The sequence below is a fragment of the Zea mays genome, chromosome 3 (genome assembly GCF_902167145.1).
Source record: "Zea mays cultivar B73 chromosome 3, Zm-B73-REFERENCE-NAM-5.0, whole genome shotgun sequence".
In the NCBI taxonomy this organism is placed as follows: Eukaryota; Viridiplantae; Streptophyta; class Magnoliopsida; order Poales; family Poaceae; genus Zea; species Zea mays.
The window spans coordinates 33,166,111-33,227,058 of NC_050098.1; the positions used below are offsets into that span (position 1 = coordinate 33,166,111).

The 60,948-nt window shown below is 46.4% G+C and overlaps 3 protein-coding genes across 11 annotated transcripts; 1 reads left to right on the forward strand and 2 right to left on the reverse strand.

The window, feature by feature from the left end:
- Window positions 1-7,392: 7,392 nt before the first annotated feature.
- LOC100194257 (uncharacterized) lies at window positions 7,393-11,424 on the reverse strand. 5 transcript variants are annotated; one of them, XM_035965667.1, is made up of 8 exons: window positions 11,187-11,424; window positions 10,952-11,101; window positions 10,654-10,809; window positions 10,375-10,524; window positions 8,601-8,702; window positions 8,359-8,474; window positions 8,127-8,245; window positions 7,396-7,878 (listed from the first exon to the last, which is right to left on the reverse strand). In XM_035965667.1, exons 1-8 carry the CDS (start codon window positions 11,220-11,222, stop codon window positions 7,778-7,780), a joined length of 930 nt encoding a protein of 309 aa, XP_035821560.1. In that variant the 5' UTR covers window positions 11,223-11,424; the 3' UTR covers window positions 7,396-7,777. The 5 variants fall into 5 exon arrangements, with proteins under 5 accessions (NP_001354012.1, XP_035821560.1, XP_035821562.1 ...); XM_035965669.1 differs by having other exon boundaries at window positions 11,183-11,423; XM_035965668.1 differs by having other exon boundaries at window positions 8,359-8,468; window positions 11,187-11,422.
- A 400-nt stretch (window positions 11,425-11,824) lies between these two features.
- Window positions 11,825-24,111, reverse strand: LOC100191294 (putative peptidase M48 family protein). Of its 5 annotated transcripts, none has more exons than XR_004856875.1 (11): window positions 23,601-24,087; window positions 21,272-23,526; window positions 15,582-15,733; window positions 14,127-14,520; window positions 13,943-14,000; window positions 13,785-13,852; window positions 13,487-13,666; window positions 13,258-13,354; window positions 13,047-13,153; window positions 12,450-12,583; window positions 11,825-12,341 (listed from the first exon to the last, which is right to left on the reverse strand). XR_004856875.1 is itself a non-coding variant. In XM_035965613.1 (11 exons), exons 3-10 carry the CDS (start codon window positions 14,355-14,357, stop codon window positions 12,209-12,211), a joined length of 1,008 nt encoding a protein of 335 aa, XP_035821506.1. In that variant the 5' UTR covers window positions 14,358-14,520; window positions 15,582-15,733; window positions 21,272-24,111; the 3' UTR covers window positions 11,825-12,057; window positions 12,186-12,208. The 5 variants fall into 5 exon arrangements, 2 of the variants coding, with proteins under 2 accessions (XP_035821506.1, NP_001354092.1); XM_035965613.1 differs by having other exon boundaries at window positions 11,825-12,057; window positions 12,186-12,341; window positions 21,272-24,111; XR_004856876.1 differs by having other exon boundaries at window positions 21,272-24,079.
- A 2,056-nt stretch (window positions 24,112-26,167) lies between these two features.
- On the forward strand, window positions 26,168-59,585 carry LOC118476789 (uncharacterized; the record flags this gene model as incomplete). Its single annotated transcript, XM_035966562.1, has 2 exons — window positions 26,168-26,305; window positions 59,127-59,585. Coding segments are annotated over exons 1-2 (597 nt in total), but the record flags the coding sequence as incomplete, so codon positions are not given.
- Window positions 59,586-60,948: the final 1,363 nt, after the last annotated feature.

Genomic DNA, 60,948 nt, shown 5'->3' on the forward strand with positions numbered 1-60,948 from the left:
GGTGCTGGCCTTGTCTTCCTCCTTCATATATATTTGATGGTAACCGGAGAAGCAGTCGAGGAGTGACATGACTTCGCACCCGGCCGCACTATCGACTATTTTGTCGATCCGAGGCAGCGGGAAGTTGTCCTTTGGGCAGGCCTTGTTGAGACTGGTGTAGTCGATGCACATTCGCCACTTGCTGCTCTTTTTCTGCACCATCACAACGTTGGAGAGCCACGTGGGGTAAGCCACTGGCTCGATAAATTTGGCTTCCAAGAGGCGATGTACCTCGGCCTTGGCGACTTCTGTCTTCTCGTCGGACATTTTGCGGAGCCGCTGTTTTTTTGGTCTCACCGAAGGATCGATTCCCAAGCTGTGCTCAATTATGGATCGGCTGACCCCGACCAGGTCGAGGGCGAACCAGGCGAAGACGTCTTTGTTCTTGGACAAGCAGCATAGGAGTTTCTCCTCGTCATGCGAAGTGAGGTCTTCGCTGATGGTGACTGTCTGCTTGGGCGTGGCCTGGTCGAGGGGAACAGTCTTGGTCCCGTCGTTGCTCTGCAGCTGTGCCTTGTCATGTTCTTTGTCGGTTGGGCTGGCGGACACAGGGACCTCGCGCTGGGCCGTGAGGCAGTGCACATTTCTTTGTCCGGGGACGAAGTCCCGCTCTATGTTGCGCGCAGTCTGCTGATTGCCGTAGACCGTGATGGCGCCTAACAGACCTGGTATCTTCATGCACAGGTACAGTCCGTGAATGGCTGCCCCAAACTTGTTGATGGAGCCCCGGCCCATGATGGCGTTGTACGGATACACCATATCGACGATATCAAAGGTTATTTGCTCACTTCGGGCATTGGGTGCTACACCGAAGGAGAGAGGCAATTCTATTTTGCCGACAGGAAAAGTGCCCTTGCCGCCGAAGCCATACAGCGGGTTGTCCAAAGGCTTGAGCAGGCTGTGGCTTATGCCCATGCGGTCGAAGGCATGGAGGAAAATGATGTCTGCTTGACTGCCATTGTCGACTAGGACTTTGTGCAGGTCCCAGCCTGCCACGCTGCAGTTGATAACCATGGCGTCGATGTGGGGGGCGCTGCGCAGGTCGACGTCTCGGGCGTCGAAGGTTAGCGGTACATGGGACCACTTCGTCTGCACAACTGGACCGGTGATGGCGACGTGGTTGATGCTGCGGTAGTGGTCCCGCTTCTGCCGCTTTGTGTCGAAGTCGGTGCTGGACCCCCCAGTGATCATATGAATGACTCTGCGATACGGCTGATCGGCGAAGTCTTCTTGTTTTGGGGCGTGGGGGTGGGGGATGTTTTGTTGTTGCTGGTGTGAAGGTGGGGGTGGGGGAGGTACGATTTGTACTTCCTGGTGGTGTTGGTATGCATGGTGCGGTGGATGTGGGGCGGGGGCGTGGATGTATGGTGGAGGGGGTTGCTGATAAGTGTGCGCGACAACTCTAGGGTTGTCGGCTGGTTGCGCCCGTGCCATCCTGTCTCTGGTGGCCTTCGTCTCTGGGCAGTCCTTGGTTTGGTGGGCGCAGTCTTCGCCGTGAAAAAGACAGTAGAATCGGCGCGGCGGCTGCGCGCGTCCCCGGCCCCTACCGCGAGTTCCATTTCCGCGGCCCTGGGGGGATATTCCTGGCGGCGAGGGGCGTCACCAGCGGGGTGCTGGTTGGCAATGTTGTGCACCTGCTGCTGATTGCGGCCTTCTCGACCGGAGTCTGGCTGCGGAGTTCTCGTCCACGTGCGGCTGGACTGTGGAGAATCTTTGGTTTCCTCTGAGACTCAACTTTGCGCTGGTGGAGCTCTTCGGATTTGGCGTATTTTTCAAATAGCTGATATAATTCCTGGAGGTTCTTGGGCGGATCTCTGATGCAGTGGCTGTAAAGGACGCCGGCGCGAAGGCCACTGATGGCGTAGTGGATGGCGATCTGATCATCGACCGAGGGCAGCTGTGACTTGAGTGTCAGAAACTTGCGGTAATACTCTCGCAGAGTCTCTTTTTCCAGCTGCTTGCAGAGTGAGAGTTCGGCCAATGCGTCGGTGTCTGGGCGGTACCCTTGGAAGTTGAGCAGGAATTTGTCCCGGAGGCTTCTCCAGGAGTCGATGGACAGCGGTGGCAACCGGGTGAACCAGGTGAGAGCTGGGCCCTCGAGGGCGATGATGAAAGACTTGGCCATCGTGGCGTCGTCCCCTCCGGAAGATGCAACGGCGACCTGATAACTCATGATGTACTGTGCTAGGTCAATGCTGCCGTTGTACTTGGGATAGGTCCCTGCCCGGAAGTTGGCAGGCCAGGGTGTCACTTGCAGGTGTGGCGCCAGGGGACTTCGCTCGTCGAGGTAGTTGACCCCTTGGAATGGCGCGGCGTGTTGGATGGCGTGGTCGCGCTGGGGGAAGTGCAGGTCTTCGACTTGTGCGCGCTGTTGCAGGGGTGGCCCATGTTGCAGGCCGAAGTGGCCTTCGCGCTGCATTAACGCGATCTCTTGCTCGAGCTCCTAGGCCTTCTGCTCTTCGTCTCGTATCATTTGCCGCACCTTGGCTTGTGCAGACACACGTTGGCGCTTGGCCTCAAGTATCTCCTTTTGCTTCTGGAGATTGCGGTTCTTGATGCGCAGGGCGCGCAGCTGTAGCTGTTCTTCTGCTGAGACACCGATGATTTCGCTGTCCTCGGTGAAGTCCGTGCCCTCTGGTGGAGCGAAGCCTGGGGGAGGTTGCGGATGCCCTTCAGGGCCGCAGGTGCGGAGAGCGTCGTCTTCACAGGTGCGGAGAACATCGTCTTCGCAGGTGCGGAGAACGTCGTCTTCAGTAGCCTCTTGGTGGGTGGAGTGGGTGAGGGCGAGGGCCTTGCCCTTTTTTGCGGCCAGCAGTGCTGCCTTCGCAGCCTCGTCAGCCTTCGAGCTAGCTTTCTTGGGTGCCATCGCGGGTGGTTTTTTCGTAGCACGAACGGTGGGCGCCAAATGTTGGAACTTGCTCACTGGTGCAAGTTGATCCAACAGGGGGGTGTAGCGACGTAAACAGGGTTTTCGCACGAGATGGCAATAGCTCTGTTAATCTGGCCTCTCAAGGGCACTGTGCGGGGGTATTTATAGGCATTCGGGTGCCCAGCGTCCCGTGTTAAGGACGCATGTGCCCTCAGACACCTAGGTTATCCCCAGAATATTCCCATAAAGCGGGGTTACAGACCGTAATTACAGGGAGGCCTTTATAAATTAGGCCCGTAACGCGCAACGGCCACGTAGGGCCTGTTACAATGGGCCGGATCACACGCGGGCCTCCATTCTGGACGAGGTCGCAAGATGAGACGACCTCGTCACAGGTCTTCGTCCGGCGGTGTATGAGACGAAGGGTAAGTCTGCCCATTGTCTTGTCACCGCTGGTGCAGCGAGTACGACGAAGTCCTCGAGCGAAGGGTGGCGTCTTCGCCTTCGCCCCAACACCGTCTGATACCCGATGGGTACGGGCATGGGTACAAAATTTTACCCGCGGGTATAAGTAATCCCCGTGGGTATGATCGCGGGCGGGTATTTACTGTACCCGATTCGAACCAGACCCGTTGCCATCCCTAGCATGTAGCTATGTTCGTCCATCTGTCTTCGTGTTCTGGTGGACCTCCTCTTTTTTATAGGCCAAGGTGGGGGTCGACTATCGGTAGCTTCCTAAGGAAGGACCTACTACGCTGTGGTAAAATTGGGCATTCTACCTTGGTAAAGTTGTGTTTGTTTGTATGAGCCTCGGTTGTTTGGGCTTCCCTAGTCACGCTCTTTATGGTGGGCGACATTAGCAGCAAAGAGCCCCGACACCATCATTGTCATCTCTGTGTCGCGCCGACCCCTAGTCATCATAGCTTGGGTCTCGGCACGACCTATCGTGTTGTGGGTCCTGTTGGCGGCTAGTGCACTTAGGCCTAGGTTCGATAGGTCACGAGTGGGCCACATGCCTAGGGGTTTGTCGGTACCCCAATACAAGGGTACCCACTTCTACTGAGTCAAGGCAGGACCCTTATGGCTATCAGTAGCCATGTGATGACGGGCGAGCGGTCTACCCTGAATCGGGGTCCAGAGCTCGTCCGACGGGGCCACTGCCTCCGGGCTGGTGTCACCACGTGCCCCATCAGTGGAATTGCTCAGCGACTACACCCTGGGGTTGGATCCATATGGGGTGACCCCGGACCCCTACGTATGCCATTCAAACCTTCTGTCGGGGGAGGTCCGGTGTCGCTACATGTCTAGGACATTATGGATGGAACTTGTACCTCCACAAGTGCCATATGTACCCCCAACCAAGGGAGGTCCAGGGCTGCCATGTCTGCATGCGCTCCCAGTCCCTGCTCTCCGCTTAGGCAGGGATATGGTGTTGCCATGTGGCCTATGGAGCATCACGAAAGCCGCCAGACATAGCCTGACATGAGACTCTAGCATGGGGGCTACCTATATTAAGTACGAGCAGGAGGCGTGCCTGTGCGCACTAGTCATAGGCGGTGTGCACCCCACATTAAATGCAAGCGGTGTGTGTAGTCCACAAGACCTAGGCTGCGCTAGTAACCCGCGCGTTACCAAGGCGAAGATCATTGACTCTCCGCGACGCGCATGGGGGCTCTCATCATGACCTTTACTATTCCCGCTACAAGACAGGTGGACAGGACAGGACAACACTGTCCATCTACTCCCCTATGTAAGATGATAAGACAGTCTATGTTGTAGCCTACACTAGAGCCTTCGCCCACACGCCAATAGGACAAGGCGGATGCGAATTTGGCCAGATGGCCCGCACAATGACCAAGAGAAGATATCTACCCACCGTAGGAGAAGACCTTGGTCCACCAGCTCTATCCTTCACTCCACGCCCCATATTATTGTATTCCTGGGCCCACTTGTCGGGGTCCAGCTCCATTGTACGTGCTCCCCTTAGGCTATAAAAGGGAGGACACATGTATTGCAAGGGGGAGACACTTGACCCCCAGGGGCTCTCCCGAGCTCGGGGACATCCTGACTCGAGCTCCTAGGAAGGCATCTCCATTTAGACCCAAGCTTTCTCAAGATCTCAGCAATACAACTCATAGGGGAGTATAGTATTATGCTCCGGTAGCCCGAACCACTCTAAATCCTTGTGTGTTCTTATGTTGGTCCACATCATCATGCAAACCCTAGGAAGCCCCCTGTTCTTAGGATTAGGCGGGTGCATTTGCCACCTGGCTAGAGTTCACTCTCTGATAGGGTTCATAGTTCATGAGTGGAAGGTGGACCGATTCTCCCTCTATGGTTTCAAGACGCAGTTAATGCGGGTGGTTACTTATAACGGGTCAGTCCTAGGTCAGGCATGGAATCCACGAGTGGCTTCCCCTCGATCTACCCGACCCCCTTTTGGCTCTGCCTCATCCGACCCCGGCTCGGTGCCTCGACACTTAACTGGGGGTGGATCCTTCCAAGGCGAACCTTTCCCTAGCCTTGTACTGACTAGTGGTCCCGTGGATCATTTCCCCGACACTTGAAACCTATTTACTAGGTGTAAGTATATACCAACCCAATTAAGCATAAAGGAACTTTGAAACAACATAAAACTCATAACCACTCAAACATAAGACTTAATTTAGTTTCCATATTTACGTTCAATTACCATGTGAGGGTCCAGGGCACTCTTAACCGTGAGCACGACTGGTATATCAGTTTTAAATGTGAGCATGATTGATATATCGGTTTTACACTCTGTAGAGGTGTACACTTTCACCACAAGCTACATATCCCCACTAGCTTGGGTTAGCTAGACCTGTAAACACTTTTGAGGTGAATGGCTAGGGATCCACTATGAGGTTTTCACATAATGCACTTAACAAAACAACCTTCTAAGGTTTTAAGTCAATGTGGTGCACAACTCTGGGTGAGGTACCTTAACCAAGCATACCAACCCAAAACAAACACAAAGTTGTAGCCCCATTGCTACTTTCGAGGTGAAGTAGTAGTTGGTGGACGGTCTGGTGCACCATTGGACCACCATTGTTCACGGTCTGATGATTTATAAAATAAATCCTGAAGCCGGTCTGTTCACGTAAGGAGGCGGTCCGGTGGAGTAGGCTGCCTGAGCCCAAGTTTGACCCACTGCTCAACCAGTCTGGTGCGCCACCTGACCCTTACTTAGACGGTCAAGTGCACCCAGACACAGTAAGTCATTTTCTTCTCCATTTGAATTGAACTTTTTGGAGGACTTTCCAATGACTTATACACACACGATTAGGGTATAATCCAATTGACTAAGTCACAGTAACTTACCTCTTTCTCATCTTCTTCTTAACTTCTCTGTTTCTTCCCAAACAAGACCATGAATGGCACTTTCTCTGCAAACCAAGTTATAGAGCAAACCAAAGTACCACATGCATAGTAAAAGGAGTATGCAATATATTAAAATACTCAAACCTTGCATACTTAACCTTTTTTCATTGTTTTCCCCTTTTGGCCTGTTTGAGGTAAGGGTTGGACTCCAAAACTCCAAGTCTCCATGAGTTGACCATTATATCCATCTATAAGCTCCAACACCCAACACCCTGCAATGGTCAACAAGAACATCTCCAAACACATGAATGACCTAAACTATAAGTCAAAGTGTACTTAGCTCTTTGGGCCTTTCTAGGTTCTGGCTTAAATACTTAGCTCGTTCTTGTGACCATGTCTCTACTTGAGCTGGGATCATGAGTCTTATGACTTAAACCATAAAACCTTAGGCATTACCTCAGTGGTTGTAGGTCACGGTCATATATCACAGTCTTCAATGCATCAGGACTATTCTCAGCTTGACCAACCTTGACTTCTTGCGAGCCATCTTATTCACCCCTAGCTTTTGGTACCTCGGTCTTCTTGACCTTCTCCTGCGCACTCGGTTCCTTGAAGTCCTTCTTGCCTTCGTCCTCGGTTCGATCAGCTGTCTCCGAGTCAAGTACATTGGTTTCCACTTAATCAATGTCCATCCTTCAACTTTGTGATGTCCACAACCATAGTCAACTTAGCCTATTGGACCCTCACACCTATCTACACCTGTTGAATATTTTAAGACGACGCGACGATGGGTGGGTGAGCAGAGGGCACCGCGGTGGTGTGGGGGGAGGGCGATGAATGCGAGGCGAGAGGAAAAGGGGATTGTGGTCGTTGCAAGATGTGTGGAGCACTAGCCCTACGTGGCTTGTGACCATACCATGACACTGTAAAGACGTGTGTGCACTGTCGAATTGTTGAAACATGTGGGGTCAGCCTCCCATCCTGTGACCACATGCGCGAGGGGTCGTCGCTGTAGCGAACCCGTTCTCCATGTGTCACGCCGCGAATGCGTTCTCGATCACGCGGAACGCGGGCGCGAGATTTAAAGGGTTGAAGTTTTAAGGACTTTGATGCTCTATTTGTGTCACGGATACCTTGAGGATGCGTAGTAATAAGTTGTAGGTGGTGCATATATGGTAAAAATTTGGACAAAACACTAGTTTTACAAAAAATTGTGGTGCATGTGCATCCACAGGCTTCTACCTAGCTTTGCCCCTGGCCCTGACTAACAGACCCAATGCCTGACGAAACTGAAGAAACGAACAGCAAACCGGACGAGTTAAAGGAAACCAATCAAGGGTAAGATAACTTGGTGATCCCATGTGTTTATGGTCTCCGACAAACTGAACATGGGCAATGTAAATAAAGCTAGTATGAAGATGCAAATCATGGCCATGAAACCATTCCATCTGCCTTTTGAAACTAGTTCAATCCGTTTCCATCTTTAAATAGCACAGCATGCATGCATGTTGAGGATGCATCCTCCCTTCATGTCAAGATTTCAGCAAATGACTCGACTGTCCCAAACCCATGGTTTTCAGCAGGGAGTGGCGCGTTTCCAGGTCTGATAGATATTAGCACCTCAAGGCCTGCAAAAAAAAGAGAAAATAAAGAGTTTAAACAGTTCATGGCAGCTTGAGTTTGTGAAAGGTTGACATTTTGACCATTGCCATCTGACATGGAAAAATGCCGAGAGGAAAAGCAGCTGTATTATATATCTGCATGCTGGGTTTTATTTGCATTTCATGGTTCTCCTGGTACATGAATCTTACGGTTGCCTAACGACGTGGTGTGGCATTCTTTTTCAGCGAGGCAAAGCGCGGGGTGAGATGATCACCTGCAGCCTGTGCTGCCGTGGCTTCCTGGCACACGTCCGTGAGGAACAGTATCTGAGACGGCCGGTCCACCCCGACCGTCTGCCAGATCTCATAGTAGCTGCGAGCGTCTCTCTTGGTCCTTTCGTTGCAGACGCGCGCCAGGCCAAAAAGGATAGATTAACAGCCATAGTCACAGTGACGCATACGAATCATCAGTGAGCGGAAAGGTGTGATACTAGATGTACAGCGTACCCAATTGTTGCGTCAAAAAATCCGCACAGGTGCCTTCTAAGGTCGCCGTAGGTAGTGTTCCCGAAGATGAGCCTCTGGGCTTCCCTGCTGCCACTTGAATAGATGTACGTCTGCGACTAAAACTCAGTTTGAGTTGGGTTTTGTGAGTGAATCAGAGTGTACATGATTGATGTCGAAATTCTAAAATAACGTGCTTCAGAATGAGCAATGTAGAGAGATGTGAGAAGGGGTGGAGCAAGGACCTTGATGCCGCTGGCGTGCCACCTCTCGAGAGCCGGCGGCACGTCGTCGAACACCACCCCCTTGATTTCTTGGCACTCGAACCCAGTCCTCCAGATGTGGCCCTTCATGTAGAACGAATGAAGAGAGATCATCTCAGAGAGATCATCTCAACCTCTCTGACGTTCTATCTGGTCTACCGGCCTCGAGGACTTCCTTCCCCCTTAAATACCTTGGACTACCTTTGTCCATGAACAGACTCAAACGGGTGGACTTCCAGCCATGGATTGACAAAGTCTCTGCAAAGCTGAGTACATGGAGCGGGAAAAACCTTTCGGCGGCTGGCCGCCTCACGCTAGTCAATGCAGTGCTAACCTCGCAGGTCACCTATCTGCTCCTAGCCCTAAAACCGCCCCAAAGGGTGTTGGATTTCATTGACTCAAAACGTAAGCAATTTCTTTGGGCTGGTTCAGAGAGATTAACCGGCGGTAAATGCAAAGTCAACTGGGTCTGTGCAGCAAGACCAAAACAATACGGTGGTTTAGGCATTCTGCACCTTGGTTTTTTCTCGCGGGCCTTACGCCTCAGATGGTTGTGGCAGGAGGCCAAACTGTTAAATACTCAGAGGATAACGAAAGATATACCTTGCAATATGTTGGACAGGAGACTGTTTGCAGCAGCAACCTCAGTCAGGGTGGGGGATGGTAAGTCTTCTTTGTTCTGGGAAAGTGCCTGGCTAAGGGGTACGACACCTAGAGACACCTTCCCTTTGACCTACTCCATTTCTAACGGCAAAAATAGATCCATCCATGAGGCTCTCTCAAACAACCGATGGATTCAGGACCTACATTTTAATCACAATGATTTTTCTGCCGCGCACATACATGAATATTGTCAATTATGGTGCGAGGTAAATCAGCTTCGCTTAATGCACAATACCCCCGACCTTATCAAGTGGAAGTTTACTATGAGTGGCCAGTACACAACTCAGTCAGCCTACCAAGCGCAATTTTATGGCTCCACATGCAGGAATTTTAATAGTATAATTTGGAAAGCTTGGGCGCCACCAAAGTGCAAATTCTTCAGTTGGCTTGCTGTTCAAAATAGAGTTTGGACAGCAGACAGGTTGGCAAGAAGGGGATGGCCTCATAATCCGCGCTGTGTCCTATGCGCCTCATGCCCAGAATCTGGACTACATCTTTTTGCTGAATGTTGCTTCACCAGACATATTTGGGCTGATTTGAGTATTTGGGCTGCAATTACGGAGATCCACCATTCTTCTTGGCAACCTGTAGATTCGGTGCACCAATGGTGGTCGAATCTTGCAACATCCGCAGTGAGAAGCGTGAAGGGATTGCGAACCCTCATCATCCTCGTGTCTTGGACAATTTGGTGTGAGAGAAACTCGCGAATCTTTGAGCACAAAGAGAAGACCGTGACACAGACTATAGCGATGATTAAGGAGCAAATTCGCCTGTGGATTCTAGGAGGAGCAAAACACTTAGCAAGGCTGGTGTAGGTTTTGGGGAAGGAGAGGGGTTGGTTTTGGAACATTTGTGTCACCATACTTAATGTCTCATTCCCTAGTATGATGTACTTGTATATTTTAGCCCTCGCTGGCTCTCACCTTCTTTTTAATATAACAGGCAATTCTCTTGCCAGTTTTCAAAAAAAAAAAATCTCAGGGTGTTGTGAATGCCTTCATGGAGTGGCCAGATTTTTCCTTTCAATAACCTGAAACTCAAGTGAAGGGACTGCCGATAGTGTCAGCAGGGAGCAGGCAGAGTAGCTACCTACCTGCAACTGCTTCAGCGAGGTTATCTTCCTATCCGCCGCGATCATGGCCTCCACGTTGGCGACCAGGGCGTCGACGACGCGGTCCTTGCCGGCGCCGTCGGGCGGGACCGGGACGGCGCCGGGGACGCCCTCGGCTAGGTCCTGCTCGACCTGGGCAAAGATTCCGGCCGGCCGGCCCCTTTCAGCAGGACGACCAAGGACGTCGTGGCGCGAAGCTCAGAAGAAGCTCGATCTGCTCATTGGCTGTCGAGCGATGCAATGCACAACGGGGAAGCTGACCTGAGCGCGCAGCAGGGCGATGTCGTCCTTGGTCTCGCGGGTGGAGTAGGTGGCGTCCAGGTGCGTGCGGACGTTGTCGCGGGCGTAGGGGAAGAGCACGTCCGTCACGAACGAGATGGGGCTCGTCGTGCCCTCGATGTCCAGCACCACGCTTCGCTGCGGCGTGCCAGCGAGTGCGATTCGGATCAGAGCGCGCAGCTTTTTTTTGTTTTGGGCGCCCGGTTGCGTTGCGCTACGGGCATATATGTGGTGCGAGTGCGACGGCAAGGAAATCGAGGATAAGTGACTGCGCATTCACCACTGATGCTAGTCGAGGAACACTGGCTGGGGCTGCTCGTGGACGGCGGCCATCCAATCGCCACGGGCATGGGATGCTGATTCCACCGGCTGCCTTGAGCGACAGCGGCGGCGAAGCGAGGAAGCTCATCCTCCTGGAACGCAACAACCCCTACATCGGAGTCGGATCGAGCCAAATCAAATCAGTCAGGGCACCAGTCTCTCTCTCCCTCTCTATCATCAGATGCCTCACCTACCTGTGACGCCGGCGGCAATGGCAATGCCATCCCCATCTTTGTCGGTCCTCTTCCTTCCTCCTCTGCAGAGTGCAGTGGATGCTACCTGCTCACCGCATCCGCATACGTCCACATGGATCCCGGGTGGAGGGGACCGCCGGGCAGATGTGGGCGTCACTCGGTTGGTCCAACGCCAACCACAACACGACCACCGCGTGTGCGGTGTGTCCCTCTCGCTAGTATGCGCAGGACGAAAAGTACATCCAAATGTGAGTAGAGTGTAATGAAATGTGAGTAGTACGATGGATTGCGATCTAAATGCTTCTTCATTAAGATAGGACCTTAAATAAATTTCAATTTAAAAATAAATAGAAATAGTCTCCAATCCAAATTCGATCCTTAAATTTCCCAAGTCACCCCTAATTGTGAACCAAAATACACAACAAAAATTAGGCCAATTCAAGCAAGGTTCATTTGTTCATGAATAACCGGAGGTCAAAATCTGTTTGATTGGGAGGATTGGAACCCAAATGGCCAAGGTTATCTTGATTTTCTTGCCAGCCTCAATTAGACAAGCATACTAGCCGTAGCTTGCTGATTCATAATAGCCTCGCCTCTTATGCATCACATTGTCACGGGACTCGGGACTTTGGAAAGGCTAACCATGCCGATCTTTCCAGTTATCCGGCAAACTCAAACAAACTTTTATTCATTCTAGTTACAGTATTACACAGTAACAAAAAAGAAAAAAATATATCATATACAAGGAGACTAAATTCAACTGCAAATATATACAATATGTCTATGTTTGTATCTGTTTTTTTTCCAGAAACACCAGCCTTCTCCATATACAGACATTCCCTTCCATACACAAGCTACAGACTCTACAGTCCTGGAAAAAAAACGGTGCCCAGCCACCCAGGAGAAAATCACAAACTCATGATCAGATATACAGGAAAGGACAGTCATGATCTAAAGCTAAATCCTTGCAAAGAAACATGATGGATTCCATGTACAGACCTCTTCGTATGTGTCGCCACTAACTATACTCTGTTCAGCCCCATCTGAAACATTTTTTGCATTACGGTCTTGTACTCCTGGCTTCTTGACCACTCATCGATCTCTCTGGCTCGCATCACAGGCAAAGGGTGTGAAAGCTCTCTGGTTTGTGCATTCCTGCAACATGTAAAGAGATTGAGAAAGAAATGTCATACAACACAAACACATATGCATTTCCACAACAATAATATCGTGAATCATGGTTCAAGTGATAACAGTTCTGACCGGATGTACCACCCAACTGGGTTCGATGCAGCCTTGTCGTACGAACGAGCTTGCTCCAGGAAGGCATCCACATTTAGCTTGTCGGCAAGAGATGGGCATCCTCCGGCCAATTTCATCAGAACAGAGATGACTACCTCTTGACAATCAAGAATAAGTATCAAGTGATGACAGATTTGTAGGATAAGCATTACAACACACAACAAGGTGTTCCTATTTTCAGACAGCCAAGAACAGAGATGACCACCTCACGACAATCAGGAGTTTAGTATTAAGTGATGATACCAACTTGTAGAGTAAGCATGTATCCATTATATGTTAAAACTACAAGCTGCAGCTCCAATTCTTCAAAATTGGAGAACAGCTGCTCTTTCTATGAACTAAAGATTGTTACTAGGAAGATGAATTGAAAACTACACAAACCTCTACTTTTTCTTGGAGTCATATATAATTTGTGGCCAGACCATGCAAAAAATCCACTTCCAGAGCAAAAGCAAAGACAAAAATAGCGCTATTTATACTGCTAGATCTTATGTTCAATACAAATCAATCTTGTATTTTAAAACTGAGGTAGTTTCAGATTTAAGGTAGTAAAGGTACCTTCGGATCTTGCACCACAAGAAGAGCTGCCCTGTCACAAGTCAGCTCTGCAGCTCGTAGCCATCTGTATAGCTGCTCTTCCAGGAAGCCAGCAACCATGCCAAAACCTGAAGAAAGTGCATGTACTTACCATGAGATGTAGTCCAAATAAAGTGTATTTAGGTACATAGCCGACCCTTCTAATGAGATTTTAAGTAGTCAGATGGTCTACCAGGGACAGTGTATGCTCCCATTGTGAGTATATTGGCAAAAGTGAGCCAAACACCATGATCGCACTTGAGGTGACCCAGCTCATGAGCCAAAACAGCCTAATTGAAACAAATCCAATATGATGAGTAATCAATGCATTCAGACAGTAGGTAAGCAAATAATAATTCTTGTTTTGATTGTTCATCTAGGCAATACCAGCCGATGAGTTCGTTTAGAGTAAACAACAGTACCTGCAATTCCCTTGGAGTAAGCAGCTCCACAAGGCTTGTGTGAACGACAATGAATGGTTTTTTGCCGTTGATTGCTAAGGTGTAGGCATTTGGAACAGGATTCTGCCTTATGTACAAGTCAGGAGCTTCGGTGTTCAAGAGCTTCGCAGCCTCAACCAGCAGTTGGTGGAGATCTGGAAGCTGAAGAGCGAAAACAAACGATTAGCTCTCTGAATTACGGTAACTTGTAGGCTGTGGTGATAGAGAAAACAAACAAACTACAAGGTCCGGAAACAACATAAGTTCTGGCAGATCGGACCTGGTTCGGGGAGACGAGAACTGATGTTCCAATGTTCTGGAGTACCATAACTTGCTCCGAGACGGGTCCTGCAGTAGCAAAAGATGGCAGGAATGAATCGTTGAGGATACTACGTTGAGATGGACTGGCAACGCTGAGGAACTATGTGAGTGGGCGACCTAGCAAAGCTTTGCCCACGTCGTTGAGCCCGGGAATTGCTCTCAGCAGCAGAGTGTTCTGTGAAACAAGAAGAAAAGCGGTTCTCTTTCAGAAGACAGGAATTTTATCTATCATCCGCAAGCGCAGTCGAACATTATACGTGGACAGAAAGAAAAAGAGTGTGTTAAATCGAAGAAAGCTAGCCTGCTTGTCCAGCGGGTGGCGGAAGTCGTCGGCGTCGAGGCCCCGAGCAGCCGCAGAGGAGGTGCGGGTGGAGGCAGCTGCAACGGGAACGAACCGCCTGCGGCACGGGCGCCTGGAGGAGGTCGACGCGGAGGAGGGCTTTTGGGCCCAGTAGCAGCGGAAGGCAACGGGCAGGGGAGGGAGGGTGGGGCCGGAGATGAGCCCCGGAGCACAAGCCGGCGAAGCCGCCATGCCCCACGAACCGAGAGCAAGGCGAGGCAAGCAGCGCGGCCGCTGCCACAGGTGTTTTGTCCAGCCAAGGAACGAGACCAAGAAGAAAGCCCCGAAGGCGGAGACGTACGGATGGCCGAGGAATTGAGGGAGGTCAGCTGGTAACTGCGGTTATTTTACTGCTCTGCGTAGTTTTCACGGCAAAAAAGAGATTACCATATATGTATGTATGTATATATATAAAATAATAACAACAATAATAAGTGCTAGCGTAGCGTAGGCGAGCACGGTATCGCGTCCACTACGTTTTTCCGATTTCTGCTAGGCTGCTGGCCCTCGTTCCTCACAATCATCAGTAAAGGAAAAGAAAAATCCGAGTCCACAGCGAAAGGAGTCGCAACTTGCAACGCTGTAAAATCTTGAGAGTTGTGACTGACGTGTTCCATCTCAGACCGCTTGGTTAGCTTTGCCGCAGCCTCAACCTCAAGTTCTCGACCCCAACAGGCTGCGGCTGTGCGGCCGTTCAGACCTTGCCTAACCAGATCGCTACAGTACACATTTTTAAATCACTACCAGTGCCTCCAAAGAAGCAAAGATATTTTTCTCCAGGCCTTTCCTTTTTTAAAATTTCCGATGAAAGCACCATAATACACTGATGGAGGTACCATGATTCACCTGTCCATGGAATATCTGCTAAACTAAGCGCTAGTTTAGCAACTCTATTTTCCCGATAGATTCCCATTTTTCCAATAGATTCCCAATAGAAATTAGTTTATTTTCCCTTGGAAAATCCCTTTAGAAAATAGAGTTCTCAAACTAGTCCTTAGAAAAATGAAAATCTCTTGGAAAAAGGTTGCCAAACTAACCCTAAACATCCCACTTTTTAGGCCAGTAAAACTAAAGTCAGAAAAAAATGTTTTATCAAAGAAGCTACTGCTAGAGCTGTTTTGACTGAAACTAGAGCTCTACCAAACAAACCTTCAGGCAATAACACTGGTACTAGTATGCCTTGGGGGAGGAATGCTCAGAAATAAATGCAGGTACTCTATTGTGTGACCATATTTGTTTTGATTTTTTTTCTTTTATTGGCATTTCTCTTCTAACAAAGACTAGCAAACACAACATAAACTGTCATGCTACCAGGAGAAGTGTACATAAAACCTCCCTCATCATCGCATCCTTCGCAAGAGAGAAACAATCGCAGCTGAAAGTGCATCCTCAAGACTGAAGGCAGTAGGCACTAACCTGTCAGGCCTCCAGGCTGAATGATAACAACCCTTTGATAGCATATAGTCATTTTTACTCCTCCGCCTTGAATACGTCAATCACAACTAGGCCAAGTACTACGGTTATGAGTCAAGTTTCAACAGCAAATGATTCGGGGCTTGTCTTCAATTCTGTGCAAACCATAAACGTCTTCAGTGACATTAAAAAAAAAAGAAGGTATCCAGATTTTGAACAATGACAACTATAAATGCATAGAAATCTATATAACCATGATTTTAAGAATCTGCGCAATGCGACTTTTGGCTGTTCGTCAAACTCAGCAGGAACTAAAGTTAAATCACTAGGGATATCAATGTGACCAGAGATTTGTTTTTTCTTCTTTTGACAGAAACATGACAATAGAAATTTACAAATGCAGGAAATTTCAGGTTCAACAAATATTATGTATGGTTAAATTTGGGAAACTACAATGGGAACAATTTCACACCTTAAATACATGAAGCCTTGTTTTTTTTTGTTTTTTTTTAAGAAACCGCAGGAGAACTGCGCATCTTATATATTAGAGAGGAAAAAAAAAAACATTACAATAGAGGAGAAGTTGCAGAGCAACTCTCCCAAAAACCCAAATAAACCCTAAGGTGATTACAGATTGTTGCTGAAACTTGACCCGACCACGCCCAGGGCAGCAACTGAGCCCAAGCTCCCAAACTCCTTAGCTCCTGCCATTACCCAGCAAACGTACTCATCCGAGAAACACCGGAAAATCCTGGGTAATGAGGGTGACTCCCCATGAAAAACTGCTCTGTTTCTCTGAAGCCATAGACACCAAGCCCCCAGGATGATCAGAGAGTTAAGCCCCTTTTTTCTGGTCTTGACAACCTTATGGCTTGCCTTTCCCCACCAGTCTGCAAAATTCTCTTCATCAGCTGTTGGAGTGAGGTGCCCCAAGCCAATAGCAGCAAGAATTGTGTGCCAAAATTGCCGTGCAAAAATGCACGCAGTAAGGAGGTGCTGAATTGTCTCTTGGGCCTGATCACACATGGGGCAAACATCTGGGTGTGGCATTCCCCTCAACTGTAATCTGTCGGCTGTCCAACATTTGTTCCTTATTGCCAACCAAAGGAAGAATTTGCATTTAGGAGGAGCCCAGGTCTTCCATAATCTCTTCCAAGGCTCAAAAACAGTAGAACCAAAGAGAAGGACTTTGTAGCAGGATTTAGAAGAGAACAGCCCTGATGCCTCGTGCCTCCAAACATGGGCGGTCTTCCTCCTGAGAAAGCTGCACTTCCCCTAAAGTATCCCATAAGAGAAGAAATTGTTGAATTCCAATCAAGGAAAGGGGGGTTTTGATATGAGCTATCCATTGCCTGTTCACAAGAGCCTGACTCACTGTCAATGAGGTAAGAGCTCGTTTAGACACCTTGGACGCCACTTCTGGAGCAAGGTCTCTGATGGAGCATCCATTAAGCCACTTATCTGTCCAGAATAAGGTATTAGAGCCATTTCCCACATGGGAAATCAGGGATGCTGCAAATAGATCTTTAACAGGTTGCTGAATGGGAATAGTCAAGCCATGCCAAGGTCTGCTCTGATCTGTTTTTTGAAGCCACAACCATTTGGTTTGGAGAGCCCAACACATGTGTTGTAAATTAGGAATCCCAAGCCCACCATACTTCAAAGGTCTTGTGACTGAATCCCAGGCCACAAGGCAGCTGTCGCCATTAACCTCTTTTCTCCCTCTCCACACAAATCCTTTTCTGATTTTATCAATTTTGTTAATCACCCACTTAGGGACATTCATAGCAAGGAAAAGGTAAACTGGGATGGCTGAAAGTACAAAGCGCACAAGGGCTGTCCTTCCAGCAAAGTTGAGGAGCCTAGCTTTCCAGTTTGGTAGCCTATCTGCAATCTTGTCAACCCAGTTCATCAAAATATTCCTGCTAAGCTTCTTATCTGAGATAGGCAGCCCCAAGTAAGTGCAAGGGAAGGAAGAAGGGGTGCATTGCAGAATGTTACACCCTTCATGCAGCAATTCCACTTCACATCTTATTGGGATGGCACAACTCTTGTGCAAATTAGCTACAAGGCCAGAAGCTTCACCAAAACAGTCAAGAATGAGTTTGACACAGTTTAGATCTTCCTCCCTGGGCTTGACAAACAGCACTACATCATCTGCATAAAGAGATAATCTAGACTTCACAATGGCACTGTCCAGACTGGCCAATAATTCTTTTTCTTCTGCCACTTTGAAAAGGCTGCTGAGGACATCCATCACCAGGACAAAGAGCATTGGGGAGAGGGGGTCCCCTTGCCTCAAGCCTCTGCGATGCCTGATCTGTTCCCCTGGAAACCCATTTAATAAAATTTGAGTTGATGAAGTGGCCAGAAGGTTGGAGACAAGATTCCTCCACTTAATACCAAAGCCAAGGTGGGTCAACACCTCAAGAAGGAAAGCCCAGGAAACAGAATCAAATGCCTTTGTTAAATCTAATTTCAGAAAAAGGCTGGCCACTTTTTTCCTGTGTAGGGATTTAATTGAGTGCTGAACCAACATATAATTGTCATGAATGGATCTGCCTCTAACAAAAGCACTCTGATTAGTCTCTACCATCTTGTTGAGAAGAGGAGCAAGCCTGTTAGCAAGGATCTTCGTGGAGAGTTTTGCAAAGCTGTGGATGAGGCTGATGGGCCTGTAATCACCAGCAGACATGGCTCCTGTCTTCTTAGGGATCAAAGTAATATATGCTGTGTTTAGAGGCCCCAAATTCTGAGAATTCCCAAGGTGAAGGGCAGCAAGGGCGGCCATCAAATCTGCCTTAAGTATAGGCCAACAAGTTTTATAGAATTTCCCTGTGTATCCATCTGGCCCAGGCGCTTTATCTGAAGGAAGACTGGCAATGGCATCCCAAACTTCTTCTTCTGTAAAGGGAAGCTCAAGAGCAGATAAATCAATTGGAGCTCTGTGACACTCTTCTAATCTCAAAGTTAACCTCCTCTAGGGGGCATACCCCAACAAATTAGAGTAGAAATTATGCAGCACCTCTTGTTTTTGCTCATGAGATGTGACCACTCTTTCCTCATCCAGTAAGCTGAAGATATGATTTCTCTTCTTGCGGAAGCAGGCCTGCAAATGAAAGAAAGAGGTGTTGGCATCTCCCTCTTTTAGATACTAAACTCTAGATCTGAGTCTTGCAACCGTTCTTTCCAGGGAAGCAAGGACCAGGCACTGATGCTTGAGCTTTCTTAACAGCCATAATTCATCTGGAGATAATACCCTGCTGTCTTGAGCCATTTCCAGTCTGTGTAAAATCTCCCTTGCTAAGCCCAGTTGGTATTTAAAGTTGCCCACTGTTTTGTGCCCCCAAGACCGCAGTGCTCTTGTTAGCCTCTTGAGCTTTAGAGAGATCCTCTCCAGATGCCCGCAATTATGAAGTGGCTGGTTCCAGGAATTTGCCACCACCTCATGAAAGCCTGACATTTTGGTCCAGAAGCTCTCAAAATGAAATCGCCTTCTTGCCTTACCTTCTTCTTCTATCATCTTTAAAATCAAAGGGCAATGATCAGAATCTTCTGAGGCCTTGCTAAATAAAGTAGAAGCTGGAAACATCTCTTCCCAGCTCGAGGTACAGAATACGTGGTCTAATTTAACAAGAGTGGGAGCCTGTCTTTGGTTGGACCAAGTGTATCTCCTTCCTATCAAAGGAATTTCCTTCAGCTCCAAATCCTCTATCCACCTTCTGAATCTTCTCAACAGGGCCCTGTTGATACAAGGGTTGTTCTTGTCCTCAGACCTGCATATCTGATTAAAATCACCTGCCAAGATCCATGGTCCATCACAACCTGCCCTGACTTCACTTAACTCTTGTAGAAAAGCCTGTTTAAGATTATCTTGGTGTGGCCCGTAAACCCCTGTGAACCACCAAAGTGGGCCTGAAGCCATCTGCAGTTGAATAGAGACCGAGTACTCTCTGATTACATGACTGTTGTGGGTGAAAACTCCATCTCTCCAAGCCACTAAAATGCCCCCTCTTGTCCCCTGTGCGGGGCTGAAAACAAAATTACTATAACCAGTACCAAGAATTGACAAAATATCAAAATCAGAGATGGTGCTCATTTTGGTTTCTTGCAAACAGACAAGTGATGGTTTGATGTCCAGGACTAGGGTCTTGACATTATCTTTCCTAGCCCTACTGTTCAATCCTCTCACATTCCAAATTAGGAAGTTGCACTGGTCCATTGAGAAAGAAAAACACGACCAGACGAATAGACCCAAGCTTATGCGAGCTCAGATGTATCCCATCCGAACAGCGCTGCCAAGGCAGCGATGTGCTCCCTGGAGAGTGGTGAATTGAATAAGACAACATATTTGCTAGCATCTTCCAGAGTGATAATGCCATGATCATCACAGAATCCCAATTTCTTGCAGACAGAGGCTGCTGCTTCGGATCCTAGCTCAGGTGGAAACTTGGCCACCCTCCTGGATCTCCTAGGCCTGAAATTTCTTAGTAGGGTCTTCTTTCTGCGTTTGGGGATTGGCGGAGGACTCAGCAAACCATTAATGGCTTTAGAAATGTGCTGACTGAATTCTTGCAAGGGGGTCGGGGATGGCGAGCTCACTTCCTGGGATTGCACAGGCACGGTATCTCTTCTTCTAGAGTACACCTTAAAGCATGGTGGTTTTGCTTGCAGTGAGTATTTGATAATATCCCAGGGATTCCTGACTTGTGCAGCATTATCAGCAGGAACATCCGGGACATGCGGGACATGAGAAAATGGCACAGAGGCCCGTCCTGAAGCATCAGCACAAAGACTTTCTGGGCCCTGGCCTAACCTCTGATAACCGCCAGCCTCCTCAAAAGCCGCCACATTAAATGAGGTGTCATGCAGAATTGGCCTCTCAGAATCCAATAGACCAGAGGAAATTGCACCAATTATTGAGGCGGGCCCAGGATCTTCAGATAGAGAGCCGGTTGTTAAAGCATTGGCGGCTCTTGGGGCTATAACCGAAGTGACGAGCGCCGTTGGGGGAGAAACCGAAGGGGCTGGCGTCGGAATTGTAGAGCCCGAAGCGGCTTCCTCAGCCCCCACTGCAACCTCAGCGCTCAAGGGGCCCGGGGCACTGATCGTCCCAACTGTCCATCCAGGCGCAGAGCCGGCTCCACCACAAGGCCCGAGGCGCACCGGGGGTGGAGAAGCCGAAGCGGTGCTCTCTGCCCCCAAGGGGACCGGGAGCGCGATCGTTTCACATGTTCCCCCAGGCGCAGAGTCGGCCCGGACGCATGGCCCGAGACGCGCGTGCACTGGCCTGCGTCCAGGCACCGTAGGAATTGAATGTTGATCCCGCCGCCGCTTGCCGTGGTTCTGCTCGCGATCGTCGCCGGAAAAGGGTGGCGGCGGCGGAGGCGAGGGCCTCCTGTCCAAGATCGCATCTGAACGGCACACCCGCACGGTGATAGGGAACACCAGAGTGTGAGGAAAACTGCCGAAGTCACTGGCACCCAACTGGACATGGCAAAAGGGATATGGATCTCAGATTCCCGTCCACTCCTCCATTGCCGGTCGACATGGAAGCAATAGAAAACAATTGATTTTTGTCCCCAAAAATAAAACTGAGGAACTTAAATACCACTAACAACATTGCACCATAATGGTAATGCGAAGAACAGCATTATGTTCAGTTTATCGTTAGTACATTACATACACTATACCTGAAACATGTGTTCTTGTTCACCTTCAGTGTGTAACTTTTAATTGTTTGTTCATCTAACTAGGCAGCCAACCAAGTTCCTACCAGTAATCTCCGCAAGAGCAAAACCCATCCTTGAAATGGTGAAACCTGCGTGAGTCTCTTACAATAATGTCTCTGTTCACAATCTTCGATATCATCTTGATGGCAGCATGACAATCTAGGCAGGCACTCAAGTTCTTCATAACCGTAATTGGCGTCCCTGGTGGGGTATTGATCAGGGCAAAAGCGATGGCCAATCTCTCACTGTGGTATTTTAGTGACTCCAACTTTTGCTTATTATCCACCATATGCAAGGCACAGCTAGTATCGGGCTCATAGCCTTGTTTATCCATCTCTTCGTACAACCTCTCAAGCTCTTCTTTAATCTCATCTATCATTGGGTTGGTGTGATCATTAGAAGAAAACATGTAGATCTTTTGCTTGATTTCAACCCAACTGTTACCCGACTCTTTCCTAACTCCTCTATCTCTCATAATCTTTTTCACACGCGCAGCACCTTCCCAATTACCAGCTTTAGCATATATGTTGGACAATATGACATAGGCAGTCGCGTCTGTGGGAACCATAGTGAACAAGTTTTCAGCAGCCACTGTAGCTAAATCCTGGTTTCCATAGATCCTGCACGAGTGAAGAATGGAGCTCCATATTACTGGATCAGCCTCAAATGGCATCTCATCTAACACTTTCTGAATTTTATCGAAACAGCCTGCCCGACCCAAGGCATCAATAACACAAGAATAGTGTTCCTTCCAGGGTGACATGCTATTGTAATATCTCATCAAGTCAAAGTATTTCATGCATTCTTCCGCAAGACCATTGTGACTACAGGCTGCTAGCACACTCAAGAAAGTGACTGGATCTGGACAAAAACCACAGTGAAGCATGCTGTCAAACATCCTGATGGCATTCTTTGCCTGTCCATATTGCGCATATGCTGAAATTACAGCATTCCACGTGATGGAATTCTTCTCGGGCATCTCATTAAATGTTCTGATGGCTTCATCCAAACAGCCACATTTTGCATACATATCAAGAAGGGCACTGCCTGAGAACACACTGGACATGTGCCCTGATGTTGTGAGGTAAGCATGCAATTGCCTTCCTATCCCAATCACTCCCAGGCTTGAGGAAGACTTTATGATGCTAGAACATGTCGCCCTATCAGGACTTAGACCAGCTCTTCTCATGTTACAGAATAGTTGCAATGCTTCCTCATGCTGCCCATTCTGGACACACCCAGTTATCAAAGCGGTCCAGGAAATGGCAGTTTTGTCACTTTTGTTTGCAAAAATAGTCTTTGCAGCATCTAGCATACCACATTTTGAGTACATGTCAATCAGGGCATTTCCCATGAAATCCTCCAAAGTAAGGCCAAGAAGGATTAATTGTGCATGTATTTGTCTCCCGATCTTAATGTCAGGCAATGCCCCAGCGACACTGAGCAAGCTAGCAAATGGTAATGTATGCCTGTCAAAACTGAGTGTCTGCATTTCCCTGAACAGCTGCAAAGCCATGCCACTACATTGGTTCCAAGAATAGGCAGAGATCATCACATTGTATGAAATATTGTCCCGCTGTGGCATCTCATCAAACAACTGCTCCAGGTCACCAAGACAGTCACATTTCGAGTAAAAATCAAGCAATGCATTATTGACAAAGACGTTATGTGATGGGTTGGCCCTGACAAAGAGACCATGGATCTGACGCCCAAGGTAGAGATCGACCATACCTGTCGCTACTGTTAGCAAACTTGAGAACGTGAAGTGGCTAGTGTTAACGCTCTCACGTCGCATAGCAGCAAATAGCTCTAGTGCCTCACTGTACAGCCCCTCCCTAGAGCAGCCCGTTATCATGACATTATACGTGATCGTGTCCCTGTGTGGCATCTCCAGGAAGACTCTCCGAGCAGCAGCAATGAATCCTTGCTTGCAATACGCATCTAGCAGTGTGTTACATACGACAACGTTGGTGTCAAAGGCGAGCTTGGTGACCACGAGATGGAGCGGCGCGACATTGCAGCCAGGCGCGTTGAGCACGGTGGTGATGGTGACGTGGTCGGGCGCGTCGCCCTCCCTGAGCATGTCTCGGAAGAGTGATACGGCATCGGAGCCACGGCCATCCGCGGGGGGCGTGCTCATCATGATTGTCCAGGTCTTGGCGTTGCGGTGAGCCGCGGCACTGAATAGGGCCTTGGCGGCGGCGAGGTCGCAGGACCTGGAGTATCCCAAGATAATGGAGTTGAGGAATGTGAGATAGAGGGTGTTCTTCTCGGGAATCTGGTCGAGCACCTTGCGGGCGGCCGCGACCGCGAGGCGGCCGGAGGTGGCGAGGTAGTTGAGGTGGTGTTCGAGGCGGTAGAGGAATCTGAAATAGAGGGTGTTCTTCTCGGGCATCTGGTCGAGCAACTTGCCGGCGGCCGCGAGGCGGCCGGAGGAGACGAGGTATTTGAAGTGGAGTTCGAGGCGGTAGGGGGCTGGATCCAAGCCCGTCTTGACCATGCACACGTCCGCCGGCGTGGAGGCGCTGGCGAGGCGCGAGGCGATGCTGCGGGCGCCGGAGATAGGCTTGAATGGGCGCATGGCGGCACCTCGCCTCGCCCCGGGTATTGCCTTCTGCAGCAAGGTTTAAAGTCGTTGGCGAGGCGATGCTGCGGGCGCCGGCGATGGCCTTGAATGGGCGCATGGCAGCACCTCGCCCCTAGAGATGGCCAGATGGGGCGCGTCAGTCGGCCGGCCGGAGGCCCGGCACGTTTCATCGTGCCTAAGCCCGACACGGTCTAATGGTAAATGGACTGGTGCCAGCCCGACACTACGTCGGTGCCGAGTTTGGGCCGTGATCCAGGCACGCCGTGTCGGCCCGGCCCGGTACGGCCCGACTACAACGGCAAGCACGATTGACACGATTACATTATAAGTCTAACCTAACCCCACTCACCATGCGACCGCGCCCCCTCGCCCACACTCACACGACCCCGACCGCCAGACGCCCCCTCGTCCCCTCTGCCCTCTGCTCTCCCCTCCCCCCGTCTCCCTCGCGCTCGCGGCCTCGCCCCGTCGCCCGTCCACCCCCCTCACGGCCTCAACGAAGCACAGAGGCACCCAGCTCCATCGACGTCGAGGCGTCGGCCGTCGGGCGCCGTGCTTCCTGGATGCTTCGTCCTCGGTACGTCGTCGGTATCCCCATTCCCTGGTGCTTCCCCCTCCTCTTCTATGGACTCCGATGTACTGGATTTGTGGATCTGCCTCTCCTCTGTCCTCTCCATCTCCGGTGGTCTGCGGATCTGCCTCGCCTCCGCCTCTAGATCTGATCTGGTAAGGTAAAGCTTTACACCTCTTCTTTCTTCGGTGGACTGGGTCACAACCAACTACCTATTTGGCCATATATATCGTGTGTTTGTGCTCATAGCCTCTCTGTTCTTCTATCTCGCTCTGTCTCTGTGTCCTTAGATCTACCGTCGTCAGTGCATTGGTGTCTCCTCCATCGTTGGATCTTCTCTGTCCTGATCTACGTTGTTCTTGGTAATCACCGACGGAACTGGTGCTCCGGCCTTCGGCTAAGGTATGAACTCGCTAAACCCTAAACCCTAATCCCCTTCGTCTTTGCTTCTTTAACCCTAATCCCTGTCATGATCTACTTGCAGGCAGTGGCCATGAGGGACCAGGTGCCGGCGATGGAGCATCGGTATGATCCGACCTCCATTAATCATGAACTGGTGTTGATGGATCAAATCCCAGACGATGTGGACGACGTGCACGATGGTCTGGAGGATCTCTTTGGTTCCACTGCCTCTACCCCTACCCCTACCCCTACCATCAACCTCGGCGACGACAATGTCGCTGCCGAGGGCAAGGCTCTCCCAGATAGCAGTGGTGCTGCTAATGCTACTGCCTCCACTACGACAAGCACAGGTAGGAAGAGGAAATGCACGTCCAATGTCTCGGAGGACATGGATAAGATTTTCGCCACTGAAAATGGTGTTTAGGTAAGAGTAGGAGCTAGATGTCATTTCTGCAAGAAAGAACATGTTGCCCATTCTACCATTGGCACTAGTCATTTGTCTCGGCATAGGGAAAATGTAAACGGTTCCATGGCCGAACTGGGAACCAATCTATGCTTAGATATAATACAGATGGTAGTGTTTTCGTTGGGAATATAGTGCTGAAGTTGCTCGTGTTCAGTTATGTCGTTTGATTGCTAGGTTGGACCTTCCATTATGCTTTGTTGATTGTGATGCATTTGATGACTACATTAAAACTGCCCATAATCCTAGGCATTGCAATGTTTCTACACAAACTACAACTAGAGATATGGAAAAGTATTTTAAAGAAAGACATGCTATAGTTGCTGAAAAATTGAAATATGTTACTTCTGTTGCTTTAATTTCTGATATTTAGAGTGGCAATGCTAAAGAAGATTATTTATCTGTTGTTGCACATTTTGTTAACTCTGATTGGCAGTTAGAAAAAAGGATTCTTACTATGCGTCTCATTGATTGTTCCCACTCTGGCAACAACATTGCAGAGAGGATTTATGTTGTTGTTAATGAATATGAATTGAGTGAAAAGTTTTTTCCATTACCTTGGATAATGCATCTCCTAACACTAGGGCAATGGACCATCTTACACCTTTGCTATCTGCTTATGTTGGTCCTTTGTTATTGCATCAACGATGTGCATGCCATATCATTAACCTTGTTATGCATGCCACATTTGTGGAACCAAAACCTTATCTTGAATATTTTAGAACTGCCATATCATTGATGACAAATTTGGTTATGTTAGTTTGCAGAGGACTTCAAATGCTACCCCTGGTGAAGGTAAGAGCAAATATGCTTGGGATTTGGTGTTTGGTGCAGATGGCATTGGTAGCAGTTCTTCAATGGCACTGGGTGCTGGTCTGGGTGCCTTTGGTGCCAGTGCCAGTTCTTCCATGGGTCCTGAACTTTCAAGAAGAACATCTGCTAGTGCTTTACTTCATGCAACAAGCACTCATGGTATTTCTAGTTTTGAACTAGCTGCTTATCTAGATAGTGACAATGTTCAGAAGTTTGATGATGAACTCAATCTCCTAGATTGGTGGCATGACCATAAACTCACTTATCCTGTGCTTTCAATCCTAGCTAAAGATATCATTTCAGTTCCTGTCTCTACTATGAGTTCAGAATCAACATTTAGTCTTGTAGATAGGGTCATTGAGGAGCGGTGTCGTCGACTTGGCTTAGGAATTTTTAGGGGCCTTCCTCTTCCGAAGGTCCTCAAAAACGTAATTAACCATTTGTTTTCAGCATAAGCTATTACAGGGAGCTTCGTCTTTAGGATGCAAGTCTTTTCCTCATGATGAAGGCATACGAGATGAAGATATGATCTAAGGATGATAAGAATAAACGTCGAAGCTATCGCTAGATTGATAGCTTTGGCCTGTAATGGAGATGAAGTATGATGATGATGCTGACTGAAGGGGAAAAAGACTACTTAGTCCTTAATGACTTATATTACAATCATAAGTGAATATCGAGGACATAAATGTACTTTTACTCGGACTGTGTCCCGTGCCTATAAATAGATGAACAGTAGCACTGTTGGGGACTTGTTCTCAAATGCTATGAATTAAGAACAAGGCAACATAAAATGTTAAATATTAATGTCCTTCATCCGCTGAAGCATTATCTCCCCCAAGGGTTTAATGAACTTCGGACGAAGGCCATGAATAGAATATCGCGAAGGTTACACCTTCGTGATCAGAATTACAAAATAAAATGAAATAAAAAATAAAACATGAAACATTAAAGAAAGATGTACCAAAAATAGATAACATTATTCACATATTTTATTATATGAACCTAAATATCAAAACATAATGTTTAGGTACATTTATACCTTCGCCTTGGCAGAAAATAATAATTCCCGGGCAATGTGTTTGCAATTACAGGATCGCGTGAACAGTAAAGGAATACTGTTCACTATTTATAGGCACAGGACACAGCCTGTAAGGAATTACAATCATACCCCTTATAAAAGTTTACAACAATGACTCAGACCCTTATGGACTAAAAGGTCATTCCATCTTTAAGTCGGTTCGATCCTTCATCTTCGGATACGCTATAACACCGAAGCTTCATGAGTGGTAGCTTCGGCATCACGTATAAGCAGCTTTTGCCGAAGCTGTTTCTCCCTGCAGGACCTTCGGCGACGAAGCATGGTCCCAACAGTAGCCCCTTCGCGGTGCTAGATCGTTTTTCGTAATGAGCTTGATCCGTGAAAAAAGTCTCTTAGGCTTCGGGGAGCCGAAGGTCCGAAAAACACCTTCCCTAAGCTCGTTGCTGAGAAACGATACAGTTTTCGAGCGCGGAACGGTCCCACCATGCAGGTTCACTTTCTCGGTTTTTGCGGCCCACCGTTCAGTGGGTGCGAGCGACTGTTTGTCCGGTGTAAAAATCTTGACGATTCACCTTCTTACCTGCAGCACTATATAAACAGACAGGTAGGTGTGAAGTTACCACAGCATTCATTGCTATTGCACTGTTTTTGCTGCCAAAAATTTAACCATAGCCGAAGCTTGACTTTTGCATTCAAACGAAGCTCCAGTTTGGATTCTGCTTCGTCACGAGAAGAGCCTCGGAAAAAAGGTTATTAATTTCCAAGGAATTTTCATAAAATTTAAAATCAAATGGTGAGAGTACGTTCCACTGCTAGGGTTGAGCGTGATGGAGATAAGACCGAAGCCGCTGAAACTGTTCCGATTTCCGAAGCAACGAGACGTTCTGGGCTGGTTTCATCAGAGGACACACCTGCTGCCGAAGCAACACAAGCTGATGTTGAAGAAGCTGGTTCTGAAGATGAGTACAACTGCGGGATGCCAAGTAAACCTAGTCATTTGGACTTTGGAAAGTCCACAATTTCTGAAGCTGATCTTCCTAAAATGGTGAAAATGGGTTATTTTAGTGAGGCCAAGAAGGAATTAATTCGTTTTGGTGGAGAGGAAACTATCCCAAAGCCAAGAAAGGACGAGGTAGTAGTCTTCAAAAGTTTTCTTAAAGCTGGTCTAAGGTTCCCCCTGAACAGGATGATTGCTATTGTACTGAAGAAGTTTGGGATTTACCTTCATCAGCTGACCCCCAATGCTATTGTTAGATTAAGTGTTTACATTTGGGCCCTTCGTAGCCAGGGAGTGGAACCGTTCGGTGAAGGTTTCTGCCGAGTTCATGAACTACACTATCAGACTAAAGCCAGAGGAGATGGTCTGCACGAGAATTTTGGCTGTTACAACTTCGCTTATCGTAAGACTTCGAAGTTTCCAGTAATAAGCTACCGAAGCAAATGGCCAGCCGGATGGAAGTCTGAATGGTTTTATGTTAAAGTTGATGAAGATGAAGATAAACTGGTCCAGAGCCCGCTAGAATTATCCTTCGGAGAGACGAGGCCCCGATGCAACATGATAATGGGAAGCCCGAGTCAGACTGCTTTGGCTGAATTTCGAGTGATTTCAGATCATATTGGCACTAGAGACCTAGTGCAGGAATTTTTGGCTTTTAAGGTGTTCCCAACACTGAGGGAGTGGGAGATGTCGAAGCTAGAAGGAGAAAAGAAGAAGGGGGAACTTGTTCGATTGCCTTATCACTACAAGTTTAAGAAACATTTTAAAGCACCCTGCCAAGAGTGGTTGACCACCATTGAAATTATGTGCAACGAGATCCTCGGCAATTACTCTAAGAAAGAAGATCAATTAATGACTGCAGCCTTCGGCACACGTCCGAAACGAAGATTGAATCGTGTGCTGGATGCCTTGAATTTTGATTACCCTGACTATGAGCAACTGGGCGGAGATGCCGAAGGCCCGAAGAGAAAGAGAATTGCCAGCGCCCTTGACAAAGAAGGCACCAAATTGGCTAAACAGGACAAGAAAATTTCTAAAAAACTGAGCCCTGAGCCGAAGATAGCTGCTCTGAAGAAAAGGAAAGCTGCATCCCCAAAACCAAAGACGTTGGCCCAAGAGGAGGAAGCTCCTGCAACACCTTCTGCTGCCGAAGTGGAAGAGATTCTGAAGGTAATGACTGAACCTTTGCCTACCAGGCTAAGTCCGCTAGCGCCAGAACTGACGAAGTTTTTTCAGAAGGACAAAGAAGCTTCGGCAACAGAAAGTCCCGCAAAGCCAAAAAAACGAAGAATTATCCAAGTGGCCGATGTCATTCATCAGACACCGCCACCGACGTCGGCGTCAAAAATTGTCACTGCCGAAACCACAGCCACCGGAGCCGAAACCACCGGAGTCGAAGCTACCGGAGCCGAAGCCACCGGAGCCGAATCTACCAGGGCAACCACTGAAGTCGAAGCCACCGGAGCCGAAACCGGGATCACCGAAGATCCTAATCTAGAAACCACACTTGGCGATATTGACAATATACTTCTGAGAATGGCTGAAGAAGAAGCTGCTGCGGTTGCGGTGAACATGACAACTGAAAAAGGAAAAGAGCAGATTGAAAACACTTTGGAAGAAGAAAATTTTAATTTTCAAGATATACTTGGACAAGAGTTAACAGACGCTGAAAAAGACGAGCTAAAGAAATATGCTATATCCTGCGAATACAAACCAGGGTCTCTGCTATTTGGTGGAGTGAATGAAGGGAAGCTAAGATGCCTTCAGAATCGCACCGAGGCCAAGGTTGTTAGAACTTTCTCAAAAAGTGTTGGCCTACCGAAGATAGAGGCGGACCTCTGCAGGTACCAGCGACAACATATTGCCGGTAGCCTGCTCTATGCTAATTTCAAGGTAAAAACTCAACTTTTTTTTGAATTAATATGTTTTCTAACGAAGGTTGTTTTGGCAGAGTATACTACTAAGTAAAGTGCTGAGAATGCAACAAGATCTTGAAGAGGAGAAAAACAAAGCTATCATCAAAGATCTAGAAGACAAAGTCGAAAATTATGAAGCTGCTCTGAAGAAAAAGGACTTCGTCATTCAAGACCTTGAAATCAAAGTTAAAGAACACGAAGCTGCCTTGGAAAAGAAAGACTTCGTTATTCATTCTATGGAAGGTTCACTAGCTGAGGCCCAAGCTGAAAATGACAAATTAAACAATGAATTACTTATAAAGTCAGAAAAATCTGGGCAGGAAAAGAAGAATCTCGAAACAAGTCTCAAGACCGAAATCGAGAAGAATTCGAATTTGCAAAAATCATTGAAGGAGCTTCAGGAGAAATGCTTAGATTTCGGCAGCCGATGTGTGCAGCGTCTGAAGGATGTGTTTCACTCAATTGGAGCCAGCTCTGATAAGTTTACACCTTCAGCTGAAAACCTGCCAAGCACCTTGGAATACATGGAGGGGGAAGTTGATGCACTTGACGAAGTTATTGCTGGGCATGCTGATTTCTGCGCCCTGCTAGCTTCTCGAGGCACGACTACCGCTTTCCTGAAGGCTGGCTGCACACACGAGAAGATTGTAAATAGGCCAAACTTCAGTTTGTCACCGGCAGATTTGGTTGACATCCCAAGCCTAGCCCGAAGCATAGCAAACAGGTTTATGACCCATATTTGGATCAACGGCGGGCGAAAAATGGCTGGTGACGAAGCTCGAAGCCACCTTAAGCCAGTGAGAAACTTATACTTGTTACTTTTACCTTCTCCTTGAATTCTGCACCTTTCTCATTCCGTTTTAATATGTGCAGGATGATGAAGCTGAAGAATGACAAGCTGAAGCTTAACAGATTCTCCGAAGGACTTTTCTGCAAAAGATTCTAGAGAAATTTTTGTAATATAATTGTAAAGAAACTTATGTAAATTTGTGCATACCTTGTAATATATCTTTTCCCCTTTATCCGTGTACGATCTGCTTTGCTGTGGACGAAATTTTATTTTTGAGCCGAAGACGAAAAACACCTTCCCTTCTTTTCGTACACAACGAAGCATGAGAATTTCCTCTTTCTCCGAAGTTTTTTCCTCATAGCCGAAGCATCTGCCTTTTCTGTATGATATGATGATAATGATCCTATATATGTCTAAATGAATGTTTATGAATACAAATGTCATGATGTAATGTATCGTGCAAATGAATATCCAAATGTATATTCGAAACCATAGTCATAGCCTTCATTCCCTTGGGAATGACTCAAATCTTTTTGCCGTTTATATTTCGGTTTCACCATTTACTTTTCGGTGTATCAGCGCTGACTTTTCGCTGTAAGGTTCCCTTAGGAGCTTCTTCGCCTTTTACTTTCGGCGGAATCATCGTTTATTTTTCGCTGCAAGCCTCCCTTAGGAGCTTCTTCGCCTTTTACTTTCGGCGGAATCAGCGTTTATTTTTCGCTGCAAGCTCTGCATTCCCTTAGGAACGACTTTTGAGCTTCTCCCTGTTTTCTTTTCTTTTTCCTTTGCACTCGATGGTGCGTTCTCAGCTTTTACATTTACATCTTTAGGGGATATCGCTCTTATAGAATTGAAATAAGAAAAAGAAAAATTACATGTTGTGGCCCCATTAAAAACCTTTCTTCCCCTTTGGAAAGGAAAAGGGTACCACAAAAAAGAATAGAAAAAATTACATCACACTAAACATAATATCGCCGAAGCTCATCCGCATTCCATGATCTAGGAATGTCGTTGCCGTCCATATCCTTCAATCTGTAGGAACCAGGTCTTGACGAAGATACTACCAGAAAAGGTCCCTCCCATTTCAGCTGTAACTTGCCTACTGTCTCTGGGTTGGCTACTCTTCGAAGCACCAAATGTCCTGGTTCAATGTTCTTTAGCCGAACCTTTCTATCACGCCATTTTATTGTTTCAGCTTGGTATTTGTTGATGTTTTCCACAGCTTGAAGCCTGATCCCCTCTATAGCATCCTTTTCCACAGAGTAATCAGCTTCAGCTTCGTTTTCTGTCGAAGCTACTATTCTTATTGATCCTGCTTTGGCTTCTTCCGGAGTTATTGCTTCGTCACCAAACAATAGTTTGAATGGTGTAAAACCTGTTGATCTTGATATTGTTGTGTTGTGGCTCCACACCACTTTGATTAATTCGTCTGGCCACTTTCCCCTAGGCTGATTGAAGATTAACTTCATTACTCCTGTCATTATGATGCCATTAGCCCTTTCAACAAGTCCATTTGACTCCGGGTGCCGAACTGGTGCAAAATGGATCTTCGTGCCAATTTGTTCACAAAACTCTCTGAAAGCTTCTGAATCAAACTGCGTTCCATTATCCACAGTAATAGCCTTCGGCACTCTGAAACGACAAACAATATTTTGCCAGAAAAACTTTTGAATAGTGACAGAAGTTATTGTGGCTAAAGGCTTTGCCTCAATCCATTTAGAAAAATATTCCACTGCCACTACAACATATCTTAAGTTCCCTTGTGCTGGTGGTAACGGACCTAACAAATCAAGGCCCCACCTTTGCAACGGCCAAGTGGGTTGTATTAACTGGGTTAGAGACGAAGGTTGTTTTTGATCTCTTGCACATTTCTGACAACCTTCGCACTTTTGGACTAATTCCGCTGCATCCGAAGCTGCTTTTGGCCAATAAAATCCTTGACGAAAAACTTTTCCAAGCAAAGGCCTAGATCCAATGTGAGATCCACACAGGCCTGCGTGTATTTCCTTCATCAATCCTATACCTTCGGCTCTGGATAAACACTTGAGTAATGGAGCACAGACTCCATGCTTGTACAGCTCCCCTTCTATTATAACATATGGTCGAGCTCTTGCCTCTATCCTCCTGTTATAAGCTTCGTCATCTGAAAGAAAGTTACCCTGAAGGAAAGAGATGATCTCAGTTCTCCAGTCTTCACTATAGACATGAGATATGTTGAGGACTGCTCTTTCAAGAAGTTCGACCGAAGGTGCTTTCATTGTTTCAAAAAATACTTCCGAAGGTAAGGGCAGCCCCTGTGCCGCTGACTTGGCTAATAAATCAGCATGTTCATTTTCTCCTCGAGGAATATTTTTAACAGAAAACCCTTCAAAGGAAGCCTCAATCCTTCGGACCGTGTCTAAATATTTCTCAAGCTTCGGATCTCTTGCTTTATAACTTTTGTCAATATGACCAGAAATAACCTGGGAATCAGTTTTAAGAACCGCCCTTCTAATTCCCATTGCCTTTAATTTCCAAAGACCCAAGAGCAAAGCTTCGTACTCAGCAATGTTATTTGTGCAATTGAAATCAAGTCTTGTTGCATAACAAGTTTTAACTTTGGAAGGTGCGACCAACACAGCAGCTGCTCCTGCTCCGAAGGTTCCCCAAGAACCATCGCAAAATACTGTCCAAACTTCGGCATCTTTACTCGTTTCTTCTTCCTGAGCCCCTGGTGTCCAGTCAGCAATGAAGTCTGCCAACGCTTGGGACTGAATTGAATATCTATGCACATAATCAATGCAAAATTCATTGAGTTCCGCAGCCCATTTTCCAACCCTTCCAGTAGCTTCTCTATTTCTCATAATATCCTTCAATGGTTGTGAAGAAGGGACAATTATATTGTATGCTTGAAAATAGTGCCGAAGCTTCCTAGAGGCCATCAAAACAGCATACAACACCTTCTCCAATTTTGTGTAATTTTTCTTTGATAAACTAAGAACTTCGGATACAAAGTATATTGTGGCTTGCTTTTTGACTTGGCCTTCAAGCTTCTCTTGGACAAGTGCTGCACTTACCGCTGAGTGCGAAGCTGCCACATATAACAATAGAGGAGCCCCTAGCGTTGGTGGAGTTAGTGTTGTTAGGTCTATCAAATATTGCTTCAGCTCTTCGAAGGCTTTCTGCTGGACTGGTCCCCATTGAAAAACTTCGGCTGACTTCAGCACTTCGAAGAATGGTAAATTTCTTTCTGCTGATCTAGATATGAATCTGTTGAGAGATGCCAGTCTTCCTATCAATCTTTGAGCCCCCTTCTTTGTACTTGGTGGTTCCATTCGAAGGATAGCTTCGATTTTATTTGGATTAGCCTCAATCCCTTTTGTTGAAACTATGCAGCCAAGAAATTTCCCTTTCTTCACTCCGAAGACACATTTTTCTGGATTCAACTTTAAACCGGCCTGTCTAAAATTAGCGAAGGTCTCCTGCAGATCAGCAATGTGATTTTCTTGCTTCGTGCTTTTTACAATGATGTCATCAACATAAGTTAGCACATTTCTGCCTATCTGAGAATGAAGAACCTTCATTGTCATTTTGCTGAAACTTCCTCCAGCATTCTTGAGCCCCTCAGGCATCCGAAGGTAACAATATGTTCCACTAGGGGTTATGAAGCTGGTTTTTGGCTCATCCTCCTTCTTCATCCAAATTTGATAATAGCCTGAATAACAATCCAGCAGACTCATAAGCTCTGATGAAGCTGCTGCATCAACTAGGGAATCTATCCTTGGCAATGGAAACTCGTCCTTCGGACAGGCCTTGTTGAGATCTGTAAAATCAATACACATCCTCCATTTACCATTGGCCTTTTTTACCATAACAGTGTTAGCCAGCCATTCTGGGTATTTTACCTCTCTGATAACTCCAGCACTGAGGAGTCTTTTCACTTCATTCCTAGCACCTTCGGCCTTATCATCAGACATCTTCCGAAGCCTCTGCTTTCTGGGTCTGAAGGATGGATAAACATTGAGCGAGTGTTCAATAACATCCCTGTTGACTCCGCAAAGATCATTAGCTGACCATGCAAAAACATCTTTGTTGTTGAACAGAAACCTTATCAAGGTTTTCTCCTGTTCTTCGGACAGTTGGGATCCCAATAGCACCTTCTGCTCTGCTATGTCATCACATAAGAGCATGGTCTTCGGCTGATCGGCCGAAGCAGCTTTCTCCCTTCTGAACTTGTATTGCTCACAAGCTTCAGCTCCATCTATGTTATGGATTGCTTTTGAGTCTGTCCAGTTTCCTTCGGCCCTTCTGGCAGCTTTCTGACTTCCATGAATAGCAATAAGCCCTTGGTCCGAAGGTATCTTCATGCAAAGATATGTTGGATGAAGAATTGCTTCGAAGGCATTGAGAGTACCACGACCAATGATTGCATTGTAAGGGTATTCCATGTCAACAATATCAAACACAACTTGTTCAGTCCTTGTGTTGTTAATAAATCCGAAGGTTACTGGCATTGTGATTTTGCCGAGTGCTACAATCTGCCTTCCTCCGAAGCCACAAAGGGGATGTGTGGCATCATGGATCTTGTCTTCGGGCTCTTGCATCTGTCTGAAGGCTTTGGCAAATATGATATCAGCCGCACTGCCTGTATCAACCAAAACATTGTGAACCAGAAATCCTTTGATCACACAAGAGATAACCATAGCATCATTGTGTGGGTAATCATTGAGCTGAAGATCCTCTTGAGATAAGGTAATTGGGATGTGAGACCATCTTGACTTGATGAAGGGTCCTTGTACCCCTACATGTTGTACTCTTCTCTATGCCTCCTTCTTCTGTTTCTTGTTAGCCGGCTCTGAGCATGAACCACCTGTTATCAGGAGAATCAGCTTCAGAGCCGAAGCAGTTTCAGCTTGGTTCTTGAACGAAGCCATCAGCTCAAAAAGTGGAAGTGAGTTCACCAGAGGTGGGCGCCAATGTTGGGGACTTGTTCTCAAATGCTATGAATTAAGAACAAGGCAACATAAAATGTTAAATATTAATGCCCTTCGTCCGAAGTTCATTAAACCCTTGGGGGGAGATAATGCTTCAGCGGACGAAGGGCATTAATATTTAACATTTTATGTTGCCTTGTTCTTAATTCATAGCATTTGAGAACAAGTCCCCAACAAGCACCGTATTGTTCACGCTGATTTGTAATCACTCTCGCATCAACACCTTCGAGCAAGCCGAAGGTATCAATGTAATACAAATTCTATTGATATTTATACATGTTCTATGGACTACAAATACAAATGAATCAATGGGATATACTTGCTATTCTCATCTCTTTGCATCCTTGCTTATCTATAAGATGATGAAGGCATGTCCTTCATGACCTTCGTCTGATGATCATTATGTCCATGGGGAGATAATGCTTCGGAAGACGAAGGTCCTTAATACTTAACAATTGTGTTGCCTTGTTCTTGATTTACAACCTTTGCGAAAAAGTGACCAACATTTGCGCCCACCTCCGGTGAACTCACTTCCACAACCTTCGGCAAATGTTTGCCTTCGTCATGTCGCCGAAGAAGGCAACAGCGCCAGGGGCTGCTTTGTAGCCACTGGACACCAATCAGGAGACGCTCTCACTTAGAGAAGCTAGGAGCTAGAAGAGAAAGGCTACCAGTCCAACACCTCAGGAGGAGTTGGACAAGGAAATCAGAGACTTAGAAGCTATACATCACCAAGTACAGAGGAAAAGGGAAAATATGCTTTGGCTAGCTGAACTTCAAAGGAAGATCGACGAAGCAGCTGAAGAAATGCGCCACATCGCGCAAGACGATCAAAGACGAGGGCCTCAACACAGAGAGCTTCGTCAAGAAACTCCAATCATCGATGATGGATGGTATGATGATCTGTACCATGGTAATTTTGCCTTTGATTATGCTTCTCCTCTGGCAGCATAGTTGCAGGCTACCACATGGCCACCTTCATACAAGCCGCCATAACTCCCCATGTATGACGGGCATTCCGACCTAAAGCAATTCCTCATGAGCTACGAAGCAACCATGTCATCATATGGTGGCAACACTTCTGTCATGGCAAAATCCTTCGTCATGGCAGTCAGGAGTGTGGCTCAGACTTGGTATTCTTCACTTCGTCTAGGAACAATTACATTGTGGCAGAAGCTAAAGGATATGCCAGTCACAAGCTTCTAGGGCTTCCAAACGAAGCCAGTGACCACTCAAGCTCTATTCTAGTGCACGCAAGACCATGAGGAGTACTTGCAGGCATACGTCTGAAGGTTCTTGTGACTCAGAGCCTAGGCGCCAACGGTGCCTAATGTAATCGTCATCGAAGCCATGATCAAGGGGCTCCGACCAGGACCGACATCACAATATTTTGCAAGGAAGCTACCACAAACCTTGGAGAAGCTTCTCCAGAAGATGGATGAGTACATCCGAGTTGACAATGATTTCTGCCAGAGAAGGGAGGAAGCTTACAGGTATTCTGAGATGACTAGGGGCTTCGGAGGAAGACTCCACCCCAGACATGTCAGAACGATCCACAATCCCAACACAAATGAACGACTTTGGGAATGCAGCAAACTTCCTACAGGCCACCAGCCCTAAGAGGCAGAGGGGGGAGGAACTTCGGAGGAAGGTTTGGTACTCAACCTAAGAGATTGTTCTGCTTATTCTGTGGGGAGGATAAGGGACACACGACAAGGACGTACCAAGTCACGATCCAAAAGCAGAAGGAGATCGCTGAAGTCGAAGCACGACAGAACCAGCTGAAACAGGTCTTGCATACTGCTTCATGATATTCGTCATATATCCCTGAGTATGTGGGCAATCAGCAACCTACGATGTCTGTTGCTTTGGCAAGTCATTCCCAAGCTTCTTGGGCTCAGTTGCCACCACCACCACCACCACTGGTGCCTACCTTGGTCCATAACCAACGGTTAGAAGGGCATCGCCAGGCACAGCAACAACACGATACTCGGGAGGAGTTTGAAGCTCGCACAGCCAACAGTACTGTGCTCGAGTCAAGGAATATCTACTGAAAGTAGCACAACGCTTCGACTAGAGAGTGTCCTAATCCAATGTATTTTTACCTTTTTGCCTTTATACTTTCTCCTCAAAAGACAATACAAGGAGGTTTAACCTTCAGCTTGATGTAATAAGTCTGTGGTTACACCATCAAGTGTGACAAAAAAGGATCAAGAAGCTCCAAAGTCGTTCCTAAGGGAATGCAGAGCTTAAATGCCACCTAAGTCAAAGGTGAAGAAGCTCCAAAGTCGTTTCTAAGGGGATGTAGAGCTTAGCTCCAAAGTCGTTCATAAGGAAATGCAGAGCTGAAATACCACCTAAGAAAAAGGTGAAGAAACTCCAAAGTCGTTCCTAAGGGGATGCAGAGTCTTATCTTTTATGTTTCGTGCGCCAACATCATTGCATCACGCCGTCACATCATATTGCATCATGACATCGCATCATACATCATTTTGTATCATCAAAAGCAGTGAAAAAACGAGGATTCCTCCTTTAGCTTCGGCAAAGACTCATGAAAGAGTATTAAAGATGCACGGTTCATGCTTGTGACAGTATCGTCATGCGAATTTTGTGCTTCCGACAATACTATTCCTATGCAACGTCTACATCAAGAATCAAACATCATACAATAGTTTCGGCAAATAAGGGGGATTTATTTCTAAAGCGTGAAAAGAAGGGAAGGTGTTTTTTCACCGCCGGCTCAAAAACGGTATGTATGAAGGTTTCACGCTTCATAAAGAAATATATTACATCAACATTCATACAAATTGTTTACAAGTGTTTCTTACAAAACCAGGAATCATGTTCAAGGACATTAAACTAGCAAAAATACAAAGTTTCAGTCTTCCCTAAAGACTTTGTCGGCAGCTTCGTTCAAAAGCCTGTCGACAGCTTCGTCAATAGCGTCATTAGCAATTTTAATTATGTCGAGTGCCTCTTTGACGGATGGGTCATCTTCAGGGTTATATGGTTCGGGAGGTGGAGAAAGCTCAGCTGCATTGAAGCACAAATATCTATCAGTGTCGAAGCTGAAAAACTTACAAAAATGAGTTATAAAGAGCATACCTATAAGTCTAGCCCACTCAGCAGCTTCTTCAGCTCTTTTGGCTTCTTCTAAAGCATCATGAGATTCTTTCTCATTTCTTTTAATAGCTTCATCAACAATTTCTCGTCCACCCTTCAGCCATACTTCGGAATAAAATTTCTCACCTAAGGTAGTAGCTTTGGCTGAAGGGTTTCTAATATCATCAGCTGAGAAGACAAAGTATGGCTGAGCTACAGCCTTAGCATGATCGCAGCCAACCTTCTCCAAGATGGACATAGCCCCATGGGCACAGCAAAGGCACAAACGTCCCCTCTATCGCTAAGAACTTCCTCGAAAGTTCGACCTCGTCGTTTATCCATTGAATGACTTCGTCAGGATTTCCACGAATAAATTTCTGCTCAGAGGAATATGCTCCAACTTTATAAAAGCTGTTCTTTAGATTTTTAGCGCATTCCATGGATATTTCATAGCATTTTTCTTGGCTGTCCGAAGCTCATCGACATTCTTCTGTGCTCTTGATCTTTCAATTTCACATATTTCGTGCTTCACCACTTCAACATTAAAGTTCTCGGTTGCTTCGGCAACTTTCTTCTTTAGCTCTTGCACCTCGGCTTCATGAGCTTCAGCTTGAGCGGAAAGCCTGTCTTCGCTAGATTTTAATCTTTCCACTAAAGAGAGTAGGATCTTATCCTTCTCAAGAGCTTCGTTTCTTAATGTAATGACCTCCGAACGAATGTTCCCAAGCGCTATTCTACAGCTCTCATCCTCTGCATCTTTCTGGGATTTTAGAGCCTTGCTTGGAATCAAGCCCTGGAAAATGAAGAGTGAACACGTAACGATGATAAGAAATACCACAAAAATAGTTTATCGTAACACAAATAGCAAAATGACAAACAAAAGTATACAAACCTTCAGGGTGTTGTAGGCAAGGCTATCTGCAAGCTGATCCTTAGTCATCGCAGACAAGCCAAGTTCAAGCTTCGGATACCCCATGTTATCCATCATTTCACGGCAAACTTTGATCTCCTTATTGAAAGTCACCTATAGGGGGGGTGAATAGGCGAAACCTGAAATTTATAAACTTAAACATGCACTAAGGTCGAGGGTTAGCGTTAGAGTTAAACTCAAGTTGCAAAGAGAGGGAAAACAAATCAACCAAGAAATAAGGTGAGCGAACACGGTGATTTGTTTTACCGAGGTTCGGTTCCAAAGAACCTAGTCCCCATTGAGGAGGTCACAAAGACCGGGTCTATTCCAACCCTTTCCCTCTCTCAAACGGTCACTTAGACCGAGTGAGCCTTCTTCCTTAATCTCACGGGTCACTAAGACCCTGCAAGGACCACTACACACTTGGTGTCTCTTGCCTCGCTTACAAAGCACTTGAGAATAAGAATGGGAAAAGAAGAAAGACAATCCAAGCGACAAGAACTCAAATGAACACAAAAATCTCTCTCTCACAAGCCACTAAGTGTTTGAAGTGAATTTGGGACTCAGAGAGGATTTTATCTTTTGTATTGTGTCTTGGAGTGAATGCTAGACCTCTTGTATTGAATGTGATCTTCAGAAAACTTGGATGCTTGAAGTTGTGGTGGTTGGGGGGTATTTATTTATAGCCCTCAACCACCAAGGTAGTCGTTGGGGAGGCTGCTGTCGATGGGCGCACCGGACAAACACTGTTCAGTGTTGAAAGGGAAATGTGCCCTTGGGCCATTTCTATAAGATTTTGGTGATTAAGTGCCCAACACACATTAAGGGAATGAGTATATGCCAAAGGGTGGACAAAGTGCAAATCAATACAAAGGTATGATTCTAGACTTAGTACATTGGTTTTTGTGTACTAACATATTTGTCTAAGTGCTAGAATCAGAGAAAAGACAATTGGAAAAGACTTGGCTCAAGCAGCCAAGACTCTGCTCAGTCTGGGTGCACCGGACTGTCCGGTGGTGCACCGGACAGTGTCCGATGCGCCAGGCTGGCTCTGGTGAAAAGGCCGCTCTCGGGAATTCGTCGGCGGCGTACGGCTAAAATTCACCGGACTGTCCGTTAAGCCAACGGTCGGCCGCGCAATCCGCGCGTGACGCGTGGCTGGGCCAATGGTCTGAAGGGGGCACCGGACTGTCCGGTGCGCCAACGGCTCCAAGTCTTCAACGGTCGGCTGCGCCAGAATAGGAAAGAAATCCGCACCGAACAGTGTCTGGTGGTGCACCGGACTGTCCGGTGCGCCAGTCGACAGAAGGCAAGAATTGCCTTCCTGGAATGCTCTCAACGACTCCTAGCTGCCTTGGGGCTATAAAAGGGCCCCCTAGGCGCATGGAGGAAGACACCAAGCACACTTTGAGCATTCTTGATCATTCTCACTCCGACTTTGCGCACTCGTTTGACATTCTTAGTGATTTGAGCTCCGTTCTAGTGGTGAACTTTGTGATACTCATTTGAGCTCAATTCTTGGCTGTGTGTGCGTATTTGCTGTGGATTTGAGTGTGTTGCTTCCCTCCCTTACTCTAGTGCTTTCACTTTGATTCTTATTGTAAGGGTGAGAGACTCCAAGTTGTGGAGATTCCTCACAAGCGGGAAAGAGTAAAGAAAGAAGAACACCGTGGTATTCAAGTTGATCACTGGATCACTTGAGAGGGGTTGAGTGCAACCCTCGTCCGTTGGGATGCCACAACGTGGAGTAGGCAAGTTTTGTACTTGGCCGAACCACGGGATAAATTCTTGTGTCTCTTGTGCTTGTTCTCACTGTGTCTATTGTATTTCACAAGAGATCTCCTATAACCACTTGATTTCATTGTGCTAACTCTTAATCAAGTTTTATGGTCTTAAGTGTTAAGTTTTTACAGGATCACCTATTCACCCCCCCTCTAGGTGCTCTCAATTGGTATCAGAGTCGTTCTCTTCAAGAAAGCGTTCTCTTCAAGAAAGGGACTAATCGCCCGAAGAGATGGATCCTAAGGGAAAGGGGATGGTGGTCAACGACAATGAGAAGGAGTCCATCTTCAACGAGCCAAGGGACGACAAAGTCAATGACTCCGGCTCGAGTCAAAAGAAGATAGATGGAAAGAAAAAAAAGGCGCATCAGGAAGGTTGTCTACTACGACAGCGACGAATCTTCCTCTTCTCAAAAGGACGACGAATACGAGGAGAAAAAGAAAACGGTTAACTCGAACTTTTCTTTTGATTACTCTCGTATTCCGCATAATTCCAATGCTCATTTGCTTTCTATTCCACTTGGTAAACCTCCTCACTTTGATGGAGAGGACTACGGATTTTGGAGTCACAAAATGCGTAGTCATTTGTTCTCTCTTCATCCAAGTATATGGGAGATAGTATAAAACAGAATGCAATTTGATAGTTCGGATAATTCTATGTTTATCAATGAACAAATCCATAAGAATGCACAAGCTACTACTGTTCTTCTAGCATCCTTGTGGAGGGAAGAATACAATAAGGTGAGCGGCTTGGACAATGCCAAGCAGATCTGGGACACCCTCAAGATCTCTCATGAAGGGAACAACGTCACCATGCTCACCAAGATGGAGTTGGTGGAAGGCGAACTAGGAAAGTTCGCAATGATCAGGGGGGAGAAGCCAACCCAAATGTATAACAGGCTAAAGACCCTCGTCAACAAAATAAGGAGCTATGGAAGCACGCGATGGACGGACCACGGCGTCGTCCGACTTATGCTAAGGTCCTTCACTGTTCTTGATCCTCATCTTGTTAACTCTATTCGTGAGAATCCTAGGTACACCAAGATGACGCCCGAGGAAATACTTGGAAAGTTTGTAAGCGGGCGGATGATGATCAAGGAGGCAAGATACGTTGATGATGCGTTGAATGGCCCAATCCACGAGCCTCAAACCGTTGCTCTCAAAGCAACAAGGAGCAGGGAGGCGCTACCTAGCAAGGTGGCGCAAGTTGAGGCGGCCGGGCTTAATGAGGAAGAAATGGCCCTCATCATCAAGCGTTTCAAGACGGCGCTCAAAGGTCGCAAGGAGCATCCCAACAAGAGCAAGGCGAAGGGAAAGCGCTCCTGCTTCAAGTGTGGTAAAGTTGGTCACTTTATTGCTAATTGTCCCAATAATGATAGTGACCAGGATCAAGAAAAAAAGAGGGAAAAGAAGAAGACTTACAAGAAGGCTAAGGGCGAGGCACACCTTGGCAAGGAGTGGAACTCGGATTGTTCATCATCCAACTCCGACGACGAAGGACTCGCCGCCTCGGCCTTCAACAAATCGTCCCTCTTCCCAACGAGCATCACACATGCCTAATGGCAAAGGAGAAGAAGGTAAGTACTCGAAATAATACTACATATGCTTCTTCAAGTGATGATGAATCTAGTGATGATGAAATAGACTATGCATGTTTATTCAAAGGATTAGATAGAACTAAAATTGATAAGATCAATGAATTGATTGATGCTTTGAATGAGAAGAATAGACTTTTAGAAAAGCAAGAAGATCTTTTATATGAAGAGCATGATAAATTTGTAAGTGCGCAAAATTCTCTTGCTTTAGAAGTTAAAAGAAATGAAATGCTTTCATGTGAATTGTCTACATGTCATGAATCCATTTCTAGCTTAAAGAGTATCAATGATGACTTGAATGCTAAGTTAGAAATAGCTAATAAATCAACCTATTGTGTAGACCATGTTGTGATTTGCAATAGGTGTAAAGATTTTAATGTTGATGCTTGTAGTGAACACCTAGTTTCCATTTCTAAATTAAATGATGAAGTGACTAGTCTTAATGCTCAACTTAAGACTAGCAAAAGTGAATTTGATAAACTAAAATTTGCAAGGGATGCCTACACTATTGGTAGACACCCCTCAATTAAGGATGGACTTGGCTTTAAGAGAGAAGCCAATAACTTAACAAGTCATAAGGCTCCCATTCCCGCCAAGGAGAAAGGGAAGGCTCCTATGACAAATAGTGCTCAAAAGAACCATGCTTTCATGTACCATGATAGGAGATATTCTAGAAATGTTCATCATGATAGAAGTTGTAATGCTTATGATTCAAATGCCATGTTTGCTTCAAGTTCGTCCTATGTGCATGGTAGATATATGCCTAGGAAAAATGTCATTCATCATATACCTAGGAGAAATATTGCTCATGCTCCTAGGAAAATTAATGAACCTTCTACAATTTATCATGCTTGCAACGCTTCCTTTGCGATTTGTAGAAAGGATAAGAAGGTGATTGCTAGGAAATTAGGGGCAAAATGCAAGGGAGATAAAACTTGCATTTGGGTCCCTAAGATCATTGTTACTAACCTTGTAGGACCCAACAAGAGTTGGGTACCTAAGACCCAAGCCTAAATTTGCCTTGCAGGTTTATGCATCCGGGGGCTCAAGCTGGATTATCGACAGCGGATGCACAAACCACATGATGGGGGGAGAAGAAAATGTTCACCTCCTACGTCAAGAACAAAGATTCCCAAGATTCAATCATATTCGGTGATGGGAACCAAGGCAAGGTTAAAGGACTAGGAAAGATTGCTATTTCATCCGAGCACTCCATTTCTAATGTGTTTTTAGTTGAGTCGCTCGGGTATAACTTGTTGTCCGTTAGTCAACTTTGTAATATGAGTTATAATTGCTTATTCACAAATGTAGATGTATCTGTCTTTAGAAGAAGTGATGGTTCATTAGCTTTTAAGGGTGTACTAGACGACAAACGTTATTTAGTTGATTTTGCAAAAGAGGAGGCCGGTCTAGATGCATGCTTAATAGCTAAGACTAGCATGGGCTGGTTGTGGCATCGCCGTTTAGCACATGTGGGGATGAAGAACCTTCACAAACTTCTAAAGGGAGAACATGTGTTAGGTCTAACAAATGTGACTTTCAAAAAAGATAGACCTTGTGCAGCTTGTCAAGCAGGTAAACAGGTCGGAAGCTCTCATCATATCAAAAATGTGATGACCACGTCAAGACCTTTGGAGTTACTTCATATGGACCTCTTCGGACTCGTCGCCTACCTAAGCATAGGAGGAAGTAAGTATGGTCTTGTTATAGTTGATGATTTTCCCGCTTCACTTGGGTATTCTTTTTGCAGGATAAATCTGAAACCCAAGGGACCCTGAAGCGCTTCCTAAGGAGAGCTCAAAATGAGTTTGAGCTCAAGGTGAAAAAGATAAGGAGCGACAACGTGTCCGAGTTCAAGAATCTTCAAGTGGAGGAGTTCCTTGAGGAGGAAGGAATCAAGCACGAGTTCTCCGCTCCCTACACACCACAGCAAAACGGTGTGGTAGAGAGGAAGAACAGGACACTCATAGACATGGTGAGGACAATGCTTGGAGAGTTCAAGACGCCCGAGCGGTTTTGGTCGGAAGCCGTGAACACGGCTTGCCACGCCATAAACCGGGTCTATCTTCATCGCCTCCTCAAGAAGACTTCGTATGAGCTTCTAACCGGTAACAAACCCAACGTTTCATACTTTCGTGTATTTGGGAGCAAATGTTATATTCTAGTGAAGAAAGGTAGAAATTCTAAGTTTGCTCCCAAAGATGTAGAAGGGTTTTTATTAGGTTATGACTCAAATACAAAGGCGTATAGGGTCTTCAACAAATCATCGGGTTTGGTTGAAGTCTCTAGCGACGTTGTATTTGATGAGACTAATGGCTCTCCAAGAGAGCAAGTTGTTGATCTTGATGATATAGATGAAGAAGATGTTCCAACGGCCGCCATACGTACCATGGAAATTGGAGATGTGCGACCACAGGAACAAACGGAACAATATTAACCTTCTTCCTCAACAATGGTGCAACCCCCATCTCAAGATGATGAACAGGTTCATCAAGAAGAGGCGTGTAATCAAGGGGAAGCACAAGATAATCCTGTTATGGAGGAAGAAGCACCTCAAGCCCCTCCAACTCAAGTTCGAGCGACGATTCAAAGGAATCATCCCGTCGACCAGATATTGGGTGATATTAGCAAGGGAGTAACTACTCGCTCTAGATTAGTTAATTTTTGTGAGCATTACTCTTTTGTCTCTTCTATTGAGCCTTTCAGGGTAGAAGAGGCCTTGCTAGATCCGGACTGGGTGTTGGCCATGCAGGAAGAGCTCAACAATTTCAAGAGAAATGAAGTTTGGACACTGGTGCCACGTCCCAAGCAAAACGTTGTGGGAACCAAGTGGGTATTCCGCAACAAACAAGACGAGCACAGAGTGATGACAAGGAACAAGGCTAGACTTGTGACAAAAGGTTATGCCCAAGTCGCAGGTTTGGACTTTGAGGAGACTTTTGCTCCTGTGGCTAGGCTAGAGGCAATTCACATATTGTTAGCCTATGCCGCTCACCATTCTTTCATGTTATTCCAAATGGATGTGAAGAGCGCCTTCCTTAACGGACCAATCAAGGAGGAGGTGTACGTAGAGCAACCCCCTGGATTTGAGGATGAACGGTACCCCGACCACGTGTGTAAGCTCTCTAAGGCGCTCTATGGACCTAAGCAAGCCCCAAGAGCATGCAGGGTGATGACTCAAAAGTTTGAAATGTCGATGATGGGCGAGTTGAACTACTTCCTTGGGTTCCAAGTGAAGCAACTCAAGGACAACACTTTCATCTCCCAAACGAAGTACACGCAAGACTTGATCAAGCGGTTTGGGATGAAGGACGCCAAGCCCGCAAAGTCTCCAATGGGAATTGACGGACACGTCGACCTCAACAAAGGAGGTAAGTCCGTTGATCAAAAAGCATACCAGTCTATGATAGGTTCCTTACTTTACTTATGTGCTAGTAGACCGGATATTATGCTTAGTGTATGCATGTGTGCTAGATTTCAATCCGATCCAAGGGAGTGTCACCTAGTGGCCGTGAAGCGAATTCTTAGATATTTAGTTGCTACGCCTTGCTTCGGGATCTGGTATCCAAAGGGGTCTACCTTTGACTTAATTGGATATTCAGACTCCGATTATGCTGGGTGCAAGGTCGATAGGAAGAGTACATCAGGGACGTGCCAATTCTTAGGAAGGTCCCTGGTGTCTTGGAGTTCTAAGAAACAAACTTCTGTTGCCCTATCCACCGCTGAGGCCGAGTATGTTGCCGCAGGTCAGTGTTGCGCACAACTACTTTGGATGAGGCAAACCCTCCGGGACTTTGGCTACAATCTGAGCAAAGTCCCACTCCTATGTGATAATGAGAGTGCAATCCGCATGGCGGATAATCCTATTGAACACAGCCGCACAAAGCACATAGACATTCGGCATCACTTTTTGAGAGACCACCAGCAAAAGGGAGATATCGAAGTATTTTATGTTAGCACCGAGAACCAGGTAGCCGATATCTTTACCAAGCCTCTAGATGAGCAGACCTTTTGCAGGCTGCGTAGTGAACTAAATGTCTTAGATTCGCGGAACTTGGATTGATTTATAGCATACATGTGTTTTATGCCTTGATCATGTTCCTTATGCATTTTGTTGTTTATTTATGGTGCTCAAGTTGTACAAACAATCCCCGGACCTCACAAGTCCATTTGCAAGTGATGCACATATTTAGGGGGAGATGTGCTACAACTTGACTCTTTGGGACTAACCATGTGCTTAAGTGTTCTTAAATTAGACTCAAAGGTGGATTGAAAGGGAAAGGTGGACTTGGACCATGAAAGACTTCCACTGCACTCTGATAAGGGGGTAACTTACTCCAAGTTCATCTCCATGTCTCTTATTGCCTTTTGCTCTTAAGTGACAATTTTGGTGAGGCAATGGGGTTTAAGGGCCAAAAATGATCCTGTTTTGGTGTTTGATGCCAAAGGGGGAGAAATTAAGGGCCAAAGCAACAAATGGATCAGCTACCACTTGAGAATTTTGAAAATAGTAGAGTTAGGACTTTTGATTTGTCAAAATTCTAAATATCTCTTTTTATCAAAAGTTGGTCTCTTGCGGGGAATGGTTGATTATGGGAAATAGGGGGAGTTTTTGAATCAGTGATCAATTTCTCTTGGAATATCTTTCTCTATGCCTCAACAAGTGAATTTGACTTAGAGATAGGAAATTGTGTTTGATTTGCAAAAACAAACCTAGTGGTGGCAAAGAATGATCCAAATATGCCAAATTTGAATCAAAACAAATTTGTGTTCTCATCTGCATTGATGTTGCACTTCTTTTAGTTGCTTTTTGTTGTGTTGGCATAAATCACCAAAAAGGGGGAGATTGAAAGGGAAATGTGCCCTTGGGCCATTTCTATAAGATTTTGGTGATTAAGTGCCCAACACACATTAAGGGAATGAGTATATGCGAAAGGGTGGACAAAGTGCAAATCAATACAAAGGTATGATTCTAGACTTAGTACATTGGTTTTTGTGTACTAACATATTTGTCTAAGTGCTAGAATCAGAGAAAAGACAATTGGAAAAGACTTGGCTCGAGCAGCCAAGACTCTGCTCAGTCTGGGTGCACCGGACTGTCCAATGGTGCACCGGACAGTGTCCGGTGCGCCAGGCTGGCTCTGGTGAAAAGGCCGCTCTCGGGAATTCGTCGGTGGCGTACGACTAAAATTCACCGGACTGTCCGGTGTGCACCGGACTTTCCGGTGAGCCAACGGTCGGCCGAGCCAACGGTCGGCCGCGCAATCCGCGCGTGACGCGTGGCCGGGCCAACGGTCTGAAGGGGGCACCGGACTGTCCGGTGTGCACCGGACAGTGTCCAGTGCGCCAACGGCTCCAAGTCTTCAACGGTCGGCTGCACCAGAATAGGAAAGAAATCCGCATCGGACTGTCTGGTGCGCCAGTCGACAGAAGGCAAGAATTGCCTTCCTGGAATGCTCTCAACGGCTCCTAGTTGCCTTGGGGCTATAAAAGGAACCCCTAGGCGCATGGAGGAAGACACCAAGCACACTTTGAGCATTCTTGATCATTCTCACTCCGACTTTGTGCACTCGTTTGACATTCTTAGTGATTTGAGCTCCGTTCTAGTGGTGAACTGTGTGATACTCATTTGATCTCAATTCTTGGCTGTGTGTGTGTGTGCGCGTATTTGCTGTGGATTTGAGTGTGTTGCTTCCCTCCCTTACTCTAGTGCTTTCACTTTGATTCTTATTGTAAGGGTGAGAGACTCCAAGTTGTGGAGATTCCTCACAAGCGGGAAAGAGTATAGAAATAAGAATACCGTGGTATTCAAGTTGATCATTGGATCACTTGAGAGGGGTTGAGTGTAACCCTCGTCCATTGGGACGCCACAACGTGGAGTAGGCAAGTTTTGTACTTGGCCGAACCACGGGATAAATCCTCGTGTCTCTTGTGCTTGTTCTCACTGTGTCTATTGTATTTCACAAGAGATCTCCTATAACCACTTGATTTCATTGTGCTAACTCTTAATCAAGTTTTGTGGTCTTAAGTGTTAAGTTTTAACAGGATCACCTATTCACCCCCCCTCTAGGTGCTCTCAAGTGTCCTGTGTGCCGCCACGTCACCCAACCGTTAGGGTTCGGAGCTCGGGCGACCGTTAGAGCTTTGTCTTCTTGCGGCACCGGACAGTCCGGTGCCCCTCTTACTTCGCTGCTCTGACTTCTGCGCGACACTATTGCTCACTGTAGCTCCTGTCAGAGTCGACCGTTGCGTGAGTTAGCCGTTGCTCCGCTGGCACACCGGTCAGTCTGGTGAATTATAGCGGAGCGGGCCTGCGTTTTCCCGAGAGTGGCTACTTTGGGTTTGTACGGGCATGGTGCACCGAACACTGTCCGATGGCACACCGGACAGTCCGGTGCGCCAGTCCACAACACATTCAAGTCTTCGCTCCGTTTCAAATTTAGTCCCTAACTTGAATCTTTTATTGGTTTGTGTTGAACCTTTTGCACCTGTAATACATGAGTTCAAGAGCAAACCAGTTAGTCCATATGTTTGTGTTGATGATCAACCACCAAAATTAATTATGGGAAAAGGTTAACCCTATTTCCCTTTCAATCTCCCCCTTTTTGGTGATTGATGCCAACACAAACCAAAGCAAATAACAAGTGCAGAAATGTAACTAGTTTGCATTTACAATGTGCATAGGTTACTTGGAGTTAAACTAATTGAATATCTCACTAAATTTGAATGGCTTGCTTTTCTTATATTTAACATTTTGGACCACATTTGCACGACTTGTTTTGTTTTTGCAAATCTTTTTGGAAAATCTTTTCAAAGTCTTTTGCAAATAGTCAAAGGTATATGAGTAAGATTGCAAGAAGCATTTTCAAGATTTTGAAATTTCTCCCCTTGTTTCAAATGCTTTTCCTTTGACTAAATAAAACTCCCCCTGAATGAAATTCTCCTTTTAGCTTTCAAGAGGGTTTTTGAAATGGATATCAATTTGAAAATTGACCTTTAAAGATACCAATTGAAGGATTGATTGTGAATTGGATACCAATTTTGAAAATATATCTTTAAAGATACCAATTTTAAGAGATTGCCGTGACATAGATACCAATGTGAAAAATAGCAATTAAAACTTCATTTCAAATTTTTTTGAAATTATGGTGGTGCAGTCCTTTTGCTTTGGGCTTAATACTTTCTCCCCCTTTGGCATTAATCGCAAAAAATGGAGACTTTGAGAGCCCTTTAATATTTTCCCCCCATCGGTAAAGGAAATATGAGTGAAGGATTATACCAATTTGGAGAGTGTGGAGGAACAACGACAAAGAGGTAAATGATACCGTCAGAGTTGAGTGGAAGCCTTGTCTTTGCCGAATACTCCATTTCCCTTTCAATCTACGACTTAGTATAGAAATACACTTGAAAACTCATTAGTAGTAGCCTTGGTACAAGAATAATAAGAAATATGCATTTGTACCAAGAAGAAAGAGACATGATCAAAGGTATATAAATGAGCTATGTGGGCAATGTTTCAATCAAAGTTCCGAGAATCAAGTATATTTAGCTCATTCCTAAGTTTGCTAAAGGTTTTCTCATCTAGTGGCTTGGTAAAGATATCGGCTAATTGGTTTTGGGTGTTAACATAAGCAATTTCTATATCTCCCTTTTGTTGGTGATCCCTCAGAAAGTGATATCGAATGTCCATGTGCTTAGTGCGGCTATGTTCAACGGGATTATCCGCCATGCGGATTGCACTCTCATTATCACATAGGAGAGGGACTTTGCTCAATTTGTAGCCATAGTCCCTGAGGGTTTGCCTCATCCAAAGTAATTGCGCACAACAGTGGCCTGCAGTAATGTACTCGGCTTCGGCGCTGGAAAGAGCTACTGAGTTTTGTTTCTTTGAAGCCCATGACACCAGGGATCTCCCCAGAAACTGACAAGTCCCTGATGTGCTCTTCCTATCAATCTTACACCCTGCCTAATCGGCATTGGAATATCCTATTAAATCAAAGGTGGATCCCTTAGGATACCAAAGCCCAAACTTAGGAGTGTAGACTAAATACCTTAGGATTCTCTTCGTGACCCTAATGTGAACTTTCTTAGGATCGGCCTGGAACCTTGCACACATGCATACGGAAAGCATAATATCCGGTTGAGATGCACATAAGTAGAGTAAGGATCCTATCATCGACCGATATACCTTTTGATCTACGGATTTACCTCCCGTGTCGAGGTCGAGATGCCCATTTGTTCCCATGGGTGTCTTGATGGGTTTACCATCCTTCATCCCAAACTTCTTAAGTATGTCTTGAATGTACTTTGTTTGGCTGATGAAGGTGCCATCTTGGAGTTGCTCGATTTGAAATCCTAGGAAATACTTCAACTCCCCCATCATAGACATCTCGAATTTTTGAATCATGATCCTACTAAACTCTTCACAAGTTGATTTGTTAGTAGACCCAAATATAATATCATCAACATAAATTTGGCATATAAACAAATCTTTTGCAACAGTTTTAGTAAAGAGAGTAGGATCGACTTTTCTGACTTTGAAGCCATTAGTGATAAGAAAATCTCGCAGGCATTCATACCATGCTCTTGGGGCTTGCTTGATCCCATAAAGCGCCTTTGAGAGCTTATATACATGATTAGGGTACTCACTATCTTCAAAGCTGGGAGGTTGCTCAATATAGACCTCTTCCTTGATAGGTCCATTGAGGAAGGCACTTTTCACGTCCATTTGATAAAGCTTAAAGTCATGGTAAGTAGCATAGGCAAGTAATATTCGAATTGACTTAAGCCTAGCTACGGGTGCATAAGTTTCATCAAAGTCCAAACCTTCGACTTGTGAATAACCTTTGGTCACAAGTCGAGCTATGTTTCTTGTCACCACACCATGCTCATCTTGCTTGTTGTGGAATACCCACTTGGTACCTACAACATTTTGGTTAGGACTTGGAACTAAATGCCATACCTCATTCCTCTTGAAGTTGTTGAGTTCCTCTTGCATTGCTGTGATACCCGGTTTGCAAAGAAGAGAAGTTGGGGGTTGTTCTTTTTTTGTTTTTCCCTCATTCGGTTGTTGTTTTGGGGATTTGGAATTTTGTGGAAAACATTCACAACTAGGGCAGTAGAATTTATTTGGTTTGACGCTTGCGTTGCGGTCGGGAGCTGTCGCGTGGGTTAGTTGGGCCGCAATTGGTGTTTCGGCCCATTAATCCTCCCAAACCCTAGCCGCCTCCCTCCTAACCCCCTCCCCCGTTGTGCAGCCGCCCCCCACTTCTCCCACACCTTGGCCGCCGCCCCCTGCCCATCTCCTCCTCTCTCAATTCTTGCAGCCACACCACCAAACCCTAGCCGCCCCCCCCCCCCCAATCTCCTCCTCCCAAGGTGCCAATCCTTGCCGCTCGGATCATCGTCACGTGGTGCGAGTCTTCAATCATTTTGGTGGAGGGAAGAAGGGAGGAAGGAAAGGGGGAGAATCCAAGGTGATTTTTGTGTTCATCCCTTGTTCATTTGCGCTGCAATTCAATTGATTAGAGGTTGCGTTTGCGATTGGGTAGAGGGGGCTGTCCAGAATTTTAGGTGGTGGATGAACAACAGTAGTTCTAGCAGTTTCTGTGTTTTTTTCGTGAAAAATTAAGGGAAACCAGTTTGGGGATCATGTAGAACTTTGTCTTACCTTTCCAACGAGTATTTATGCGCTCAATTTGGAGTTATAAATTGAAAGTTATCACCGTTTGAATCCGGGTATGTGGCTGTCCAAAAAAACAGATTTTCAGGGGGATGAACAGCAGCAGTATTAGCAGTTTCTGGGGATTTTTCGGGAGTAATTAGGGTTAATAAGTATAAGAATCATGAAGGGCTCTTTCTTATCTTTCCAACAAGTACTTATGCGCTTGATTCGGAATTATATTTTAAAAGTTATCGCTGTTTGAATCCGAGTATGTCGCTGCCCAAAACAGGAAAAAACAGATTGCAGGGTTTATTTTGTGGACCGTTTAGGGGTAATTAGATGTTAGAATTTAATCATAAATTGTATACAAAACTTGTGGGGAATTTTATGTAGTTGCCTCTGGAGTTTTTGTTTGACACCACTGCTGTCTTAATTTTAAAGTTATAGAATTGTTAAGCAGCGCCGCTGCAGTTTGGTTGGTGTGGGGAGAATTGTTACCCGCGGCGGGGTTTGAGATTGCGCGTAGGTGCGGCGTTGTTTTGAGTTTTTTATGTGAATTTGGTGCACTAAGTTGGGTGTCAAAAACAGGTGGTGGACTCCCAGATCGTTCTTAGGGACTTGCCCAAACTTCCGGTGAAGGCAAGTAAAACTGTGATGGTTATTCCGTCTGTCAGATGAGGAGTTGTATACTTGCTGATTATGTTGTGCTATTGTGTTCATATTCATATTTTCTTTTGAGTACCATCATTTGAAAATGTTCATGTTTCATGGATTTCATATGTTGAGTTTGAGGTTTGATTATGTTACTCAAGTGGTTATTATGTGGAATGGGTGGAAGTAAATGTCTAGCACATTTTTATTTGGGAAGAACTCATGATGTTGTCATGCATAATGCACTCATCATCCATTGCATTGAAGTTTCGTCGCGATCTTATGGTCCGACCGTACCGGTACATTGAGCATCATATGTTGCCCGAGAAGGGGTATGGTGCAGCTTCATATCCTTAGAGATATGGAGGCAGAAGTCATTATTGCATTTGTAGCCATGTGCATTCATGGGAGAGGTGTGAAATCTATTATGTGGATGTGGATAATTTGGACTTGTGCATGGTGATTCTACTTGGCGTTGAGTTTTTAGTTACTTGTTTACTTGCTGCAATTTACTGTTCAAAAGAAAAGAAAGAAGTTCTGAACACGTGGTTGTGTAAGCACAGTTGATTTACAATGTCCTATTTGTTGTTGTTATGTTTACTTGCTGAGATGTGTTATCTCACATCTTGCATTGTTTGATGCAAGCACCTAATTTCTGCTTTGGGAATAGAGGGATGTAGCGGCACGACCACTACACCTTTAATAAAGGAACCACCATTTAATAATGTTGTTAACCAGAGTTGGTCAAGTCTAGTGAATTGCTTTGTTCTTGGTTGAGCGTTTATTTTGGGGTGGGCTGAGTTTCTTATCCCATTTGTTTTACTTCAGTTGGGGCATAAATGAGCTTTACCACTTTGCATCTAGTTTCTACTATGTGAATTATATGTCTTTATATCCTATATGAACTTCATGTTTTCCCCTCCTTGTTATGTTAGTTTCAAAGGAGGTGCTGCCGGATTTTGCTATATTTTCTTTCTTTATTACGCCTCTTGTGTGGAGTAAGTTAGGTGGGTGGGGTTTTTGGTGATATCCATTGTGTGTGACCAGTGGGGTGTTACAGTTGGTATCAGAGGAATAGGCTGTAGATCCTAGCAAGTGAAGTAATAATAAATTGACACACTGCACATGTAGGATGGGATTTCTGGCTTGCTATTGATATGTTCTGTTATTGTATGTGCTAGTTTGGCATTATCTGAAGAGATGTTATGCCAATCTTATTTACTTATTATTCTCATCCCTGTGGCTGCAGCTATGCTGCCTCGTAGGGCTCGAGGTAGCCCGCAAGCTCCTAGTGGGGACTCGATGAGTCCGGCGACAATGTTAGCCGCGATGCAGGCCATGCAGCAGGAGTTGGCCCTTCTGAGGCAAGCCATTCCTGTCGCCCCTGCGGGTGCTGCTCAGGGTGCTGGAGGTGGAGAAGTGCCCGGGGGCGCTGTCCCTGCGGGTGCTGTTCCAGGTGGCGGGGCCGAGGTGCCTCTTTCAGTCAGTGGTCTTTCTCTGATGCAGTGGATGGGCATGAAGTTGGATTCTTTTGATGGCAGTGGTACTTAGGTCGAGGCGGCAGATTGGTTGACTTATGTGGAGGATAAGATGAATGTCTTCGAGATTGCTTATGGAGATCGGGTTCGCTTTGGCACTCAGCTGCTGAAGGGAGAGGCTCAGATTTGGTGGAGAGGCGTGCAGGCAGCGCACTCCTCCTCACTAGGAGTCCTATCTTGGGATGTTTTCATCAGGCAGTTTGAAAGGAGATTCTACCCGGTCACCTTTCTGGAGAAAATGAAGATTGACTTGCACTCCTACAAGCAGGAGAAGAAGTCTATCACAGAGTATGAGGTGGGCTTCAACAAGATGGTCCGCTTTGTCCCTCATGTGGCTTATAATGAGATGGAGAAGGCGAGCCAGTTTCGTCAGGGTCTGAAGCCTTCTATCAGGCATGCACTGGGGGCCTTTCCATTGGTGGACTTCCGTACCACGGTGGAGCAGGCGCTGGGTGTGGAGATGCAACACTAGTATACCATGGAGTCGCAGAAGTCTTCGGGTGTTGATCAGCCTCGTAGCCAGGACACGAGGAGGGGCAACACTGGAGGTCCAGCTCACAAGAGGGGCAAGTCTCAGCATCAGCGCCACCATCCTTACCGTGGCAAATCTTCTGACTCGGGTACTTCGGGAGGAAGTACTCAGAGGTTTCGGGCCGTTCCTAAGCCCGGGCTGGGGCTAGTGTGTTTCCGCTGTGGAGATGCGCATCGCCGTGCAGAGTGCCAGTGGAGTGGCAGGTGTTCTATCTGCAGTCAGGACCACAAGGATGTGGTGTGTAGGAGGAATCCCAATGGGAAGCTCAGATGGGAGCCGATGACTTCCTCCTCTTCTCAGGGCACTATCAACATGATGTCAAGTGCTGAGCAGCAGTTTTCTGTTCCTCTTTCTCCACAGCAGCTTTATGTGCCTGGGACTTCTCAGTTCGTGCCGATGCAGGGTTTTCCTCAGTATCAGGTCGCGCCTACTCCTGCACCGTCTACTCCTATGCCGTCTCAGTTTGGAGCTCCGCGCCTGCCTCATGCAGTGGCTCAGTGGGGTTCTTCTGTTAATCTCACTCCGGGGGCTTCCTCTTCTGCGGGTATTTCTGGAGCTTATGTGCTACCCGCTATGGATGGCAGGGAGCAAGGAGACGTGGTGACAGGTACAATTTCAGTTGATTCGTTTGCAGCCCATGCTCTTTTTGACTATGGCGCTAGCTATTCGTTTGTTTCGGAGGATTTTATGTCGCGGGCTGGTCTTTCGGTGCAGAGGTTGGGTCACCCAATTTTGGTTAGATCTGCTAATGGCTCCATTAGTAGCTGTTCAGTTTGTCAGGGGTGTTCCGTCATTCTTGTTGATGAGGTTTTTTCGGCCAATCTGGTGGTGATTTCCTTGGGGGCATTCGATGTTATCTTGGGTATGGATTGGTTATCCCAGTATCGCGCGGTTATATCCTGCTTCTGGAAGACAGTGTTATTGCAGGCACCGTCGGGTAAGGAGGTGGTATTCTTGGGAAGTTCCCCGAAGTTCACATTATCCTTGTTGGCACAATTGCTTCCTAATCGCCGGTCAAGGAAGTCGGGGATCTTTTTCTCCATGGTGGTGGAGGGTGAGGCTGCCTTGCGGGTGCAGGACATCCGGGTGGTGTGTGACTTTGCTGACGTGTTTCCGGCGGAGCTTCCAGGCATTCCTCCGGAGCGCGATGCAGCTTTTGAGATTAAGCTGATCCCGGGTACGCAGCCTATTCATAAGGCCCCGTATCGAATGGCCCCAAAGGAGCAGATTGAATTAAAGCGGCAATTGGATGATCTGCTGGCTAAGGGCTTCATTAGGCCTAGCAGGTCTCCATGGGCTTCCCTGGTATTGTTTGTTGAGAAGAAGGATAAAAGCAAGCGGCTGTGTGTGGATTATCGCGCTTTGAATCAAGTGACAATCAAGAATAAATATCCGCTTCCCCGAATTGAGGTCCTCTTTGAGCAGTTGAGGGGTGCCCAGGTGTTCTCCAAAATTGATTTGAACTCTGGTTATCATCAATTGAGGATTCGTGAGGAGGATATTGAGAAGACCGCCTTCTGCACCAGGTATGGGCATTATGAGTTCATAGTCATGTCTTTTGGCTTAACTAATGCCCCTGCTGCCTTTATGGAAGCAATGAATAAGATGTTGCATGAATTCCTGGACGACTTTGTGGTCGTGTTCCTGGATGATATTCTGATTTATTCAAAGACCGAGGCCGAGCATGAGTAGCATCTCCGTCTCGTTCTGGGTGCCCTAATGAAGAATCAATTCTATGGCAAGTTGAAGAAGTGTGCCTTTTGGCTATCCGAAGTGACTTTCCTAGGGCACGTGATTAATCAGCAGGGTATTGCGGTTGATCCCAAAAATGTTGCGGCTGTGGTGGAGTGGAAGAGACCCTCTAGTGTCACTGAAATCCGAAGTTTCTTGGGGCTTGCTGGGTATTATCGGCGCTTCGTACCAAATTTTTCCAGCATTGCTAAGCCTTTGACTAGGCTCCTGGAGAAGGGTGTTCCCTTCGTCTGGTCCGGCGATTGTGAGGTCAGTTATCGGTCATTGAAGAGCAAGTTGGTGGACGCCCCTATCCTAGCTTTGCCTGAGAGTGGTAAGCGTTTCACGGTTTATACGGATGCTTCGCGTATTGGTCTTGGTTGTGTGCTGATGCAGGAAGGCAGAGTGATTGCTTATGGCTCAAGGCAGTTGAGGAAGCATGAGGGAAATTATCCAACTCATGATCTGGAATTGGCCGTGGTGGTTTTTGCTCTAAAGTCGTGGAGGCATTACCTTTATGGCGAGGCTTGTGACATTTTCACCGATCACAAAAGTCTCAAGTATATTTTTACTCAGAAGGAGCTGAATTTGCGGCAGCGTCGGTGGCTAGAATTGATTAAAGACTATGATTTGTCCATTCATTATCACCCGGGGAAGGCTAATGTGGTGGCGGATGCCCTTAGCAGGTTCGGGGTTCCAAAGGTGGTCTTGCCATTGATCGCTGATCTGGACCGTTTGGGGATTGCTTTGTGTTATGTCGGCACTGCTAGCGAGGAGACTCAGATGCTTATTCAATCCTCTCTCATGGAGAGGGTGCGTGCGGCTCAGCAGCAGGATCGTCTTTTGCAGGAAGCTCGAAAGAGGGCTGGTGATGGTAAACCGCAGGAGTTCACCATTGACGAGAATGATTTGGTTCGTTTCAGGGGCCGCCTCTGTGTGCCTCAGGAATCAGAGGTGAAGATGGATATCTTGAGAGAAGCTCATAAAACGCCTTACACCGTCCATCCTGGCGAAACCAAAATGTACCGAGATTTGAAGCAAAACTTCTGGTGGAAGCGGATGAAGGTTGACGTTTCTAAGTATGTGGCCGCCTGTGAAGTATGTCAGCGCGTGAAGGCTGAGCATAAGCGGCCTGCAGGTTTGCTGAAGCCATTAGAAATTCCAGAGTGGAAATGGGAGCATATCACCGTGGATTTTGTGGTGGGTCTACCTCGTTCCCCTCGTGGCAGGGATGCTATTTGGGTGGTAGTGGATCGCTTGACTAAGTCCGCACATTTTATTCCCATGAAGACCACAAATTCAGCTTCAGATTTGGTTCCCTTGTATATGAAGGAAGTAGTCAGGCTTCACGGGGTACCTAAGTCTATTGTTTCTGATCGAGACTCCAAATTTGTATCCAAATTCTGGGAGAGTCTCCATAGTGCTTTGGGCACCAAGCTTTCGCTTAGTGTCGCTTTTCACCCTCAGACGGATGGTCAGTCAGAGCGAATAATCCAAACCTTGGAAGATATGTTGCGTGCTTGTGTTCTGTCATGGAAGGGTAGCTGGGAGGATCATCTTGCACTGGCAGAGTTTGCTTATAACAACAGCTGCCAGGCTAGCATCAAGATGGCACCATTTGAGGCTTTGTATGGCAGGCGGTGTATCTCTCCTCTGTGCTGGGAGACTTTGGGAGAGAGATCCCTGGTTGGTCCTGATTGGGTTCAGCAAACTTCTGAAAAGGTTCGGGAAATTCGTCAGAATATTTTGGCAGCTCAGAGTCGTCAGAAGAGTTATGCTGATGTGAGGAGGCGGGATCTGGAATTTGTTGTGGGTGACCAAGTCCTTCTCAGGGTATCACCCACTAAGGGAGTTGTTAGGTTCGGTGTCTCTGGGAAGCTCAGCCCGAGATACATTGGACCGTTCACTATCTTGGCCCGAGTGGGCAGCCTGGCTTATCGCTTGCTACTGCCGGATTCCATGGCAGGGGTACACCCGGTTTTTCATGTCTCTATGTTGAGGAAGTTCTTGCGGGATCCGGACCATCAGATTGAGATGGAACCAATTGCGGTGCAGCAGGATCTGACTTTGGAGTGTCGTCCGGTGCGTATATTGGAATTCTCGGAGCGTGTGTTGAGGAAGAGATCAATTAAGTATGTCAAGGTCTTATGGACTAATCAGTCTGAGCGCGAGGCTACGTGGGAACTTGAGGAGCTGATGCGGCAGAAGTACCCGGAACTTTTCGTTGTGGGTAAGTGTTGTTGATTCATTAATCTTTTCTTTTGTCATTCCGATAGAAGCGTCAGAATTCGAGGTCGAATTCTTTTTAAGAGGGGTAGAGTGTGATACCCGGTTTGCAAAGAAGAGAAGTTGGGGGTTGTTCTTTTTTTGTTTTTTTTCCCTCATTCGGTTGTTGTTTTGGGGATTTGGAATTTTGTGGAAAACATTCACAACTAGGGCAGTAAAATTTATTTGGTTTGACGCTTGCGTTGCGGTCGGGAGCTGTCGCGTGGGTTAGTTGGGCCGCAATTGGTGTTTCGGCCCATTAATCCTCCCAAACCCTAGCCGCCTCCCTCCTAACCCCCTCCCCCCTTGTGCAGCCGCCCCCCCACTTCTCCCACACCTTGGCCGCCGCCCCCCTGCCCATCTCCTCCTCTCTCAATTCTTGCAGCCACACCACCAAACCCTAGCCGCCCTCCCAATCTCCTCCTCCCAAGGTGCCAATCCTTGCCGCTCGGATCATCGTCACGTGGTGCGAGTCTTCAATCGTTTTGGTGGAGGGAAGAAGGGAGGAAGTAAAGGGGGAGAATCCAAGGTGATTTTTGTGTTCATCCCTTGTTCATTTGCGCTGCAATTCAATTGATTAGAGGTTGCGTTTGCGATTGGGTAGAGGGGGCTGTCCAGAATTTTAGGTGGTGGATGAACATCAGTAGTTCTAGCAGTTTCTGTGTTTTTTTCGTGAGAAATTAAGGGAAACCAGTTTGGGGATCATGTAGAACTTTGTCTTACCTTTCCAACGAGTATTTATGCGCTCAATTTGGAGTTATAAATTGAAAGTTATCACCGTTTGAATCCGGGTATGTGGCTGTCCAAAAAAACAGATTTTCAGGGGGATGAACAGCAGCAGTATTAGCAGTTTCTGGGGATTTTTCGGGAGTAATTAGGGTTAATCAGTATAATAATCATGAAGGGCTCTTTTTTATCTTTCCAACAAGTACTTATGCGCTTGATTCGGAATTATATTTTAAAAGTTATCGCTGTTTGAATCCGAGTATGTCGCTGCCCAAAACAGGAAAAAACAGATTGCAGGGTTTATTTTGTGGACCGTTTAGGGGTAATTAGATGTTAGAATTTAATCATAAATTGTATACAAAACTTGTGGGGAATTTTATGTAGTTGCCTCTGGAGTTTTTGTTTGACACCACTGCTGTCTTAATTTTAAAGTTATAGAATTGTTAAGCAGCGCCGCTGCAGTTTGGTTGGTGTGGGGAGAATTGTTACCCGCGGCGGGGTTTGAGATTGCGCGTAGGTGCGGCGTTGTTTTGAGTTTTTTATGTGAATTTGGTGCACTAAGTTGGGTGTCAAAAACAGGTGGTGGACT

Excerpts from the sequence above, each read along its gene's own strand:
- LOC100194257 (XM_035965667.1), bottom strand. The coding sequence starts at position 11,222 with ATGGGGATGGCATTGCCATTGCCGCCGGCGTCACAG. Across the intron at positions 10,810-10,951 it reads TTCCTCGACTAGCATCAGTG|CGAAGCGTGGTGCTGGACAT; the intron begins GTGAATGCGCAG and ends GGCACGCCGCAG. Across the intron at positions 8,703-10,374 it reads CCTCGCTGAAGCAGTTGCAG|GGCCACATCTGGAGGACTGG; the intron begins GTAGGTAGCTAC and ends TTCTACATGAAG.
- LOC100191294 (XM_035965613.1), bottom strand. The coding sequence starts at position 14,357 with ATGGCGGCTTCGCCGGCTTGTGCTCCGGGGCTCATCTCCGGCCCCACC. Across the intron at positions 14,001-14,126 it reads GCCACCCGCTGGACAAGCAG|AACACTCTGCTGCTGAGAGC; the intron begins GCTAGCTTTCTT and ends CTTGTTTCACAG. Across the intron at positions 13,853-13,942 it reads CGTGGGCAAAGCTTTGCTAG|GACCCGTCTCGGAGCAAGTT; the intron begins GTCGCCCACTCA and ends TTGCTACTGCAG.